The sequence below is a fragment of the Ascidiella aspersa genome, chromosome 3 (assembly GCF_963924565.1).
Source record: "Ascidiella aspersa chromosome 3, kaAscAspe10.2, whole genome shotgun sequence".
Lineage (NCBI taxonomy): Eukaryota > Metazoa > Chordata > Ascidiacea > Phlebobranchia > Ascidiidae > Ascidiella > Ascidiella aspersa.
Genome location: NC_139449.1, coordinates 21,236,059 through 21,307,146, shown reverse-complemented (window position 1 = coordinate 21,307,146; position 71,088 = coordinate 21,236,059). Strand labels below are relative to the sequence as shown.

General features: G+C 35.8%; 6 protein-coding genes and 1 pseudogene across 8 annotated transcripts in view; 4 read left to right on the top strand and 3 right to left on the bottom strand.

Moving 5' to 3' along the window:
• The window catches only part of LOC146160772 (mitochondrial uncoupling protein 4-like), a 2,321-nt gene extending 271 nt beyond the window's left edge, over positions 1-2,050 (top strand). The window contains exon 1 of the mRNA XM_083383827.1: positions 1-2,050. This exon is cut by the window's left edge and continues 271 nt beyond it. Within this exon, the coding sequence (XP_083239953.1) occupies positions 1-697 (697 nt within the window). The 3' untranslated portion in view covers positions 698-2,050.
• A 4,067-nt stretch (positions 2,051-6,117) lies between these two features.
• On the top strand, positions 6,118-8,270 carry LOC146160771 (mitochondrial uncoupling protein 4 pseudogene; annotated as a pseudogene).
• Positions 7,412-23,027, bottom strand: LOC146160770 (DNA ligase 1-like). The gene is made up of 25 exons (XM_083385656.1): positions 22,827-23,027; positions 22,431-22,692; positions 20,118-20,193; positions 19,891-19,982; positions 19,369-19,688; positions 18,986-19,129; positions 18,864-18,920; positions 18,634-18,767; positions 18,357-18,460; positions 17,981-18,082; positions 17,725-17,801; positions 17,474-17,565; positions 17,028-17,127; positions 14,391-14,476; positions 13,922-14,061; positions 12,752-12,823; positions 12,505-12,591; positions 12,110-12,205; positions 11,529-11,673; positions 10,845-10,936; positions 10,229-10,372; positions 9,459-9,547; positions 9,005-9,110; positions 8,522-8,614; positions 7,412-8,277 (listed from the first exon to the last, which is right to left on the bottom strand). Exons 1-25 carry the CDS (start codon positions 23,021-23,023, stop codon positions 8,194-8,196), a joined length of 2,991 nt encoding a protein of 996 aa, XP_083241782.1. The 5' UTR covers positions 23,024-23,027; the 3' UTR covers positions 7,412-8,193.
• Positions 23,028-31,884: 8,857 nt separating this feature from the next.
• LOC146160769 (copine-3-like) lies at positions 31,885-43,544 on the bottom strand. Its single transcript, XM_083385017.1, has 12 exons — positions 43,395-43,544; positions 42,425-42,604; positions 41,460-41,534; positions 40,689-40,766; positions 37,323-37,496; positions 35,803-35,889; positions 34,951-35,073; positions 34,218-34,458; positions 33,784-33,917; positions 33,474-33,588; positions 32,487-32,608; positions 31,885-32,049 (listed from the first exon to the last, which is right to left on the bottom strand). Exons 1-12 carry the CDS (start codon positions 43,542-43,544, stop codon positions 31,885-31,887), a joined length of 1,644 nt encoding a protein of 547 aa, XP_083241143.1.
• A 2,010-nt stretch (positions 43,545-45,554) lies between these two features.
• Positions 45,555-57,756, bottom strand: LOC146160768 (copine-3-like). Of its 3 annotated transcripts, XM_083384777.1 has the most exons (14): positions 57,537-57,756; positions 57,249-57,428; positions 56,869-56,943; positions 56,032-56,106; positions 55,432-55,605; positions 55,118-55,213; positions 54,904-54,993; positions 53,223-53,282; positions 50,226-50,466; positions 49,800-49,933; positions 49,251-49,365; positions 48,793-48,914; positions 47,736-47,937; positions 47,026-47,161 (listed from the first exon to the last, which is right to left on the bottom strand). In XM_083384777.1, the coding sequence occupies exons 1-13, from the start codon at positions 57,684-57,686 to the stop codon at positions 47,779-47,781; spliced, it is 1,671 nt and encodes a 556-aa protein (XP_083240903.1). In that variant the 5' UTR covers positions 57,687-57,756; the 3' UTR covers positions 47,026-47,161; positions 47,736-47,778. The 3 variants fall into 3 exon arrangements, with proteins under 3 accessions (XP_083240902.1, XP_083240904.1, XP_083240903.1); XM_083384776.1 differs by lacking the exon at positions 47,736-47,937 and having other exon boundaries at positions 45,555-47,161; positions 57,537-57,755; XM_083384778.1 differs by lacking the exon at positions 47,736-47,937 and having other exon boundaries at positions 45,555-47,161; positions 57,544-57,674.
• A 4,295-nt stretch (positions 57,757-62,051) lies between these two features.
• On the top strand, positions 62,052-62,849 carry LOC146160767 (uncharacterized). The gene is made up of 2 exons (XM_083385795.1): positions 62,052-62,160; positions 62,478-62,849. The coding sequence occupies exons 1-2, from the start codon at positions 62,067-62,069 to the stop codon at positions 62,834-62,836; spliced, it is 453 nt and encodes a 150-aa protein (XP_083241921.1). The 5' UTR covers positions 62,052-62,066; the 3' UTR covers positions 62,837-62,849.
• A 1,693-nt stretch (positions 62,850-64,542) lies between these two features.
• Positions 64,543-67,760, top strand: LOC146160766 (uncharacterized). Its single transcript, XM_083385015.1, has 7 exons — positions 64,543-64,807; positions 65,085-65,189; positions 65,426-65,471; positions 65,705-65,779; positions 66,279-66,400; positions 66,623-66,729; positions 67,140-67,760. Exons 1-7 carry the CDS (start codon positions 64,637-64,639, stop codon positions 67,321-67,323), a joined length of 810 nt encoding a protein of 269 aa, XP_083241141.1. The 5' UTR covers positions 64,543-64,636; the 3' UTR covers positions 67,324-67,760.
• Positions 67,761-71,088: the final 3,328 nt, after the last annotated feature.

The window sequence follows — 71,088 nt, the reverse complement described above, 5'->3', positions numbered from 1 at the left end:
CCCAGCAGTATATAGGCACATTATTTACACAGGTGTTCGAATGGGTGTTTATGAACAAATGAGAGACAATATACTTGGCCGTAATACTGATGACTCTTTTCCTTTGTGGAAAGCTGTAGTGGGCGGATTGTTAGCTGGGTCAGTCGGCCAATTTGTCGCAAGTCCTATGGATCTGGTAAAGGTGCAAATGCAAATGGATGGAAAGCGAATCATGGAGGGCAAACAACCAAGGGTCCTGGGAGTCTCTCATGCTTTGCAAACTACAGTTAGAGCTGGAGGAATCCGAGCCTTGTGGGCTGGATGGGTGCCTAATGTTCAAAGAGCGGCTCTTGTTAACATGGGTGACTTGGCAACTTATGATACTGTCAAGCAATCATTGTTACGGAACACATCGTTGAAAGATAATTGGATCTGTCATGGATTATCAAGTGGTTGTAGTGGATTAGTAGCCGCTACATTGGGAACACCTGCTGATGTTGTCAAAACAAGGATTATGAATCAAGCCAGAGATAAACATGGAAAAGGCCTTTATTACAAGTCTTCATTGGATTGTCTAATGAAGACAATAAAAAAAGAAGGATTTTTCAGCCTATACAAAGGCTTTGTTCCAATTTGGTCTAGAATGGCACCTTGGTCGCTAACTTTTTGGTTGTCATGGGAAGAAATTCGAAAGGTTACTGGTACGGCAACCTTTTAGTTTTTAATTACAACCTAACATATTTAAATTAAGTTGACATGATAGGGTACTGCAGTTGGAAAGGCATTCCTTCAATAGGTTTGTTAGGTAAAGCACTGTTTACTTTGGAATGTGATTGTGTTGTATTTTACTAGTTAGTGGGATATACTTAGTTTAGTAGACTTAACCTATTTCGGGATTACACAGAAAAATAAATTCCAAGAAATTTTGGGTGTAAAAATATTAGTTTTTCAATAATTTTGGGGGGAACATACAAAAATGTGCTTGTGCTGTAGAAGTGAGATGATTGCGGTAATGGGGGCCAAACTAAGTAACCAGGCAAAAAATAGATGGCAATTAATTTTAACTTATTTTGCATTAAATGTATGTATTGGAAATAATACTTTTTTGTGTAAATTCTATCTCAAAATTTAAATTCATTTATTTAACTATTTAACCTAGAACTGACAAATCTACCAAATTATCTTGTGCTGCCTACCTTCATCACTCAAGATCAATAAGTTCCATTGTAGCAGGAGATTTGTTTTTAAATGTATGTTATTTGCTTTCTTAAAAATTGTGATTTTATGTTGACTTCAATTGTCACCTTAATATATATTGATCCCATAAAAAGCTATATACATTCTCAACTGTTTTTGCTTATACTGCTTCAAGTGCCTTTGATAACCAAAAATGTTTGTGTTATATGGTTATACCCTTTCAATCCCGTTTGCCGTTGTTGAACAGAGCTGCGGAGCAATTTAAAATGACTAAAGTTTAATTCTATTCGATAAAAAGTTGAGTTCAACCCCAGCCAAATTAACAGACTTCATTCCCAACCAAAATGGTAAATAAATAGTAATACACTCATTGGGGTGTCAAACAGCTCACCCACCCACATATTAGTGGTAAAAAATATTCAAAGCATTTGCTATTCCACCTTTACAATTTACTGTGTGTGGCCTTATTGGTTTCTGAACTTGCTTTTAAGCAAGCAAATGTCACACTTAAGACAATCAGGCAACGCTTGTGAGAGGCTGGCACCGCAGGCCTGACAGCTAATGTGACATCGAGTCAGATGTATGTATGTTTACTTATGCAGTGGTGCTATACTCTTTGTCTTTGTTCTTTTGAGTTATTGTCGTGCTTCATGTTATTACTTTACAATTATTACAATAATGATTACCTCTTTTAACAAATTGACTGGCAGGCATGTGCAGTGCAATATTTTAAACTGTAAAATTAAATGGATTACTTTCGGTGTTGTGTAGGTTTTAAAGCAAAAAACAAACCTAGTGTTTAAAGTCAACTACTTTCCAAAAAAAAAAAACTGTGGCAGAAATGTGGTCAAATGTACTTTGTTTTAGTGTTTAAACGCTTTAGACATGCTTTACATGTATGGCTAAATCTATTTTGTTACTCCCGTTATTAATGCAATAAAATAGTTGTATTCCGGATAGAAAATAATATAACATTTAAATAAAATGTTATATTTGCAGAAGGATTTATACTTTTCAATTAACTTATTGTCTTTGTCCACATAAAATATTCATTAATATGGTAATTTTATAAAGGTTCCAAGACAAAAATCTTTCGTTATCTAATTTTTTTCAACACACATTTATATGACTTTTGTAGCCGATTATGTCCATTGAAAATTCATTCAATCATGTCGATTAATCAAATAGGCATTTCCGAAGCTGCGAAAGCAATGTTGGGATTTTGACTTGCAAACAAAACTGAAAGAACACGAATCGCGATAATGGATGAAGTTGTTTGAGTTGGTAATAATTGTATGATCAACAGATTCATTTGATGTTAGCCGTGATATTAAAACAGTTCCGATGGACACTCTAGCCTACTCGTTAGTTCTGATTCGAGCGAGAAAGCATCTGGCATATTGCCTAGTAATTCGTTTAACGTCGGTATGGAGTCACCATTTTTTCGCAGATTTTTCCTTTATAACCAAAGGGAAGTAAGCTAAAATTATAATCGCAGAATTGAGGCAAAGCGTATAAGCCCCACTCCTAACTTACGTGTGCCCAGTTTAACTGCATAAGGTCAACTTATTTCACCCAATGCTGGGAAAATTTCTCTTGACGGAAGACGCCGTGCTTTACAATAAAACCGTTAGTTTCGTAGATAACAATAGGAACGAAACGCAATATTTTACGTTTGCCGCCTTCTTATTTTCAGTTGCACATTTTAGTGTTGTAAAATGACTAGGGCGATTATTTTTTTTGTAATATCCACGACAGAATAAGATCTAAATCGTCTGAATAAGACCCGTTGGAATACGTATTAAATTCATCGGAATAAGACCTTAAGGGTGAAAATAACGACAAAAATTAATGGAGGGGCATGGCACGATCGGGGCCGTCGGGCTGGCATCGGCGGTTTCATCGGCCGCCCTAGTTTCGACGGCGCCTTTTGGGGCGCTCCTGTTTTGCAGCGGATTGGTTGTCCCTGTTTTGAGTTAGTTGGGAAACATCTCTCGAAAATCTTAAAAATTCTGCTCCTTTAGTTATGCTGACATTCAATTGTCAAATTTGTCATTTCATTCTAAAAACTGCCAATAAAACAGTTAACTTATAGACACGATCCACTAGTTACGTTCTAAATTCGACATGTTGTCAAAATCAAAAAGCTATACCCCGTCCAGAATGTTGCTATTTCTTTAATTTTTTTTCTTGAAGCGCAAAATATGATACACGACGGTTTGATTTTATACAATACACACCAAACTTAAAACAATACTGATATTTTTAAAATACCCTTTTGTAGCCTACAATGTTGCCATTTTAAAAGCAGCCAATATTTTTTTTGTATATTGCCACTCTAATTTACTGAAAATTGCTAAATTCTAAAAGATGTTTTAGTATTGGCCTTCATCGCCTTGTCATTTAAGTTAAAAATAGCCATTACAATCTAGAGTTTCATATAACATGCTCTACTTATATACGATTAAAATGGTTAGTGGACGTTACATTCGACATGTTGTTAAAATCTGCAAGTAGCTATTCCATCCGTTATATATGCGTCTTATTTGACATAATAAAATTCTTATTATGCTAAGCCATGTAGGGCCTACCATGTTGTTAAGTCATTCGCCAAGTTGTTCTTCAAATCAACATGCTGTGAAAAACCCAAAGATGTTATTCGACGTTCGGACGTTATGCTGTTTGGGTTTGATTTCAGGGTTGCCAGATGGAAAAAATAAAAAAGCCAAACTCACCTAAAAAAAAGCCAAAAAAAGCCAAATCTACTACAAACTTTAACAAGCTTATGTTTTTCCTTAAATTAATGAAAATAAAATAAACAATCATGCTTGTACATTGAATTTGTCTTTTTGTGGCAATTTTTCTCAATTTTTTGTCGCTTTGTAAAATTTATTGGCATTTTATCTCTTTTTGTACATTTTTTGGGGCAATTTTTCTCTTTTTGTGATAGTTTGATCTCTTCTTAACATAAAACTCATGAAATTTTGGAATGAAACAAAAAAAGCCTAAAAAGCCAAATTTCATTTGGATTTTTTTTTGACAATAAAAAATCCCAAGAGGTTCAAAAAAGCCTAAATTTTCAAATTTGGCTTTAAAAAATCCAAACTGGCAACCCTTGATTTGTACGCGCTATTATGCCGCTATACGCAAATTTAAAACAATTGTGGCATTGTCACGTTAAAATCACCTGCTGTGGTACGTTGTAAAGTTAAAGTTGCCGTCTTAATTAATAGTTGCAGTTTCGAAAGCTATTTTGCTATTACAGGTCTGAAGTTGGAAATAAATTTTGTTTACGTATAGTCACAAATAATGTATGTCGTCGCTAATAACAAAACCTGTCCAAAAAATTTTCGATTTTTGTACTTTTTTTTTTCGATTTTTGTACGTTTTTTGCGAAAAGTGTCGTATTTTTAGCTTCTTTAGTTCTCGAGATATGACGAATTTCTTAAAAGTCTAGTAGATGCAATTGTTTCTTATAAAATTGCATAACAGTGTTGTATGTGTCCATTTACGACAGTTCTAGGATTTTGTGTGCCTTTTTTATAAAGTTACCACCGTTTAATAAAATAACCATATTAACGACTTACGCCGAGTTTAGTAGCGCAACGATGGGAAAACTGTCGAAAACAGAACAAAGGGGTGTGGAATATCATGGGATTCTGTTCGTGTTGGCCATTTCGGAAGTTAAACCACCCCGATAAAACAAAGGAGTTATAGTGAGTGGTTGGAAAGTGTCGAAACTTCTTCTAAACAGAATAATTCAATTATGAAAAACTGTCGTAACTAAGAAATTTAAATGGTATGACTACTTTTAGTGTGTATTACTTAATATTAGCCTATATATTAAACTTATTCTGTTTTGTCAACACAAACATTAAAATGCTCAAAACCATAAATTTGGACTTACGACAGTATTTTTGTTAGCGACGATGTGAATTACAAAGTGGACTACTGGATTGCATACCGTAGAACCGGTAGTCATTACAATCACAAAGCTTCGTGTAAAATAGAAAGTGGAGAAGTACATCGCCAAATGTTTAAATCAAATCATTCATTTAAGATTTTGATTGAATCAACGTTGCCGCGTTATCAGGCCTGCGGAGTCGGTTAAAAATAACCCGAGTCCGACTCCGGCCAAATGTGCGATTTCGTCGAGTCCCGAGTCCGGCCCTGACTCTACAGCCTGTATTCCGCCAATTTACGTAACTAAAATAACGTGGATATTCAGCAATCCACTTATAGAGGCGTTGTAAAATTCACTCACTCACAATACATGGTTGGAAAATATTCCACCTTTACAATTCCACTTGGCCGCCATATTAGTTTTAAAATTTGGTACTGCGCATGCGCATGTCGGACTCGGGACTCGGGTAGTTTTACGTGGTCTTACTCGAGTCCCGAGTCCGACTCCGCAGCCCTGGTCGTTATACCGTTATAATGCGCGTTTGCCTAATAATTACCAGCTCTCATTAAAATCTATCAAGTGTTTTTCGCGGCTTTGGCTTTCCAAACTCAGTGACCTTTTTTGAGTTCGGTTTTGGCCTGCAACCTGGCCCCATTGGTTAGGTATAACTATAATACACTTTGGCAAATTAAGTTTATTGTTTTATAAATTTGTATCAAAAAAGGTTACGGCTTTAACAACTATAGCCGTTGTTGGCCTTGGTTTAAATGCATTTCTGTGGAGACTTTGGCATATTATATAATATATTTAGTATTATATGATCTAGTCTACAAAGGCTATAATCATCCATGCGTGGACAACAGAATGTAGTAAGCGTGAGACTGGGGCATAAGCTCTGCATGTCTGTCAAACGTTTGTTGGGCGCTGGTATTCCTTGTGTTGTGCCAAAGGGAGTTCAAGTTACGTTTACCCGTTTATTTGCGTTTTTATGTTGGAGATGTAATACTTTATTGTAAATTACTTGCAGAATCAGGCCGTCTAATTACCCTGGAATTAAATAGATGGTCAAAACATTTTTTTCAGTAGGATGTCAGATGAAGTAAGAACTATACTGCTGAAGCTCTGTGCTTCTGGTGGCGCTTCCGCCATTGCAGAATGTGCGACTTTTCCACTGGATTTAACCAAAACCAGACTTCAGGTTCAAGGCGAGGTTGCATCCAACGGGCATGGAGCTTTTTTGCAAAAACACGGAATGATAAGAACAGCCTACAGCGTTGTGACAAAAGAGGGAATTACAAAGTTGTGGAGTGGGGTACAGCCTGCCGTTTACAGGCATATTATTTACACAAGCATAAGGACAGTACTTTATGAAAAGTTGCGGGATGACGTCTTTGGACGAAGAAAGGACGGATCTTTTCCAGTTTGGAAAGCTGCTCTGGTTGGGGCAATTTCAGGTGCAGTAGGGCAGCTAATTGCCAGCCCAATGGACTTATTAAAAGTAAGAATGCAACTTGAAAATTCCAATTGTGCGAAATTGGTAACTCATAATACAACAAATTCTGTCAACCATGCCCTATGTTTAGCATACAAGAGTGGTGGACTTAAAGGTTTATGGGCAGGTTGGGTGCCAAATGTACAACGAGCTGCATTAGTAAACATTGGCAATTTAACAACTTATGATGTTGCAAAACAAAATATTCTCAGGTTGTCCACTTTAAAAGACAATTGGGTTTGCCACATGCTTGCCAGCACATGTAGTGGATTTGCTGCAGCAGTGTTAGGAACACCGGCTGACGTTATAAAGACTCGCATGATGAACCAAGCGAGAGACAAACAAGGTAAAGGTGTGTTTTATACTTCCTCCTTTGATTGTCTAACAAAGACCCTAAAGCAAGAAGGTGTTTTGAGCCTTTACAAGGGATTTGTGCCTATCTGGTCCCGCATTGCACCATGGTCAGTTATTTTTTGGATAATGAATGAGGAAATTCGTAAAGCATTTGGTATTCACACTTTTTAAATTTTATGTACCATTTAGACAAAATTCTTTATTCGCTTTTACTTTTTATATTACCTCAAAACCACTATACTGTTACTTGATCCAGATTATCAACATTCATAAAGGGTCCGCTTCGTTCCACTGTTTTGTGTTCCACTATTTAAATCAGGGGTCGGGAACCTACACAGGAGCCATATATGGATTTTTTGATGACAGAATATATTGTCTGCAGATAAATCCAAGCTTTCATTTACCACCTAGCCATGTACGCTTTTCTAACTCTATTTTTCCTTTTTTAACACACATAGTAGTACATTTTTGACAATTCGCACCAATTCTATTTGTATTTTCGGGACTTTTATCCCGTTTGATGGAATCTCTTTATATCCAAAAGGCATTCCTCTTCCGTCGGGGCTCCGTAATGAAAGTTGTGCAAACATTGCTAATTGATTTTTTCGTGCTTTGTATGGGATGTCTTTAAATCAGAACAAAATAAAGGTCCCTGTTCAGATTGCTATTTCTTCCAACATTTTAACTAGATGAAAAAAATTATATGGCTCTCTTGAAAATACAACCAAGAATATTTGGCTTTTACGGCTCCCTTACTTTTATACATAAACTGTTTAATACAGTAACAGTAGAAGCTCTGTTTGCATTTTTATGTTGATTGGTCTTTATTATAAAGGGCGCTGTTCAGATTGCTATTTCTTCCAACATTTTAACTAGATAAAAAAATTATATGGCTCTCTTGGAAATACAACCAAGAATATTTGGCTTTTACGGCTCCCTTAGGTAAAAAAGTTCCCAACCCCTGATATAAATAAACTGTTTAATACAGTAACAGTATAAGCTCTGTTTGCATTTTTATGTTGAATGGTCTTTATAATAAATAGACCAAACCATGATAGAGGTAATCAGAAACCTGCAGTTTCAATAAATGCCAAGTTTGTTTTACTTTGATAAAAACATGTCAAAAGTTTGGCAATACAACTGTAAATATATTTATATTCACATCTTATGATTTGCCACAAAATACTTTTGTCAAAAAGACATCAACATGAGTAAGCTTATTTATGTTACCAATTGTGCAATTGATTAAACTGTGTTTGGCAAACACTCAATAAAAATCAGTATCTTTGTTTGATTCCTTGTCTTTCAGTTGGTTCTGTATTTGTTGTTGTGTTTGATACATCTCTGCCACCTAATGTAATACAAAAAAATCCTTCACTTAATTGTACATCGTTTTATTTGTTACATTGTTTAATATATATATATATGGAAAGATAGGTAACTGAATAACATGACAGGTTATTATGACAAATATAAATTTTAATGGCATTGCCTTTTAATTGTAAAACAAAAGTGCCTTCTAGTCGTTGGATGTCACACCCTAATAGCAATGAAAGAGAAGCAAATCACGGAGTTTTTAAAGTTCCACTCTTTACCTGAATGCTGCTGGTTGCTTGTTCGGTTTTCTTGTCATCCCTTATTCGAATGAATCGCGGAAAGCGCAGAGAAATACCCTTTTGTGGGTCAACCTACAATAAAGCCAGCAAACAGCATTTTTACTCCCAATGTAAACATTTGGCAAGTAGATTTACAGTTATAGTTTTTAAGTTGTTTTGTCGGGTAAGTTTCTCCCGAATTATGTAAATGTACTTCAAACCGATTTAAGAGTTCTGGCAAAAAAACCCATAAGTTCTAGGCCAGTTTTATACTCGGCTATCTTTATGACACCATTAATTTGACAATTTCATTACTATCCCCTACGGCTTATATTAGAGAATCCGATACTGCTTGAAATCGATTGATTAAAATTAACCACCAAGATGAGAAACGCGTCAGACAACATTGCCAGGAATCGACAAACCACCAAAGTTAATTAGGTCACAAGCAACGTGTGGTTTTGGCAGGGAGCTGCCACTTACGATGCCGTTTGCTGCCGCGTAAACCGGAGATACCGACAAATCGGCCGCTTTAACTTCCCACACTTGAACTGGCTCGAACCACTGGTCAGCTTGGCTGTCATTTAGCCTGCGGTAATTCATATTAAACATCATGTCAGAAACACCGCAGAAAATTCAAAGGCATTAAAACAAAAACTGTCTTTAATAAGTTCAAGATGTAACCCGAATTAGGGAGACGTAAAAATATAAGTCTTAAATTGTTGCGTCATAGACAAAAGTTCAATCTGTCCCACTTTAAATCCTGTTGAATTGCGACTAGTTTATAGCTTACACAAGTCAAACTGTATTTGAAGGTTTAAACATGGTGCTAAATATTCTTTGTGTTTAATATTTTGCACTTCCAATTTGTCAAGAAATTTTATAATATTTATATATTTATAAAACTGAAATTTTTCTTTTATAAAATCTACGAGACCTGTAATACGATTTTGGTTGATCGATCAAATGTTCTTTGAAGAAAGTCGCATGCTCGGCTAGACTTTGGTCTGTGAATCCTGTTCCAATCTGCAAGTTAAATTAGGTTATTTAGACAAAAAATGTTTGCGAAACATAAACATAATAAACAAATCTACAAATGGATTTAACATTGCATGGTTGTAAGCAAAGGCAAACGTGAAATTATACACAACGTGGTGCCCTTTAGGCGAACCGCTTAGCAAATAACTTTGTTCGTTATGTTTATTCACGCGTTTTAACGCTCTGCATGCTCTCAAAATAGGTCGTGTGACGTAAATGTAAATTCAGTTCTTAAAAATTTTAAATAGGACGATCGACAAGGCCATTTATTTATACATTTAGGTGGGCCCAATTTTCTTTACACTTTTACATCAAAGTATTAAAGTAAAACACGCTTTCAAATTGATAATTAGCACGAGTTTCGTTAAGGCACTTTTCCGAAATATATTAAATTATATAATTAATTACATAAATCTGCAAAACGTGAATAGAAACTAAGAAACTAACGTTTCTTTCGCCAAAATGAATCTAGAAAGATATATATCGAACTAGTTGACATGGCTTGGTAGTTTATATTTATTACCAAAAAAAAAAGTTTTTAGACAAGATTTAAGTTTATAGACGTGGCGTCAAAGTTTAGTATTACGAAGGGAACTATGTTTGCTACCTAATTGAATTCGTTTTTTAATATAGGCTCTAATTAAACAAAAAAAAGTTTGGTAAATTCACCTTGCAAATGCTCTGGTATTCCTCGCTCTCTTCGTCGTAACAGGCGAGAAGAAATCCTCCGTAGGTGCCGACCCTCTTGCCCTTGCCCCGGTAACCTCCAATTACCACAAGATCAAGAGTGTCACCCATGCCCTCCAGGTAGTCCTGTGGTAACATGTTGTATTTTATTTCCACAAGGGAAAGTGCTGTTAAGCAGTACTGTAAGCGTGAAGCAAGACCGTCAAAAATTAGATTAGAACTGAGTTGGGGTACATCAGCACAAACTAGTAAAAATTACCAGCATGTCACTCTCATTCGTTGAACTAGGCAACTAGAATTATCTTGTTTTTTAAGTCTGATTGCCGCTGCGTTCTTTTCCAGGGCTATTGCGTTAATTGCCTCGGTGATGCAGTTTGTTTAAAAAATGCTGTATGTCCAAAAATGGCGAAACACAGTGTGGAGCGAATCATGGTGAAGGCAGTTCACTCCAACCATTTATCAGTAAAAAAAGTTTTCTTATTTTAGAAGACAGTAGGTTGATACTTGTTACAGTCGCAGTCCTTTTAAGCGTCGTTATGAGCAACACAGCCTGTGTGTCGCAATTCTCCAATAAATACATTTCTTGTTCAAGCGATACCTTTTTGACTTTTAGCCAGTTGTGCGACCGTTTGGCTATTTCGTAAGTTGCATCTATGTCCAGGGTTTTGACCATCAGACCTTCGCAATTTCCTGGAGATAACACAAAAAAATGAAACACAAGTTTTACTTTACTCTTGTCGAGGAGACAATTCTTTCTAGAGGTGTGGTATTTTTTTAGTTTAGCTGCATTACAGCGAGAAAATATGGGATTGTTGACCAATAAAAAAGTAAACGTGTGATACCTTATTTAATTTTAGTTTTAGTAAAAGCAAAATTAAAAAAAAAAATAAAAGCGAAAATCGACATTTAAAGAGATTACTAATACTAAACATTGTATATGGCCGTATTTGTCCTAATTCTAAATAGAGAAATCAGGTGGCACTGTATAAAGACAAATTGTATTTGATTCTCGACAAGCCTTCGCACATTCTTATCGCCTTTTACTTGCGCCTGTGCTTTTACGTTCATTTTAATTGTTTTCATTTATACTTTGACCTGATGAAGAATCAAATACAATCTTCTTTATCTTTATACAGTGCCACCTGATTTCTCTAACACTAAACAAGATCCCCTAAACAAGTCCCCGAAGCCGAGGCGAGTATAAGTCGTTACTACCCTACTTATCAAATACCAATGTTTGCCAATGTTTGTTACTATTCAACACCACTCTATGAAAACTAACCCTGTACAGAATCTTCGAGAAACTCGGCGATCTCTTCTGTATCGTTGGTGTCGCGGTGTTTGGCGAACACGAGCTGTCCTTCGACTTCTTTAAGGTTGTCCAACAGCAGTTGGCGTCGCTTCCTAAACGGCTGGCGGACCAGGGACTGCAATCGTAATCATGTCGTTAATTCTATGGCTACTTGAGGTACAAGTAAAATAGTCAACGCCACTTAGGGGGACAAGCAATATTTTTTATGGTAATATGTATATAAGTTCTGATGTTAATAAAATGTAGGTTATGTATTAAAAGTTTTGTTTAACTGCTTAGTGCTTAAACTATTCAGTCCTCGCTCATGACACCCGGTGACCATTAAAACGAATTAACAAATGTTATGAAACGCCTTATAAACCTGAATTGTTTGTTTTTACGAACTTTTATTTTTGTTGTGAAGGAAAGGCAATATTCTTAAGTTACTCGACTTGACAAAATAAAATCTAAAAATACAAATTAGTTAAGCAATAAATTTTAAAGTGGCGGACAGCATGGTTTGTGTTGAGAAGATATGTTGATCGATTTTGCAGAGATCTTGCTTTACTCGCCTCTCCATTCAGATATAAAAGATCAAAGGCGTAGATGCAAACATGGACTTTTATAGATGACACATCGGCGTCCTTTCTCTTTCGCGTTGTGAGAACCTAAAAACATTTTTTTTGTCGCTCAATTTACATATGTTCAACGAGAATTTAATAATTTATAACTCTGTAGAATATTACTTGCAGCATTGCTAACAGTCATTTTCAGTGCTTTCAAGTTTTAAAACGCGGTCTTGCATAAGATTTGATAAACATATGAAAAAGATTTGTTGCTTTTGATTAAAATTATGGAAACATTCTACTGCGTTACTTATATTTAATTAACCATAAGCAACCCCAGTAACAGAGTGGAGTTTCACGTTAAGCGATAACATGGATTTCAGTTTCCATTCGTCGAATACCTGAAATGGGAGGATTCGCTTCTTTTCCGGGTCCCAGGCGACTGCTTCCGAATCGATGACGCAAGATTTGACATCATCGCCAAGAGCCTGACGCAAAAAGTTTGCAATTAATCAACAAAAAAGAAATCAAAACGTAAATCATAATCAACAAAGTTTAGAGGTTAGATTTAGAAAGCAAAATAGCATTTTATGTAACTTCTTGAGTGTCGAAGTTTGTACGCAAGAGTGACGATAAAATATAACTTACTGAAGGAATGCGAGCCACGATATCTGGATACTTGGTTGTGTTATCCTCCTGGTTTCGACTGTATATTTTCACCTGTATTTAGTATAAAGAGCAAGCACGTCATAGTAACGCATTAAGAGCTAAACTAAAGCATCAAAAGTAAAAAAAATAATCGATAAACTTTTGAAGAATTTAAGTAGCACCAAGCGTTTTCGTTTTTTGTAGAAAAACATTATTAAATGATGTGCAGTCCCAATACCGAGTAATAATTACCTGACAGGGATCAACCTGATTTATTCTTTGGGTTACCTTTTGAATGGCGCACAGCTTTAAATGTTTTCTGGTCCTAATGCCTGCTCAGTGCTCAAGTAAACCTTAACTTTCACAAATACTTTTTTACTTTTCGAAACCTTACATATTTTTGATACATTTTTTCATTTTGCATAAAGTACAAGATAACACTTTCGGATTTCATTTTCTAAATGCCATTTCGTTAAAACACGCAATGTCATCTGATCCGCCATGGTTTGGGTAACCAACGCAAAACACCCAGAATTTGAAGCGTCTTTAGACTTTTCACAAAGACCGTAAAACCGCAAAATTTGGTAATAAGGAAACAAAAAACGTTTAAATTTATAAGTGTCCTGCTAAAAATTGTTAAAAAAAGACCCGTTAATGTACAGCAAGTAAAAAATTTATCGAAGTACTGCTTCAATGCGGTTAACACATTTGTTAAGACTGTAAAACCACTTTATACTAAGATAAGGAGATAAAACTGGGCATTTAAATGCATAAAAAAATCTCGTTTAACTTTTTTCTTCACTTGGGTCAGTCTTTATTTGGCGCATATGTGTTTCTTGTCGTTTTACATGCAATATTTTCAAAATTAAAAAAAAAATTGGTGTCTGTTTCACTGTAGGTTTGTAGGTTTGGTTTTCTGTCAGCAGGGTTCATCGAAACTAAAGAAAAGTGGAATAGTTTTGTGTATTTTACTGCAGAGGAATTGACAGTATTTGGATTTGTAAGGGAGAAATATAAAAAAACGTCAAAGAACGACTGACTTAGCGTATACGTTGCGTTTAATCGCCTTCCGTGGGTAAAATCCGTCGGATCGGTGGCACCCACCTAGTGTAGGACTAGTAATGAGTTGAACCACTAGAACTTCAAATTCCTTAAATACAAGTACACTACCTCGCCACTTTCCAGGACGTGGATTTGCGCTCTCTCGCCGTCGTACTTGTATTCGCACGTGAATGCGCTTTTCTCGAATCTGCTCAGCACCTCGGACACCCCCTTGGTCGGGTGAGCCAGCATTGGTTTGAGAGGAATTCCTGTCGTTTTGATAAAAATGACACTTTTCTGCTATCTATATCTTTATATATGAAAAAGGATTGTTTCTTAATTTTTAGATGCTAAGTTTCTTTAGTATCAATGCTAGTGGGTTTAGGCCATTATTTTGACTTGAGTGCCGAAATATAAGCAACATGACACAAAGTAATAATGTCATCAGAGAACAGTGAACACCAGCTAAGTAACACTCAGACCGGGACCTTACTTCGAAGTGTGGTGTTTGTTTTTTCGCCAAAAAAAAGAGTACGTTTGAAAACAATCAAAGCTCAATGTATTTTTATTTTTTAAACGAAATTAGAAAGTGGGTCACCTGGAGTGAGTTTGCAATGCTGGGGAAGTGCGTCGATTCCATGCTCGGTCATTTTACTGATGATTACATCGTAGTTTGGTAGTTCGCTAAAATACGCGAAACATGGTAAGCAAGTATAGGCGCCGAACGTGGGTGTGCAGAGCGTTTTTTGACGCCCTGGATTTCTTGCAGGGCGTCAAAACGCCCTGAAATTCGACCTGGTTTCAGGCGCAATTAGTGTGCAACTCCACTTATGTGAACCATATATCAAAGCTAGCGCAATGGACACTGCTAGAAGCACAATCGTGGTTCACTAACAGTATGCGCGACTTTCCTGAATTACATGGGGAGAAACACCATATGCGAAAGTGTTCGTTTTCGCACCTAATAAACCGAAGCGGCGCTGAAAATACGAAATACCAGGTCGCGTTAACGTAGGTCAAGCTTAAGCTGATGCGAAATTTATGTTTAGCGAAAAATCTTCTGTGATAAAAGATGCGTGAAGCCAATTACTGAGGCTAAAATATACAAGTGTTAACCTATTTCCTAAATTGTAAACGCCGAATAACATATTGCTTTGTCTAGAGCAGCGGTTCTCAACCAGTGGGCCATGGCTCACTGGTGGGCCATGGAAGCTTTTTAGGTGGACCACAGAAAAATTAAAAAAAGCTAGATTTATTGAAGAATTTAGTTTCATTTGTGTCACTATACCTAATTTTACAGGAATAATGGCTAGGGATGTAAATGAAACGTAAATTTATTGTTCAGAAGCAAGTACCTCACTAATGCACGGTTGAATAAATAATAATCTGTTTTGATATATGCTCCACTATTTTTTGTTCTAAACCTTTTTTATAGTTTGTTTTTTCATAAAAAATTATTGGGCCACAAAATTTATGTGAAACGAAAATGGGCCACGAAAGAAAAAAGGTTAAGAACCACTGGTCTAGAGTCATAATTCCTAGTGTTTAAAATGCTAAGACGTTTGGTCACTCAAATCGATAAATAGACGTAATATTCCGAACATAAGCTTTTAAACGCCAAATATATACAAAAATCCTCGTTCAATAACGCCGACTCCTCTCGAACAAGTCTCTTTAATCTTTAATATCGGTATAGCCCAAAAAATTTGCCCTCGCTTCGCTCGCTCCTTCTGCACGTTTGCTATGGCGGATAATAAGTTAAGAACACTGCTCAAAGCAGATTGCTACTAACCTTCGTCCTTCATCATTTTAATACAGAACAAAGCACGCATTATCTTGAAGTACAATTAATTCTGACAAAATTACATGAGACTTAACGGATGTTTTAAACATATATATACGGAATCGCAAAATCGGTTAGGGAGACCTGCTACGTTTTGTTGGTAATGAGCGGTGGCGTATTGACGGCCTGGTTGGGGGTTCGGCACCCCCCTCATTTTCGCAAGTGATATTATCGTTTTTTGTTTGTTTTTGTCAGGGTTTAACTCACCGTCCAAAGCGGCAATGTTTTTAATGTAATTGGGCACACGTCTTATCTAATGCAAAACCAAAATCAACCACAAAACGCTGTTTTTCGTGTCTTGTGTGGTCGACCGTAAACGCGGGATGTTTTTTTCAAAGTCGCCTTTTTTATGTAATGATAGTTGCCGCAAAATTATTTTCATATCCAAAGACCACGTGTTTGGTGTGCAATTGACACAACTTATTTTCTCTAAACCGCAGCTTGTATTTTAGCTAACTTGACATACTACTCGGCGCAGATGTGGCATAATTCAACCCGGAAAAATGATATCGTTTTGCAGGTGGCGAAAGACTAGCTTGTAATTTAGCGTGGTCCCTTACATGAAACTTGGGAAACTGCACTGCTAATAGTCGAATTATGATTCTTCCAAAATCAATCACACGTACTTAGCGTCTTGGTCTAGTTCCTCGCCTGATGTAAACGATTGCACACTGAGCGGTTTCAAAGCACGAGTTCGCTTTACGTCTTAAAGGTTCGCTTTTGCTGGACGTTTATTGGCTGTGTCTGGTTGTATTTTTTATGACGTCATTCTCTTTACTATTTTGTAACGTCATTCCCGTCACTACTTTATGACCAGGTCGCGCTAACGTAGGTCAAGCTTAAGCTGATGCGAAATTTATGTTTAGTGAAAAATCTTCTGTGATAAAAGATGCGTGAAGCCAATTACTGAGGCTAGAATATACAAGTGTTAACCTATTTCCTAAATTGTAAACGCCGAATAACATATTGCAATCACACGACGTCATTTTTGATTAGGCAGACAAAAAATTAGGGGAACGCCCTAAGTTGAAATTTCGGGACTCCCCTTTTTGAAGGCTGTTTCAAAAAACGCCCTGGGATTTCGAAAGTTCGGCGCCTATGTAAGCAAGGCATATATTGCCGACCTACAGTAGTTGAGAAAGCGCCTTAAAACAGCTTTCAAATTGAGTTCTTGACGTATGCTGCATTCTGAAAAACTCCAGTCTATAACATCATAAAGTGGTTTAAAATTGCAAATATGTTTTGTAACTATTTCATTTTATATGTGAAAACAGGTATCAAGTTAAAACGTCAGAACATCGTACATAAATATTACTATTAGATAAAGTGTTATTTCGCGTTTAGGAGCAACACATCACAACCTATAGAAAATTCTCCAATCTAATTGCTTACCAATACGTCGTTTTCACTATAAGGGCCTTTTCGTCCATTTTTGCCTTTAGACTGTCAGCAGACATGCCTTGGCCGGCGTTTAAAATGTTTGGTGGAAAGTCTGCGAAAATTTTTTTTTTTTAGGTTTTCGTTACACTGCAATGCACCATACCAAATATAAGACTAATGAAGCAACAATATTCTGAAAAAAAAAGCCTTTTTTAATTTAAAATGACCAAACATTAATACAAATTGCCAGGATCTACTACATAAAAAGTATTTATCTTGAAGGGTGTTATGGCCTATTACACTAGAAAATTGTAATTGATCTGTGCTAGAGTTCAGGTGATATGATCCTATGAAGCGTTTCCACGCAGATTAAAATTCTATACTATCTTCTTTTACAAAGCGTGTTATTTCGGGGCACCCTGTTTCATTTTTTTGCCAAACAGCAAATACAATATTACCTTGCCCAGGAGGAGTTAGGAAGGCGGCGTTGCCAATAGCAACAAGCACGGATTGCTCGGCCAGTCCTATCCTTAGCTTTCCTCCAAGCGACCTAAAAAAGTTGGGACTAGTTTTCAAAACTTTTTAAGTGGCCACTGCAACTATGGAACATCACGGTGAGTTTGGTGTTACGATAGATGTCGATTTTATATAAAGTACATTTGTGTAACTATTTTTCACATAATAATAATAATATAAACAGACTGCTTACCTGATAAGGTATCTTGCCTCGCATTTTTGACATGCAACCAGAAGACTTTTCACCAGTTCGACCTTCTGGCTCATCGACTGCACAAAGAAATATTTTGCTTAATGGTAATATAAATAATAAATTATTGACAAGGTCTCAAAATTTTGTAAAAACACATTGTCAATTAGTACCCATAATGACAAAACATTTTTTTAACAAAACGCAAGGTTGCCAAAAGTTCTATTGTTTTGTCTGCAATAAAAAAAATCCCACTTACTGATCCGCCGGTAATGGCTGATATTTGCTTGAGCTTTTTAAACACTCCGTCTAACGTGAGCGGCGCGGGAGTAAACATCATACGTTGGTTGCTGCGACTGTTCTGGGGGACAAAACGAGGCAGGTGCGTTAGGCGAGGGAAAAAAAGTTGAAACTGCTTTAAATATATCTTCCCAAGTTCACACTTCCTTGTTTTGTATTTGCGTGGTCTAAATGGGGCAGGACAAACGTCGTACATAGATACAGCCTAGTTTTAGTAAATAATAAAGTATTTTGATAAGTTATATTTTTGTCATGTAGTGTAGTAAATGACAGTTATAATAGTCCGGCTACTGGTCTAAAAAATGTTTCCAATTGTATAGACTTAAAATCTTCACCTCTGCCACAATACCAAGGTCCCCAGTGTTAGCAACATCTGCTTTGATCTTGGCTACATTTCGCCCTGTTGTTTCAGCAACTGCTTTTACCAACAAACTCTCTCCTGCAACAAGTTTAAATTTTTGTGAATACAAACATTAAAGTTACCTTAAAAATAAAATGCTGATTTTTCTTTTAAATACAGCTAAGCTTTACCTATTATAATAAGTTAATATCATTGTTTTTATACAAAACCAATTATGTCTAGATATATATATATATATTTAATTAACTCACCGATTCCAAGTTCCACACCTTCATAAGCAGGGCCAAGTTTATTTAAACTTAGGTAAACACAGGTTGATAGCTCATTTGGTGACAAAGCAATCACGCTTCGAAGAAAATTGGACAAAATTTCAATGGTTCGCAACCTAGAAACAGTTTAAACTTTTGTAAACTTTTTTGTAAAGTTAGAAGGACAATACCATTTTCTAAAAATATATCAAAAACAACTAATATGTAAATACCTTCCAGATATTTCTTCAATAAGACTAAATGTAGTTGCAAGTGCCATGTAGGGGATTCTATTGAAATATGTTAAAAAAGTAAAATGTAGTGAAAAATAGTGTTAATCAACAGTAAAACACACTTTTGTCCTTGTTTCCAGCATGCATCATCAATTGGGTGATAGTTCTTTGCTCCAGGATTATATCCTGTTTTTGTAGAAACTTTTGCTTCCTCCTTTTTAGATGTATTCTTGCTTTGGCTTTTTGGTTGAAAAAAGCTGTTTGCTCTAATTGGATAAAACATGTAATATTAGGTAATTGCCCAATCAGGCTGGGTATGCAGTTCCAATAAAGGTCTTATAAAAATAACTTGTATTGTATGTTATCATTCAGTCAACAAAGCTGCAACTATATAATTTAAGTTGATAAGTAATTAGAAAAAACAGTACTAGTTAAATGTGTACTGTACTATATAAAATAATTTGTTGGACCAACACTCAAATCCAAAGAAAAGTAAACTTATTACGCTTTTGATGGTGATTTTTTTTCGGGCTTTATTTCCTTGTCTCCACTATCAGACCCCGAATCACTGCTTTTATTTGACAAGGAAGATTTGCTTGCTGTTTTTTTAATAGACTTCTTTGTCTTTTCAGCTGACTTTTTGACTTTGGATGACTGTTTCTTGGATTTAATACTACTTGGTGAAGTAGTATCTTTGTTTGTTTCAGAATCACTGGTTGATATTGATTTAGTTACTTTTTTAGGAGATTTATCTCCAGTAACTTCTTTCTTTGTATCATTTGTAACATCTTCCTCTTTGGGCATTGGTTCATTTTTCTCATCTATCTAAAAATAAAAACATCGTAAATTCACAAACCATACAAGAGTCGGTTAAGAAAAACTGTACAACCATTCTTCAATCCGCAAAACACAACAAATTGCTTTTATAAGAATTTTTTAAAAGCCTAACCTTTTTAAGCATAATATTTTTTAGCTTCCTCGAGAGGGCTTTCATTAAGGTCATTTTGAAAAAAGAAAAAAGAAATACTTTGGTCTTTTTCTCCTGTTGGACTGCTTCTACTTCAGATGGCTTGCTATTAAAAAGCTTCTTTTTCTTAGCAGCTGGAGCAGTTTTTCTCGCTGTTAAAATTGTATGAGTTAGGACAGCAAGCATGAGGTTGAATAGAAAGTACTGTACTGGCTATATATTTTTTATATTTACTTTTAGTCCAAGTGCTTTAAGCTTTAGGGACAATTATTTAACACAACTATTACCTGTTTTTCTTTTTACAGTTCCATTTGGAGTTAGATTAACATCTCTGGGTGGATTTAAAGAGCAGTCTGAACTTGCCTGTAAATATATATATATATATATATATAAAATGTGGCAAATTATGTTTAACTTAACTTCAATGAATATAGGTTAATTATAGGTAAATGTTAACAATACATGCTGGTGCAAATACAACATCGAAAGAGTTCATCTAACATGGTAAAAAGGGCTGATATTTCAGGCGAGTGTGGATTTGGCACTCGCCCGACTGGCAACTGACCAACACCCAACTGACTGTGACATATGTATATCTCAGTTCAGAGTCTTTTTTGTGTTACTTTAAGTGTGGTTGTTTGGTTGTGAAAAAGTGAAAATGAAAATACAGGGTATGGGCCATTCCGTGTCAATTCACACAGTCGAGAAATTCAACCTCTCCGATTTTCCTTAAATTTTACACACCTTTTCCCTATCCTATATAATGAACACCTGCAAAATTTGAGCGTAATTTGTTGAGAAATGCCAGAGTTATGAAGCTTTTAGTTTGGGGGTTTCGCGAGGGGGCGCAATTTTTCCATTTTGGACCATGTTTGACGCCTTATTACTGCTAAATTAAATAAAGTAACAACCCAATATTTTTACATGTGATAGTATTTCTACCAAATATTTAAAAAAAAACATAGTTTGCATTGTCACTCTAAAAGGTCAAAGGTCATAGACATCCAAAGTTGGCCTTTCCCAGCACTCGGCTAAAATTTTCCCTAATTTTGAAATTTCGTCAAGACCCCATTTTTAATTGCAATTGGCTAAAAATGGGTTGAAATGTTGTTTATAGGATTCTCTCTGAACTGCGAAATTTTCAGCACAAAATATTAAAGGGGTTGGGAGATATTTATTGTTAAACATGGGTTGAAATGAAAAAAAGCAAAAAGTGGGGTTCCTTTAATATCCCGGTTACCCATAACCCCAGTGAAAATTTGCACTGAAATTTTGTCCACATATTTACTAAGATATGACAAGTCTACCATGCAAAATTAATTCATGGTTCTCAATGTTTTCTGATAGAAATTCTGTGTCGAATTTGGACAAAAACGCGAAAATTTACAAATAAAACAAAAATTAAAATGTATTTGTAATCGTGTTTTTAACTATTGTTACCTCACAAAAAATACTTGATAACTGTAATGTACAAGTGTACAACTTAATAACTGGAATATTTTTCTATTATTTGCCATATTACTGTATAATTTAAAAAAATTCATGCATTTCTCGCCAGGCACGCTGCCACATTTGGTGTGCTATGTAAAACCTTGTTTTCTGTAATGACAAAGAATTTACACTAGCAAACTAAAACTCACTTTTATAGCTTTTCAAAATTGTGAAATATTAAACAACTTGATTGTGATATATATGCTGACACAATTATATTGCCAAAACTAGACGCGCAAGAGTTGTGTTTTGTGCTTGTGTTTTGTGAGGTAACAATAATTAAAAACTACACAATTAAAAACACAATTACAAATACATTTTAATTTTTTTTATTTGTAATTTTTCGCGTTTTTGTCCGAATTTGACACAGAATTTCTATCAGAAATCATTGAGAACCATGAATTAATTTTGCATGGTAGACTTGTCATATCTTAGTAAATATGTGGACAAAATTTCAGTGCAAATTTTCACTGGGGTCATGGGTAACCGGTATATTAAAAGGACCCCACTTTTTGCTTTTTTTCATTTCAACCCATGTTTCACAATAAATATCTCCCAACCCCTTTAATATTTTGTGCTGAAATTTTCGCAGTTCAGAGAGAATCCTATAAACAACATTTATACCCATTTTTAGCCAATTGCACTTAAAAATGGGGTCTTGACGAAATTTCAAAATTAGGGAAAATTTCAGCCGAGTGTTGGGAAAGGCCAACTTTGGATGTCTATGACCTTTGACCTTTTAGAGTGACAATGTAAACTATGTTTTTTTTTTAAATATTTGTTAGAAGTACTATCACATGTAAAAATATTGGGTTGTTACTTTATTTAGTTTAGCAGTAATAAGGCGGCAAACATGGTTCAAAATGGAAAAATTGCGCCCCCTCGGCAGAACCCCCCAAACTAAAAGCTTCATAACTCTGGCATTTCTCAACAAATTACGCTCAAATTTTGCAGGTGTTCATTATATAGGATAGTGAAAAGGTGTGTAAAATTTAAGGAAAATCGGAGAGGTTGAATTTCTTGACTGTGTGAATTGACATGGAATGGCCCGTATGTACAATTTGTGCTTGTGAGAAATTTATCACTGAGACAAAATTAGTTTTACGTACATCACTTTCTTCCTTAACTGGTAGTTTTCCATTTTCATCTTTCACCTCTGGCCCACTTACTTCATCGTCAGATGAGTCACTAAGTACCGCTCTTCGTTTGCGCTTTCCATTCTTTAGTGGACTTACATTTAAAGTGGGTTCTAAAACTTTAGTAGGCTTCTCACTATTAGGAACTTCCTCTTTAAGTGATTTCACATAATCCGTTAAAGGTTTTACAGTTTCTGTAAGTTTATTTGAGGAACTTTTGCTGGAGAAAAATGATCTACAAAAAATATTTCATGAAAGGGTATACAAAACAAAGAAACAAAATTAGTTTATTTTACTGTTAAGATTTAAGTCCATAAAATATTTCTAAAAAAACTCAATATATGCATGCGACAAAAACAAAACACTTACGCAATTGATTTTTGTGGCATTGTTTTGACTAACTTGTTTGTATTAGTTAAAAATCTTCTGTTTAGCCAAGATTTGTGTCCATATGGCCCAGAGCACACGTTTAAGAAAACAGATCTAAAACGTTTGGACTTATTGACAGAATTTACAAGGTTCTTCCTAAACAGAAGACGTCCACCAGAATAAGCCCCTGCAAACATTCAATAAAGCATCTGTAAAAAAATGTTTGTAAATCATTGTGTTGTGGTGTTGGTAGGAATTGGGACATTGGTCATTTTCGTCCAGGGTTTATATTGCGAAATTTATTTAGGTAAGTGTGGGTTCCACAGAACAAATTTATTTCATTTTTAAGAACTTGTTTCGTTACTGTAAAACAAAAACAGGTCCAGACATACTAAAAATGTAATCAAGATTTAAGAATATTTACTTCTTTCCCCTGGATTCGTCCCTATCAGCCCCCAGTCTGGAAAGTATGGCAGATCTCAACGTGATCTCGTGGGTGAAATTGCCATAATTTCCACAGCTGGTCAGCCCTGTAAGTTTATTTTTGAAAGATAGCCTTCTCTACAGACGATACTGGGTTTGTGTCCACTTAACTGCATTGACTCGCTTCAGAAAAAAATTGGGTTGTCCTACCGCACAGCGCCTATGTTATTTTCTATGTGAAGAGCGCACCTTAAATGGATTAAGTCATGGAATTAAGGCAAAACGTTGGAAATCAATTTAATAAAACCACCACCCAAACCCAAACCACTGTATAACCACCAATAAATCGATAGGAAATTTTGTTTTATAATCCCGGTTATTCGGCAACATAGCAAAAAAATGTCATTTTTGACTAATATAAAGAAAAAAAAATGTTACCAAACCTATTAAAGTTGTTGCTTGTGTTGCTTTTTTTGTGCTTACCAGCGGAAAAACATAATTAAATTGATTTTACCAATAAAAATGCGCCTAGTATGCGAGTGTTTTCTAAAAAAAACAAATAAGGGTGCTGACTTTATTACGAGAACGTCTTGTAAGATTGCAGAAGCAATACTACAGAACATAAATCAGCTTAATTAAACGTTTAGAGCTAACATAAAGTAATTTTAAACATCATAATGACGTAATTAGGCCACGAAAATTTCGTCAGGATTCCCGGGAAGTTTTATTTGTTAATCCCGTTTCCCGGGAGTGAAAAAATCCGGGTAAAAGAGGAACCCTAGTGTATGCGTATTAGTCGATAGTAGGCACTTTTAAAAATAAAGCGCTAGAATTTATAAATTCACTGTTTTATAATATGTAATGCTGAATCTTTCTAAAAAGCGTCTTCTACACTAACTATACCTGAGCGTCCTACGCACCAAAAATGATAGCAGTAGGAAAACAGCAACAAAAAATCCACCAAACAAGTTTCGCGCCAAATCACCCCATAAAAAAAAACTTTAACAACATAGAATAGTATTCAATATATCATTTTGGTGTTTTTTTATGGAAATAATTTTTTACAAAAATCGAGTTTCATAATAATGAATTGAAAACAAATGGTATTGTGTTTTTTTATTCATACTTTCGGCGTTCTTACTCTTTATTGGTTAAATTGTTTAAATAATAGTTTTAAGCGAAAATCAACAGCAGCGTACCTCTTTTATAAATTGGCAGGGGGCTATTCCAATTTTTTTGGTACTTCAACACGACAACGTAAAAATAAATCTCGCATGCTTATTTATACCTCTGGTATGTTTGTGCTTTGAGAAAATCTTTTTAGCCTACAAGCGCCGTGTATTTTCTAGTCCTACCACAATCAACAATTAAAGTGGCGCCATCTTAATATACGTTAATGCATTTCATTGCGATTCCCATGAGTGCATTGCGTCGTTTTAAACAAGAACAGCTATATGTTACATCGAGAGTTTATTGGCCCTCTTAAATTAATTTATAAACTAGAAAGTATTTTACTACACTATATTTGATTGTGATAATGAATAGCTGCTATAGGTCGGCCCCATGGCCACAACCCTTAAAACAAGATGCCTTATAAGGAAACTTTTAAAAACAAAATTGTCAAACACAGCTTTTGCAGCCCGTCGAAACCTTTTTGAGTTTTATTTGTCGGAAAAAGTTTGCCGAGCTCAGCCAGTCCACAGCATATAGCGTCGCCGCTACGCAGATTGAGAATTTTTACAAATGAAAGTTCTACAAAATTATTTAGTTTATGTTGCTTTGTTCATGTTTGCGCAAATGTATATGGCCTGTACAATATTGCTAATCTATCGTGAGTAACACCTATCCTACTTCCATTTTTAAGCAAGATAAACGCAAAAGATATTTTTTGCGGTTGGTGGAATATTTTATGATGTAAGGTTAATATTGCAAATCGGTTCATGTGCCCAATCAATCAAATGATTTTTTTTCGCGCTTGTGCAAACTTGTCTTCAGTTGCCATAATAATTGCACACCGTAGTCGCTTCTAAAATGTACTATGCTTCCACTTGAAAATATACTATGCTTCCGTTCGTATTTTTACCCCATTTAGTGCAGTTTGAATTGCACAACACAGATATATAATTTGTATTATGAATTTCTAATGATAGCGGTTACAGTCTGCCAGTCGAGTCAATCAGCTCATATTTCAGCTTGATTTACCTAATTTGTCTGTTGCACATATTGCCTTTCAGGGTTAGATAAGCGACAATAGGCTATGTCGATTTCAGATCATTTTAAAGTTATTAGGCCTACACAGCAAACTATGTTTCATAACGACTCATTTCCTGGAGCGAATCATTACCGTTGTGAAGCTGCCGTGTCATTTTCTTTTTCAGAAGTTTTAACGTTTTATACTGAATGTCGGCGTGCAGCGTGGTACTGTTGAAAACAGAGAATAGTTGAATACGGGCCAATAAGCGAGGGGAGGCTACTGTTTTGTGCAACTGTAAATGTTCCCTATGATACATTCAGTGTCTGTGTTTTTGTGAGTTAAAGCAGTGTGTTTAGTAGCATCGATATGTTTTAACTGAAAATGGAAGATAGGCGAGTACAATAAGCTCTTATTATTGTTTTAGCTAAGTCGGCGCAGGTCGAAATGCTTTTTAGTGATTTTGCTAAAAATCACCAAAGGTAACACAGCTAGAAGAAAATACGCTGTAAAGCAGTGGTTCCCAAACTGTGGTACGCGTACCACCGGTGGTACGCGAGAGTCTTTCAGGTGGTACGCGACTACGTATAACATTTTCAAATCATCTGTATACATTTCCGAAAACTTTCAACTTTTAAAACTTTCAGATTGGGTAATTTGCAATCTTGCGTTTTAGTTACCTTTAATTTGAGCTTTCGCATGTTTATGACGTAACACTTATGTTGTTCAAGAAAATAAAACGTTAATTGTTAGCAGCTGGTGCCTGGTGGAGAAAAAACAACTACATAAATCGCATTAAAACTATTTGCTGTGTTTTGTTTAATTTATGGCTTTTATGTCTTCTTGGAATGACATATGTCAAACTTTAATACAGCTACATGCTCATTTTCTTATATGCTAAAATAGCTATAGTTTGAGATATTCTAGTCAGATGTAGGCTTAACTAAAGTGGTACATGAACACTGTACAAAAGCTCAAAATGGTACGCGAGAAAAAAAGTTTGGGAATCACTGCTGTAAAGGAAGCAGCAACGTTCTTATTTTTTCCTGTAACAATTAATTACGAGTAGGCCTATGCGTAATCACATATACGTCCTGTTTGTAATCACATAGGCCTACAACAAAACACGTAACGCTGAAGTATAACCTATTTATATATTCGACGTTACAAAATTGACTACAAGCACAACATAAAAACATCCTTAACAAATTTAACGTGTACCGTATCCCATGTTGCAAATAATGAATATTTGGCAATCATTTCACAAAACATAAAAAATTCTTTCTTGGTTAAATTAATCCATAACGAACTATTTAGTATTTTGAATATTGATTTATCTTCGAAAAACCTTACTTTAAACCACGAAAAACTTTTGTTGCATCAATTGAATAGACTTAAATTGGTTAACGTTTTTCCCACTTGGAAGATTGACGAAAAATATACTTCTTTTATATGTACCACCCGACTAAAAACTAAAATCAAAATCAATAAAATTATCTTGTAGCCTAAGTTTATCACCCAAAATGGAAATTAATTTTACTGATATATTAAAAGCATAACAGTTGCGAATTTAATGAGCATAGAGTGTATTAAGCCTATTCGGTCAACAGCGATAAATGCAACAACGTGTTCTGTTTGGGTTCTCGTGGAACCTGTGTTTATGACATCCCTTTCTGCTGCCAAACTGTATATACCGGTCCCCACGTCTATGTGGCAAGCGCACTAGAGCTATCAACCAGTCGACAGTCAGGCAAAGTTGCGTTCTTTCTTATCAGCTAATTTGCCAAGCCAGATACGCAGTGCGATTCGGCTCATCAGTGTAATCGCAAAACAAACGAAGGTTTTTTTATAAGTATATACTGCAACAGCTAAAGACAGGTGAATATTTTGCGAAATGTTAAAAAAATTGTGAATGGACGCATAACGAAGAATGACTGTTACTACAGAGCCGAGTAAATCATATCTAGTATTTCTGAAAGTCGTATGAAAACTAGATGATATCCGAGGAAAACAGTATTTGTATTTTTACTTTATGGCGAAGCAGGCACTAAAATAAGTTTATGATGCTTATTATTGTAAATGCAGATTTCTATAATTTTACAAGTGCTGTTTGACTTACTCTTCATCATATAGGCCGTCCAGTAGATGTTTGTAAAAACTATACAATTGGGTTATTTTAATCACGCTAAACGAAATACAGATTTAAGTGGTGAATTCCGACGACCATTATTTTCGCATTAATAGGCTGCTTGCAACGATTTAACTAATATTTAATCTCTGTAATATATTTTCTCGCAATTTCGACGCCGTTTTCGCATTTTTGAACCTTAACCTATTTGTTAAATTCTTACCAAGTGGCGTCGATATTGTGGCAATAGTTGAGCCTTTATATAAAGATATTATAGGTTGCACACAAAAAGCATGAATTGGTGTTCGTGGCCCAACACTACTGTGGACTTTGACGAGGTTAACTGCAGCGCGTTGAAATATGGCAAACGTGACTGCCACAACGTCCTGGAAATATTTAGGTGCAGGCAAACGTTGAGGATCTTCTCTATGGTGGTGTGCGTGATTTCGGGATCTATATTTTGCACAGTAGCGGCGTACGAGCTGAAAAACAAGGCGAAAAAGCAAGCCACGTCAATTAGCCGACTGCTGCTGATATCGCTGTTCGTCGCCCTGCTTTACGCCATCGTTGCGTCGCTCAACGTTAATCAAACCTGGCCTTTCGACCAGTGTATCGTGCACAGCAACGGCCTAACAGGAATGTATGCTTGCTGCACATTGGTCATCTATACAATTCTGTGGAAGCGCCAGCGAAAGTTCTACGAAGACCCGCGTTTGCGCCACGCCGAAACGAGGGCTGTCCGGATGCTTAGTCGCTGCGTGATCGCAGTGATCTATTTTAGCATCATCGGTGTTGTGGTTGGGTTTAATTTCACCTACTGCATGGTAAAGACCTCAGGCGGTTGCATTCCGACCTGGTTGAGCAATGCCAATGAGCGCAGGTTTGTGTTGACTTGCGTTTTAGCATTCACGTTTACGACCTTGGTCGCGAAACTCCTGCTTTTGGCGCTTATCGTGCATCCACTGATGCACGGTAAAACACAAACATGCATGGATTTCTTTAGAAACATTTTCATGGTTCGCGGTGACGAAATAACACGCCTGATAAATCGCCTCGCCATTTCAACGCTTTGCTGCATATTGTCGTCGGTTTTGCTCGGCCTAGTTCTTTACCTTGCCGCAGAAAGAGTTCTGTGTTTAGCTTGGGACGTAGTGTGTGGAATGGACCTGTGTATTGTCAATATAACGATGATTTGTTCACTGTCAGATGGACCGCGACGTTTATGTCCCGTTTTACTTTTTCGGAAAGAGGTACCGAAGCTAGCTCCGAGAACCGTATCAACTTCTATTTAGGATGGGCAACATCTAGCAATCTATGCACCTGTGTATTTCTTTGTTTTTAAATGCAGTTTTTGTTCAGTTAAAATGAGATTCAAAACACGGGACATTACCAAAAACAAAACCGTGTCGGCCACTATTGTTTATGTATTTAATCACAGGGATCAAAGTTTTTGTTATGGGGCATTAAAAATTGCGCTATAACATAAGTTTATTAACCAATTACTTATTTAGATACGACAAGAATTGAATATAAGTAAAGTAAAAATAAAACTGTATCCCCACTACTAGTTATTGTGCCAAATTTAATATTAAGCCTAAGTTTCTTTGTTAAGGGTAAATTTATTCAAAAGTCTAAATAATTTATTAAGTATATGATTGTCAAAACTTGATAAGGATAAAGCTAACACTCTGGGTGATCGCAACACTGTTGTAACAACATTAATGCTGTAACAATTTTAAGCCACTTGATATCGTAAGGTGATACTTCGGTAAAATATCCACATAAATCCACTTTCTTGCTATACTTAATAGAGCATGTTCCCATGTAAACGCAGCTTTAGAAATACGCATATGCTTGGCGCCCAAAAATCTGTACGAGTAAGTGATCTCCATAAAAAAGGATTTGAGAAGCGTTGATATATATTTGGTAGTCAAAACTTCATTAGAGGGAGGTCCGCCATCCAGTTACACAAAAAACACTCAGGAAAAGGACCCTCTATCTTAACAAAAGGCTATAGGTTTCTATCGAACAGAAAACACTGTGGTATGTTTATTTGTGACCATTTATTTATACTGTTTTCACTGCGACATGCAATATTTGCTTTATTAAACTGTAAATTTTTTTAAGGTACAAATGTTTAGGGTTCGGATTGTATCGTGTTGTTGCGTCTCGTTGTTTTTTGTAATACAGTTTATTCATACCACACGCAAAGCGGCTACAATTATACAGTACATATACACACTTGCTCATAACGCGCACTGCTTCAATTTAACGCTTGATTGATTCATACGTTATTACAACTTCGCATAATTGAACGTATTGATTATAATCATGCGTTGATGCAAAAAATTACACGTCATATCTGGTTTAGTTGCCATAACTTTATTTTCTCTCTAAGCCCTTGGGCATCAATTTGTAATGCACTCGGTCATGCAAGTATAGCAATATGTATATGTTAAGTGAATCGAAACTGTTCATAGCGAAATTAATTCCCGGTTGAAGCGTATCGAAATTTAGCGCATCACAAAAATGTTTATAGGCATAGTCTATTCATAACACTTTTACCCTACAATTTGCAATAACATTTCATTTACTCCACAATTTACAAAAAATGCTTCATCCGGCAATTTAATCGTAAAACCTAATATCATTTAAGCCGATTTGCAGTAGGCATGTACTGTAATACCGGATCGTAGCCGATAACCCATATCAAATTGACCGTTTAGGTACTTGTCCAATACTGGTGGTATCGGTGCCCATTATACACCAAACTGACAAAAATAATTTCAGTAATGGTTTATAAACCAACAAAATTAGAATTCGTGAGTTAACAGTTAAGTAACTTTGAGAACTTAAAAACAATAAATTACATTTGCCAGAAGAGCTCTACAAACCTGATATTATGCCTGGCAGCAATAGCTTATATATTAAAAACAATAAATTTACACGTTTTGACTTTTTTTGTTCATTTTTTACGGCAACGACAACGACGTCATGGCATCGGATTGATAGGCTGTATACGTTTTTCATCAAACATCGGGTAATTTGTATCCAAAGATAACATAACGTATCGGATGTCGTCAATTTGCAGGCACACAGTACGTTATTAAAATGGATATTAAGTAAACTGTTCAAAAGTTACCAGCGATTTCTGTCCATAACCAACCTTTTTTTACTTTTACTGTTTTATTGTATCACAAAACATTTCTAAATTAGTGGCAATTAAATATTTATTTTGTACTGTTAATATAAATAGTATTTGCGTTAACAATGTAAAGTTTTTCCCAAGAATATAGTCGTTAAATAATTTGAGGTCTGTATTTACAACTGAAAAGTCGAAATATTGCCAATATACAGTGGTAAGCGTATAAATGCAGTAACATAATTATCGATTAAAGAAGGATTAAAACTATTGCGGTAGTGGCCCAATACGATTTGAAATTTGGGGGAAATTTCAAAATATTGTTAAATAAGATTAATTGAGTAAGGCAATTGCATTAGAAATGCGATATCACGCACTAATCAACTAGAATGGACTAAAAGGGAGTACCAAATGAGTCGTTTTACCAAATCGAATAATCTGGGTCAGATGCAACAACGGTCAAGCACGACATATAATTTTTTCACAGACTTATTTGCAAAAACGATGATGTCACAGTACAGTGAAGCCTAAATGATTGATGTCTTGCTAAACCTATTACATTAATTAACTGGCCTAAATTTTGTTGCTCTTTAGGGTAAATGATATTAAGCAAACCATTATCCAAATGCCTTTGAAATGATCAAAAGCAAACCAAACAATCAAACAGGGTTAGGTTTCAATTGAAGTAGTTGGACATCGAACACATGTGCATCTTTGCTTTATTCCAGTGCTTCTCAACCTTTTTCGCGGCGACCCAAATATTAAGCGTAAGTATGGCGACTGAGCTTTGGCGACCCAAACTTTGGCGACCCTAACTAGCTTCTTGTAAGCGAACAAAAAATAGGCATTAGCATTAAGAATTTCGAATTTTAATAATCATTCTAAGACATTATTTGTATTACTTCCTTAATTTTCTTAATTGATAAATTTTGATCAGAATCAATCTCAATTATTATAAACATGTGACTACTGCGGTCGGCGACCCAACCAAATCAAACAGCGACCCAATTTTGGGTCGCGACCCATAGGTTGAGAAGCACTGCTTTAGTCCCAAAGAAACTCAATAAAAATCATCTGGCTTTCTTAAACTTAAAAATTTTAATGTTCAAAACTTTACAAATTTGATGGCTGCCCCGGACTTAAAAACACCATAGTTACTCAGTGTAGAAAAGCGCTACCCACTACCAGCAGAATGAGTTGGAGGGGCGCTGGCGGCAGCAAAGGGTCTTTGTCGGGGCACTGTCGGGTTATTAATTGGGTGTAAATTATTGTTGCGAAAGTAGGTCACCACTTGGCCAGGAAATTCCTCCAGGACTTGTTTAGCAAGTTCCTCAGGCGCCTATATCGTAACAAAATACTATCGGTTGTGTTTATAGCACAGCCATAGGGGGTATAAAAAAATTAGGAGGAGGTAGGCTACAAAATGTGTTCTTTGCGGGGTTTTGCAAAGCGTATAGAGTTTAACCAATATAAACAAAAACCAACAGACTTTATTTATCAAATTATGAAAGATTCTTATGTTCTGGAAATGATTTAAAAATAATTTCATTAAACCATAATCGTTAAAAAATGTTTAACATTTTGGTATGTTTAATTAAACATATGAAAATGCTGTGCATCTAGTATTAACGCGATGTCATTGTCTATATCGTCAACAAAAGCAAAGTATACTCTTTCAAGTGAAAAGTTAAGTAATGACACAAGAAATGCAAAATTACACATAATAGGAGGGCTATAGGTTATTTTACTCGTTTTAAAAGATAAAAGACGACTCACGTTTTTGAATTTCCTATAGGGAACGAATTGCACGATGTCTTGCGTGCACTCTCGCCCGGTATGATCAGTTAATTTTTTGTCATCGCCATCAAGAACGTTCATGTCGGTAAAGTCGGCTTCGCCTGAAAAACGCACTTTTTGTCGCGGCGCAAAATACTATTTCAAGAGCAATTAAAGCCCCATACGGTGACCAATACTATACAACAGGAGCAGACCGAGTACTATTATTTGAGGACATGAAACGTTTTACAGTGACGTCATCAATTTACTTCCTAGTGCAATTAATCTTAAAACCCCTGTTGTTCTCGACGAACCGTGCGCAAATATGCAGCTGAAACCAGTCTAATTGCGGCATTTATGGTATTTAGACTTTGTCGAGTTAATGATTCACACGCAACATGCAATTGTATGTATAGCGCCTTTTGAATAAACAAATTTAATCAAAAAATGTATTTACGGTGGTGTATGGCCAAGTAGCCCTGTGATGCAACAGTGAGCCAAAATAAAACCTCTTAGCCAGCAACCCAACTTTTAAAATTAAGTACTTTGTCCGTCGCTCGCACGGTCAGAAAATGTCCTGCTAAATAAAAAAGAATAAGCAGAAGACGCAAAACAGACATGAGCGAGTGACATACGTCACGCCCAAAATTGAATAAATTTTAGCCAGACGATTAGTAAAAGGCAGTTAGCTTCACTCTGTAGGACTGGCGCTTCAGTGGCCTAGGCCTATAACCTTCCAACAAATAAAATCAATAAATTGAATATATGGACAAGTCTAAGTGGTTTGCAAGAATTAATTTGGGTGATAGCTAGAAAATTGCGAACGCGGGCGTTTTTACGATATGGGCTAAAGAGAAAGAAGACAGCATCAATTTTAATGACATCACAAATACATTATTATGGCGTTTTTATATGATGACACTATGTTGCCTCAGGTTTAACCATGAAATCAAACCAATTAATTATATTATTTAACGGTGAATTTACCAACACCGACGATAATAATGGACATTGGAAGATGTGAGGCGGCCACAATCGCTTCTCTAGTTTGACGAAAGTCCGAAATCACGCCGTCAGTGAGAATCAACAGAACGTAGTAGTTCTACAAGGTTAAAGCAGGATATTTGTAATGTTTAATTATAAAGATTCAAAGATTGTCTTGCAAAATTACCTCTTAGCCGTTTAGATTCTTAGAGAGACGGCCTTACGAAATAGGAAAATCATACACTATCGCCAATATTTAGTGCAAAGAATAGTTGCAACCATTTCTTACAACAGAAAGAAACGTGATCTTTACCGAGGCCGTTCCTTTCTGTGCCTCCTCTTGTGCGAGCCGCGACACTTTATTGATGATCGGTGCAAAGTTAGTTGGGCCATAGAGTTGGATTTTTGACAAGCAGCTATGGTAAGCCTCTTCAATTCCGACTATGCCTAATTAAAGAGGTAACTTAAAGCTATAATTAAAGAGTTCTACAGGTTCAGTGTAAGTCCAGATTTCAAAAAGCTCTAAATTTAATGCACTTGAAATTTGTTTGGCGTATGTTTGCAAATATTTGAATGAAGCGATGCAATGTATATGCGAAATAATATACAACGCATTACGTCGTTTGTGCCAGTGCACAAAAGGAATTACTTATTCCTTCCTACAATTTTGATTTTTTAAGAGCACTCGTCAACACAAGAGCAAGTATATTCAAACATAACCTCAATGTCATAATAAAGTAACAATACCATTGCAAGACGGGTTTTCATCGTTGAAGTTGAGCGGAAAAGCGAAGGACACCTGATGATCTGGCGGTACTTTTGCACCAAAGCCGAAAGCAGGGAAGAGGTTGTCGGCGTCATATTGCTGACACACCTCGCCAACAGATCGAAGGGCGCGTTGGTACTCGTTCGGTTTATAGGGATCCATGTAGTGGAGTGACTTGGGGGTTTTGGGGTCTCCGTTGGAGCCCGTGAAGTCTATTGCCACCTGAAGAGTTACATGATATATGAGTGTTTAATTGTCAGACAAAATTGTTATCAAAATTGTTTAAGTTCGTAAGGGCATTATTTTTGACGTTTTTAATTAAAATAAATTTACATAAAACAACAGAATTAATTTTTTTATAATTTGGTATAAGTATATTTTTCAATTCAATTGAGAAATTTTGAGACAAAATCGGAATAGTGTTTTATTTAACGCATTACTGATTTTTCAAACTGGGTGGATTAGGAGTGGGTCAAACACTTGCAATATGGATTTTGAGTTTTGTTGTTTGCAATTGAATATAACGGATTGCTATTGCCATATTTTCTCATGTGAATATTTATTTAATTTGATTTGACATTGAATGAGCTGATTACCACTGGCATGATAAGTTTCACTCAAACAAAAACTCAGACGTCTTTTAATTTAATGTAGAGTTTGTACCACCTAAACCTAAAGTAAATTTGCATTTTCATGTTGCCAATTTTCACTTACGGTGAAATCGATTTGACATCCTCCGAGGAAGAAGTCCAGGAACGAATGTTCTGTTTCTACCTGACATATAAAAACCACATGAAAAACAAGTCGATAAAGGCTGGCTGATAAAATGATAAACAACTTTAAAAAAATGATAAACAACTTTTTTTAACTTTATACTCGAAAAACACAAGTCACTTATATTAAGTTAGATCTTATTTTTACATGTTTTTCTATTTTCCAGAGCAAAATAAATGAACAATACACGATAAATTACTCTCCTAAAAGTGCCTAACTGAACTCTTTATATTTTTTACGTTTACTTAACGCATATTGAGGTAAACAACTAAGATGTGTAGCCTATATATACACTTACTTTGCAGCTATCTAAATGAATGGTACCAGACTTAATGCCTCTTATTCGGCATTCCCATTTATTCTGAAATAAATTAAAACTGTCAGACATCTGATTTTACAGATGTTGCATATAGTTGTTGCAAAAAGACACAAACATTTAATTAAAAAGAAAGAATAATTAAGGATACTATTTTTGATGTTATACTTTTTAGTTTGGCTGTTATACTTTCATTCGAGTCCCAGAGATTATTTAGAAATACGAGAACCCCATGAATCACGGTACTGCGTGATTTACAGAAATACGTCGAGTTATATATTATTAATTGGAACTTATATCCATTCAAAGACACCATTCGTATTTTTCCCTATATGTTTACAGGTTCTTACTAAAACTATAAGCTAATAAAACAGTAAAACGTATTTAAAGGTAGTTCAGTAAAACATTTTTCTAACCCCCCATATGTTATTAAAAATTGTAAGTTTCAACCATGCAATGTTATCAAAAAAACTTACGGGAGCAAGCATAAATGACCGATACGATGTTTGAAATTCTCCAATGAACTGTGATGAACCGTTGTTGTTCCATAAACTGCATTTAATCTAAAATAACATGTATGCTTATTTTCAAAGAAAAACACTAAACATATAAAGAGAAGATAGTGCTTATAACTACTACGTTTAAATGCTTAAAAGATTTAAAAACCTAATCCTGATATGATTTTAAATTAATTTTTTTTCGTGTACGGTATTTATCAAAAATATTTTATTTTTGACCTCCAATTTTATTATTAAAAATTGTATTTCATACGGTACTTTTATTTTACTTCTTTCCTAACAAAAACACTGTAGGCAGAGGCGCCCGCAGAAAATTTTCCAGGGGGGGGGCAATTAGGGGCGTATCTAAAAATCAAAAAGGGATGTTCTGCATGTTCAACTTAGGGAATTCCCCTATATTTCGTCTGACGTAAATGAATAATGACGTCATAAAATATTTACCCTATGACGTCATAAAATAGTGATTGCAAGGTCATAAAAAAAACTACTCAGAAACAGCCAATTAACGTCCAAGCAAAAGTGAACTTTTAGGCGCAAAGCAAACACGTGAGTCGTCAACACTCCTGCCAGGCGCCAGCTGCAAAATCGCTGAGTGTGTAATCGTTAACTTCAGACGAAAAATAAACCAAGACGTTGAAGTATGTGTGATTGATTTTGAAAGAATTATAATATGACTATCATCAACGTAGTTTCCTAAGTTCAATGTTCAGGACTAGCGCTAAATTACAAGCACGTCTTTCGCCACTTGCAATACCAATCGAAGATCGTTTTTCATGGTTGTTATTATGCCACGATTAGGGCAACATCTGCGCCGAGCTGTGTGCCAAGTCAGCTTAATTACAAGCTGCGGTTGAGGAAAAATAAGTTGTGTCAATTGCACACTTATCACGTGGTCTTAAAAATAAAGAGCATAATTTTGCGTTAACTATCTATGTATAAAAATGGAGACTTTAAAACGCGCACGACAGTCATCATTATGCCTCCTTTTAAGAATCTGAAATGCCGATGTTACACCAACATCGGATATTAGCGCAGAGAGTGAATAGCGAGGAACATTACTTTAACTGCGCCAAACTCGACGTTTTTGCAAGAAAAAAGAAAGAAGGTTTGACTTAGCCTTGTCAATTGTCGAATACACCTTGCTAATCAGGCAACTTAAACAAATACCGAAAGAGAAAAACTTCCAGCGTTTACGGTCGACCAAACAAAAGGCGAAAAACGACGTTTTACGCTCGATTTTCGTTTGGCATTAGATTAAGACAGGTGACCCAAGTAATTAAAATGCACGCCGCTTCGAACAGTTTGTTAAACCGTAACAAAAAACGATAATTTGATTTACAAAAAGGGGATAAGAACCCTCCCAACCCCCCCCCCCTACACAAATAATACTAATAATCGTATTTTAAAATTCCAGGGGGGGGGCAAGTACCACCCCTTGCCCCCTCGTGGGGGCGCCCATGACTGTAGGTTAAACTGACCAGCAATGGTAAATCATGGTTTCCACTGCATAATGTTTGAACGGAAACTTTGAAAGGTTCCCAAGTTGGATTGAGGTTGTTTTTAACGACCTTTGTACGATGAACCATCAGCCATTTGCCATCCATTCCCTCCCGGTAGATTTCCAAATATGGATCAGGCTTTCCAAAAAGTGTCTTAAAAAAGGCAACGATCCAATATTAATTTCTATCATTTAAGACTGTTTGTATAAATGAAAGGTGACGCTAGATTTAAGAATAGAGGTACATATCCAGGGCTCTAACCTGTGTTTATAAACAATTATATTATTTACGGCGTGCAACAAGACAAACCTAGAGCATAGTGTGTTTGCGTCGTTAGAAATACAAACAACTTTAATATTTTCTGAAATATTCATCCAGTGTCTGTTAAAGTGTTTTTTTTTGTTATTCTTGATACTACCAAACTGACTTAGGCCCATTCATTGTTTACCAGTATGTCGTGAAATCAATGTTGTTTGGTCGATATCGATGTTACTTGAAGTTGCCGTTTCTGGTAGACTCGATGGACCACTAACTTAGATTTTATTGTAAGTAATAAGAAAATTTCAGTTTTGAGAAGAATGTAAATTTATCATATGGTAAATATCTGCTTGAATCGTTTTCCATTGAGTTTCAGATGAAGTTAATTGACCATAACATTGAAGCACTAGGTGATTTTGTAGTCACGGAACACACCTAAAATAGGAATTACTGCAGTTACTTCAAGGCAGGGTTGTAAACAAGTCATTCGAAAAGTAAGTTAAATCCAAGTCAAGTAGGCCTATCCTGCAAAAATAACAAGTCAAATCCTACCAGAAAAACAACTAGCCTCGAAACCTCACTGCAGGCTAGTTGTTTTTCTGGCCTGCCCTGCTTGCATCATAGATGAACAGATTCGGTGAGTCTGCAATGGCTTTCGGTGTACTAATTATACGTCAGAAGGGCTAGATCTCAGTTGTTAACACATATGTGCGCATGTTTCATTGAATAAATGATATGGTACTGTGGATCCCCTTCAATTGAATTGCTTGTACTAACAGATTGAGCAAGCATTGGCGTATGGTTGTTTCTCGACTCGCTCCACTCTGAGCCTGCATAGCTCAGTTGGTAGAGCGACTGTCCCTGCTTGACCGAAGGTCGTGAGTTCGAACCTCAGTACAGGCTAGTTGTTTTTCTGGCCTGCCCTGCTTGTATCATAGATCAACAGATTCGGTGAGTCTGCAATAGTTTTCGGTGAACTCGTCAGATTATTTCAAATAATCAAAAAAATATTTCAAATAAAAAAATATTTTTTTTATTCAAAATGTTTAATGAAAACAATTCATTTAAATTATGTTTAATGAAAACAGTTCATTTAAAGAGTTATTTGACCCCATGACAAGTCCAAAAGTCAAGTCATTTTAGTCAAATGATTTACAACCACGTCGGCACTAAACCTTCATGCCGTTATACGACGAAGCTTAATTCAGACTCTGATTCCTGTAAAATGTACGTATAGAAAACATGGTTTGCACTACCAGTGTTGTATGGACATGACTTAAGTGCACTTAAATCAATGTTTTTAAACAAATTGAATTGATTTAAGTCGCTTTCGTAAAATAACTTGTCTTAAATTAAGTCTTTTGGACGAACTATTTGACTTGAAATTAAGTCTTTGAGTCAATGCATTGTGTTGAAATTGTGTGTTTTTTTAACATTTTTTTTGAATTGAGTTGTTTATCTCAATTTGGCACGTCAAACAAGTATATATTTTAGGTTTTGCAGCATAACGGTTAGAGGTTGTAGTTACTGTAGTAAGACGTAAATATCAAAGCCCATACAGAAGTAGGTATCATTTTTTGAACGTTTCGTGTTCATAATCGGACAATTTTACCAGTCTTAATGGTTTAACGTTTTAGTTATTGTCTTTACTTGGAGTTGAATTGCTCTAATAACGACTTGGACTGGACGTGATCATTTGAGGATTTAAACTAAGACTTGACTCAAGGTGTTTTACAAATGAGTTGACTGGGGCTTACTGTAAGTTATTTCAAAATCAAACGTTTAAAACACTAAGCAATTAACTATTCCAGTGCTTGTTAACCGCGGGTCCTCGATATTTTTGTGAATTTGGTAAACCATGTTTTTTTGCCAACTTTGCTACTTAAATGCAAACTATTTTTGCCTTTTTTAGTTTTATTTGCCGTTTAGAGAGTTTGTTAAGCACGAGAGTTTGTTAAGCACAAAAGCGAAGAAGTAGTGAAACTAGTTAGGCTAACTTACAACTTGCAGTGTTAGGTAATGTTCTGTTCCCTTCTAGTTACGGCTACAAGTTGACATAACTGAGTGTGCATAGCAAACTATTTCTAGTGTTTGTCTGTTTATAAATCACACAAATAAAGTTGGCAGAAATCTTTATTGTTGCATTGCTGTATAAGATTAATCCACAACTTGCAAGAAATTAGGCCGCCCACCAGAAAATATCCCTATTTGTGGTGCTTAGCACTAGGATTATCATAGACCCCTAAATTGTCCGGATTTTATACTAATATTTCCAGATTAACTGGTAACCATGTGTAGTAATATACTCTATTGACATGTATTAAATCAGGGATCGCCAACCTTTTTTCATAAAGAACCGGATATAACTGTTGGGCCTGGCGATCGCGGACCGGATAACTGTACGAATTGACGATCAAGGGCCGAATATAAAATTTTGTGTCACTCTTACTTAACAATTGTATTGCTGATGATCAACCTTATTTTAGTTACGTAAATGGGGCTGTAGTGTCGGAGCCGGACTCGAGACTCGGTAATGTGATTCCGGTTAATTTTTTCCCGGAATCGTGATACCATCTAGTTGTGCATAGCCAATAGTGAATCTATATTAAAAAACCTTGGGGTACATTTGCTGCATACCTATAGCGGGGTTTTCCAGAGGACTGTTCAGGTAAACGGTTGTTACTCTGAAGAACAACTGGCGATTGAGAACCCAACAAACACTAAAGTTAAAGAAGCTTGGCGTTAAAAAAACTTATTAGCAAACTTCAGGTTTTTATTCATAGCTTTTCATCCCATTCCTTCAATGAAGAAAATTCTACCTAAAATTAAAAATTTGTTCTTCAGCAATCCAAATTCTGACCTCCGTTTTGAGAGCCGTTAACTAAACAAACAATTTTGGACGGCTCAAGTGCATAACATGCTTGTTTACAGAATATAAGAGGCACTGTAGAGAGGCTATATAGAAGATTAGAGCGTAATTGTAAAAATAAATGTTGAAACATGTGCGCAATTGAGCACATATTGTATCAATCAAAAAAGTTATTCCTTTTTTGGTTCAACTTTTGTCAAAAGTTATAATTTGGTTACCTTTTTTTTGTCCAAATCTATTGCGCGAAAACAAAAGTTTGCGACTTCATTACCTCCTTTCAGTTCTATTGCAGATATCTGAAATGAGGAAAAAAACTGTTAATTAGCCCACAATGAAGCAAATGAACGATAAAACTAGATTGTATGGCATATGAACACAGACTATGGCAAAATGATATATTGAACCTTTCTTCGGTCGAAATACGGTTTAACCAAAACTGCTATGTTCTACGTTAATTGTGCAATGTAGGACAGGGTCTTATTATAGGAGTTGCCAAATATGTTGAAGCTAAAGCCCATGAGCGCAAATAATAATTTGATCATACAATGTATTACGTGGCTAAGATGTCGAAGATTTTAATTATTCAAATCGTACTGAAATAACTATTCTTACTTTTACAATATGGGCAAAAATTCCTTATGACCTGGGTTTGGTTTCACATAAAAAATAAAATTTGTTGGGACAAAAACTCCATTATGTAGAAATAATTTTACCATGAAATGATGTCACAATTACATTAAAAACGTAACTTTTGATGAACAATCCTATAACGTCTTAGAAACAGTTTTTTTTTCATTTTTTTGGAGTTCCTGGAACCTATCTCGTCATTAATTAACTAAAAGCCGTTTGTTGAAATTTGTTTGTTCATACCCCTTGTTTACTGGTCGATACCTGAAGTATTCTTTTTTTGCAACATAAATGAATGTGTATCGCGTTCTGTGGCCTGGTTCGCGGGCAGTTTGTTATAGGCTTCTGCTTAAGACCCATACCTTAATTTTTCCGTTTCCTGCAGGTTTTTTGTTGCGCATTAGCAGATTTTCTTCTAGTACTCCATGAGACACAATCTATATGAAAATATAAAATAAAATGGTAGCTAAAAAATGCCGCTGCCAGATATAACATCAGTTAAAACCGCTCTTCTAGCTTTATTTACGTTTACATTGTTTTCGGGTTGCATGATAAACACGAATGCGTTATTTTTAAGCCGTGCCTGTAGGCTAGCACGGCGAAAGCAAGACCTCTGTGACGCCAGAGTGTTGCCCTCCTGGTGAAGATGCCAGAAATAAAATATTGCCGTATTTTCTTGCGTTTTTGTCTGGCATTTCCGTTTTTTGTTCATCGTGCCGTTCGTATATAAGGTTGCCCGAATTAAGTGTGTAATTTGAGTCCGGAAGGAAAGTTTTACGTTCATCTATCCAGATAAACATACTTCCAAATTCATTATTGGTGCCCAAATAGGTCGCTATCTAATTTGGCATTTAAGTCTTCAGGATTTTGCCTGATCAAAAAAATGCCTGTACGGCTAAAGACCTTTCTGAGTTAGTTTTGGCACGCGCCAAGAAAAAGGTTGCTTAACCCTGGTTCAAACGTTGGAGACCAAAATATAATAGCATGAAAAGCTGTTTTAACCGATTACAATGTTTACCACAAAGAAATATTTACACCAAATTTTATAGGTCTAAAATTGACCCAAATCATGTCAAATTGTTGTTTGTTCTTAAACAATTTCTTGACAAATTCAATTTCTCGGTAAAAATGAAGTATCAGTATAAAAATGTACCAAAATATACTGGAATTTTAATTATCTATAGTCATATATTTCATATTGATTTAAAATCTACAATTAAATAAAAAGGCTTGGTACACAGTCTTACTCATCGAGCGATTGACCCATTTGTGAGCTCCTTGTCCAAACACTGTACCACTGTGAGTATGTTATATATTATATACATACTTTTCCGAGTGTACATTGCAGTTCTCCAAGAAAGTCGTGAGCTTCTAGATTTTTTTTATCACTGTCGATGTCGTAAAGTTCGAATTTGAGTTTCTGAATTTCCTCGAAGAAGTAGTTAACGGTAAAGGTCTTTCCAAATTCCGGGTTTAAGTTGTTAAGAATCTTTTCCGACCTGTCCAACTGCAAAACAAACACTTAAAGGAAATCGAACGTTTCGATCAGCATCATACACAAAGTAACAGGTAACCAAGTTAGCAATTTAAGGCAGCCTCATGCATAATCAAAACAAAGTTGAAACACGATTTTAAGTTATATAAATAAAGTTATTGTAATGACGGTGAAAAACGTAACTTATAATGGGAGGTTATTGTCAGGTGCGGATCCAGGAATATTTTAAAGTGGGGCATGACAATTTTTCATAGATGGCGTCACAAAGTTTCATCGTAACGCGACGTTACATATAGTTACGTCATACCATGACGTCGCAATGCTAAGGTCAAAAAGTGACGTCAAAAAGTTACATCTAAACGTGACGTCTTATAAAGCACAACCTTATGAACACAACACAGTTTCTTTATTTGGTTAAAGTTGTAGATTGGACAGGTGTTACTTTTAATACAAAAGCTGCAACAACGTAATCGATTAGCGTAAAGCGCAAGACACCTTTTTATCGTTTAAGTTGCCCAAACTTTTATCTTCGATGTTGCGATAGAACGTACGAAGCCTTTGGGCAGAAACAATTTATAGGTTAAGACATTGTACAAACATGGGTTATGACATTGTAGCAAAAAAATTTGATTCGCCAGGAGCGCGAACTGTTTTTGACATTTACGTTAAAATAGGTCTAAACTACCTTTTTTGGTGTATTTTGTATGGGTATTTTGCAGGTTGTGATAAACGTAGCCCTCTAATTATTAAACTAAATGCAGTTTACGTATATACAATTAAATAAAACACAATCACAGCGTACCTCGATCCACTTTTTGTTAGCCAACCTAAACAGTACGCACATGGGATCCGATTTGGAAAACACATCTTTATCTAGCAGATTAGTGCATGAAATCCGAAGTTGAACCTTCGACTGACCCCTGGCTGGGTTGCAAACGTCACTTTGCGACATTTTTCTTTATCGGTTAACTTTCTTTCTTCATAAATATGATTTGTCTAGGTTGAAATAAAAGTTTTTGGCAGTTATTTACACTGAATAGTATTTTATGACAGCAAGCAACAATTTTACTAATAAAATAAGGTGTTTTAAAAAACTGATATTTAATAAAGGTAGGCTGCTATACATGCTTTGCAAAACCTTAATGTTAAATAATATTTTTCATAAAAAAATATACGGCAAAAGCTTTAGGCAAATAAGTTTTGCTTCCAAGCGCAAAATTACTATGAAAAAACATTATAGCCTACATTTTACGTTGGTGGTTTGTCTACGTGGCGTTTGTGCAATATTTAATTTCACTTAAAAAGTCAAAACATTATATTTAAAAAACGACTATTTTACATATTCCAGACATACTATATAAACTTAAGATGAGAGTCGACTTTGCCATGCGCAGTAGATTATGGTCACGTATAGATAACCAAAAATGTGCAATAATAATTACGGTCAGTGATTTTGATCGTTCGTTCAGTTAAAGTTAGCAAAAATTGTAATATGACTATGACCGATTTTCGCCGATACTATAACCATATCATACGGAAGCCGTTCTAGCATACGCTAAAATAATGCACTTGTAACGATTAATTTGGCTTTACTTTTATTATTGCAAAGTGCCTTGGTAAAATAAATAAATCAATCAATTAATTTATTAGTTTTATTTATTACACAGCCAACTATATTATACATGCAATGTGTGAGTTTTTAGTGAATTTAGTCAATTCTCAGCAAATGAGTTTAAAAGGTTTAAAGTTGTATTACTCACTGACAGGAGATGGAGTATTTTAGGGATGGGGCACGGCCTAAAAAGTTCAGGACCCTTAAGTCTAAACAAATTTACGGCCATGTACATAAAGGAAAATTATATAGAAGTATGTAGGAATCGTTTTTAATATTTTTGAAACTTGTTAAACCCTGTCCACTGTCCACTGACCTATTTAGTAGCACGTATTAAGCTTCAATATAGCTTCGTATTCAGCATAACTTGACCTGCGAACTTATACGTATTTCATTGAAGAAAGTCACTTTAAAAGAGTTCACCAAAACTGATAACGATGCAATAATCACTTCAAAAAGATTAAGCCAAATAAATGCACATGATACAATATTTAAGAGGATGTTGGGATAAAACAAACTTGAATGCAATGAATCAAACAGTCCATTATGGGGCAGATTTTATCGTTTCTGTGTGACCAATACATTTTGAATCGCTGGCATAAAATGTTACACACACGTTGTTAAAAAACACCGCAAACAGGCTAACGCATATTACAAATTCGCCCAATGCGCGAGAAAATTTTGCATTTACGGAATTCAAATAGGCCAAAACTACAGTCCGTGTGTGGCCCATGTGGGCCATGGTCACGTGACCCTGGACTTAACTGTGACATCACAGACAAATCTTCCTGTAAAATAGTCAAGTCTTTAAACTGGCGTTTAGCTGATAAAAAGCAGATTTCGCCAGTTTTATAGTTAAACGCCATTTGGCACTGTCTGCGCACTGTTCCAACAACCTAATTGTCCCCATCTTTAAACCTGGACTGTACAATTCAGTTTCTAAATTGGCAGTAACAGTCGACTAGTCACCACCTTTGAACACAACAAACGTAGATCAAAACAAGAAGGACAAATGACCGTTAATAAACACAATCGAAAACAAATATATGGTGGACGGTAGGTTTGTCGACAATTGCATAAACTTGCACGGATCCGGCTTCAGCTAATGTTTATTTTACCACACGGTCTGGGAGTTACCTTGGCTGCACGACAAATAACGGCAACTTTAAATAATAAACCAAAAAAGCCTAATAATTAACAAATTCAGTACTTGAATTTCGAGTACTAGCTTCTTAATTGGTGCGTTGTAGGAATTTAATAATTAAACCAGCCAGAGCAAGCTTTACCCCTGCATGTAAAAGTTACGCCTTTGCCACGCAGGTGTGGTTCATAGCATTAAATTAAGATCGAACCTTGTTTTTGCTTCAGATAGTCATATGTATCTCTGATTTGGACATTTGCAGTGTGTTTTTTCGGTGGTGAATTGAAACTATTCCATTTGGTATTTTAAAAACAACATGCCAACTCTTTGTTTAATTGCATTTGTTTACGGTTAAACTTAAAAATATCGTGTGAAGCGCATAAAACGTATTCAGATATGCTACCTGGGCGAAACTTCCTGTGTGACTTTGGGTGTATTCAGATATATTAAGTTGGCGAAACTAAAGTTACATGGCGTAAACGGCGTGTTTAAGTGTTAAACATTTCCACGAAACGACCACAAAAAAAGCTAAAGATTCTCCAAAACGGAATAAAACATTTAGTAATCGAGATATAACATCGGTTTGAGCCATTGCCTCGCTTCCCTCAATTGCCCGTAAAATAGATTTGTGATTTTGCGTACCACAACGGATTTGTGTATTTATTATTATTGAAGTCGTGAATTTGTGTGTGTGCACATCACAATGTCATAATATTTTTTTTATTGTTGAAAAAACGTTTAAGATGAAGGTTATCTGCGGTTGCAAACTCGGTGACAAAGTCGCGCTAAAACGAAGATAGGCTACTTTGGTGTGACATAAAGAATGTTGGTAATGGAATCATACAATCTATTGCGAAGAAGTAAGTATAATAAGTCACGTGCGCAACTGTTAAACATTAATACAACACTATTGTCGTACTTGTTAATAATAAGCCATTACGACCTGCCGGGGTGGATACCTTGAAGCCACAAACAGTGGGTAGACCACAGTTTGCCCTTTTTTGTTTGCATCATACACGCTAAACGTTATTTTTGTGGCCATAGGTTGAAAGGGAATGAACCACTTTACTGCGTAACCGCTGCAATGGCGCTTAAAGAAGCATTATAATACAGGTCGGAAACACCATAGTAAAAATGGGTACACAACTACACAGCTATGAAAAAGCGATCAAACTTTGGACCATTAATTATGCGACGTGAAATGTACTAGTACGTGAAACTTCAAAAACATCCAAATATGTTCAATACTTAAAAACCTAACGGCGATAAAACTTTTTTGGGGCGAAACATAATGAAGAAATGACAAACATAACAAAAGAGGTGGACAAAGTTTACTGCCTAACGAAAAGCAGGCGAGTGGAAATAACAAAAGTCACTGTTTGTAAGAGCTGAAGTCGTGGTTCTTGCTTGCACAAAACACATTGTAGTGCAGATAAACGGCGAACACAACTTTAAGGCAGCGATATGAAACCATAATGAAACAAATAAAGCGTCCGATGATATAAAAAACACGCATAGTCAAACTCTAAAATTCCCGAGAAACTGTGATGGCAAAATCTTAAAGGCAATGCAAACGATGGGGAATAAAAACATACAAGTTAAAAATGCAAACAAGAAACTTAGGATACAGTTTGTCATTTACTCAAGACGCAGTGTAAGGCGGTGCAAGTGGAGCTGCATCAGGACCTCCTGTGACGCCGAATTGGGGGGTTGCAAGAGGCCGTTTCATTGGGCCTATGCCTCTTGCTTTAAAATAGGAAGTAACTTGTTCTGGGACTTCCGCCAACACATTTTTGGCCAGTTCCGCTGGGTAAACCTGAATAAGAAAATAAACAAATAGAAATGTTTTTGAAATTCGTCTCAGGTGTCTGTTTTTGTCTTAGGTGTCCAGTGCTGGAACTAGTTTGTCTTCATTGTAAAATTCTGGTAATACACCATTATATTTTCTTTAAAGAACACATAATAACTTAAAACCAAAATAATCACAGTACACACAAAATAAATAACAAAACTAGAAATTTACAGATAGCAATTTAGTTGGATAAGTATAAATAAAAGGTACAAAATTCTGTGTACAAAAAATCATGATTAGTGTTTTTGGATCAAAAGCGTTTATTAGAAAGTATGAAAACTGTTAATCAAAACATTGCAAAACCTCAATCAAATAAAATCTGTGAAACAAAACTTTGATGCTGCCCCAACTAAAACAATACATGCAAATATTATTCTTCTGATTAAATTGTTTTTTGTAGTTTCATATTTAAAACCTTGGCAGTATCAGAATATTCTTCTCAAACAACTTTTGAACTCGATATGGAAACCTGGGACTGTGCCGAAACTACATTGTTGTGTAAAAAAACCCAAACTTAGTTAAAGCGATCCAAGCTTACCCAAATTTATCCAGATTAAACGTCAAGAACCCAATGAAAAACACTACGTAGCATAGGGTGGAGGGGCGCCAGAAGTACCAAAGGGACTTTGTTGGGCCAGTTTCGGGTCCTTGATTGGTTTCAAGTGGCGCGAGCGAAAGTAGGACACCACTTGGTCGGGAAGTTCGGCCAGCACGTTTTTGGCGAGCACGTGACGAGGCGCCTATGTCGTAACAACAGAGGTTTGTCTCTTGTTTTAACATTTTACGATAAGGAAGGCGTTTAGCGCCAATGTTGTGACTTGCAAACCCTTCCGTTACAGTTTTGGTGTTTAAAATAACTATTAGGCAATAGTTTTGGGATTCTTATTGGTGAGACACCTTCTGTGGGTTTCTTATTGTTGCTCACACCTTTAAGCTTTTGGTGGAAGAAAGTTAGTATTAAACAACAGCCTTTTCAAAAGACGGAAAATTGCAAAAAATCTTGGATAAAACAGAAGTCAAATTAAATATCGACCTTTTGCAGAGAAAAGGTTCGCTGGGCCATTAACACATTTCCGTGCATTCTGCATATTATGCAAAAAGCTGCGAATACTAAGAATCATTCCGTTATTCCCAATGAGAAAACATAAGTTTAAACCGATGGAGAAATGAATCCTTAATTAGAAAATAAAGGCAGAATTTTATTTAACAACACAAAAGGGGCATGTTTTGCTCTAGGATTGTATTTCGAGCAACTCAAACACTGTTCTGCATTGTACCGGCAGCGCGGTGTATTCAGTCATCCACAACTGAACACTAATCAGGTGTGGAATACGCTTTGGATTCAGACTTCACTCATTTTGCATTTACAAGGTTAGGAGGCGACAACAAAGACTTGCCATGGTGGCTGTTGCGGTTTTAAAACAGAGCAAAATGCTTCCGAAAAATAACATGGGAAAGTATTTAATGAATTTAGCGACATGAAGTTTCTTAAACAACATATTCTTATGATAATATTTAAACGTATGGTAAAATAGTTTTATCGTTTGGATACACGAATTATTCAGTTGAGTAGTACGTTTCTTATAGCGACTCACGTTTTTGAAGTCTCGAAAGGGAACGAATTGTACGATGTCTCGCATGCACGGTCGCCCGCTTCGATCTGTCAGTCTGACGTCATCGCCATCCAGAACGTTCATCTCGGCAAAGTCGGCGCCACCTTAACGACATTCGAGGAGTTAAAAATGACAGTGGTTACTGGCTTTTGACGGCCCTTGGAGATCTTCAACATGCTTAGTCCCTTTCCATTAACAAAAATATAGGTTTTAAAGGTTAGCACTCGTTAGAGGAAGCCTCTACATGCCGCAATTTGTTAAATTGATTCAAAATCAATTAAGTGCTCTGTAGGCTACAACTAAATATCAAGGTCCGGGGCAGGTCAACTCTTCTTATCTTATGAACAAATTATTGTACATGCAGTTTTGTCTGGAATACAGCATTAACCAATAAACAACACAATCCTTCTCAATACTGACCGTACAAATGTTGAACTTACCAACACCGACGATAATAATGGACATAGGAAGATGTGAGGCGGCCACAATCGCATCTTTTGTTTGATGAAAGTCAGATATTACGCCGTCGGTCAAAATCAACAGAATGTAGTAGTTCTAAAATGGTTTGCTTTCAGAAAACTAGTACAATTAAACACCAAACGACATTTTAGACGGGTGTATATGCTATTATATATATATATATATATATATATATAATATATGCCTCATTCACAATTTAATTCAATTTAAAAAGGTTGCAATAGACAACAGTGTTATGTCAACCAGCTTCCACTGATAAGCTTGCTTCCCCAACTGATTTTGGTATCCCTTTTGAAAGGAACAAGGTATAATATTTAAATACAATGTTTTTTTCAATAAGCCGTATAATTAGGATTGGATCACTAAAACAATATAACAAATATGAAACTTGAACCCAAACATATCAATTGTGGAACAGGGACAAAAATCGTTTGTTAATTGCACGATATAAAATATGATGCAATGAGCCACGAAACTTTGTGTTCAAGGGTGGGATAACATTAAATTACCGAAGCCGTTCCTTTCTGTGCCTCCTCTTGTGCGAACCGCGTCACGTGATTAATGATCGGTGCAAAGTTAGTTGGACCATAGAGTTGGATTTGAGGCAAGCAGGTTCGGTAAGCCGTTTCGATCCCAGATATGCCTAAATCAAAAGAACATAGTTACTGTTCATATAATTTATGGGAAAATAACAAAAGCAAAACCCGCTTATTTTAAATCAGAACATTTAAGTGTAAAATCTTTTGCTGTAACAGTGGTACCAATAGTTTCCTTCAAAGTGGGAATTTTTGGTCCAATGTGAACGCTAAATTTGACCATAATTTTAACAGTTTATAAAGCTCATACGTTGGTCCTACAATTCGAAGCCAAAAATTTGGCAATTATAGAATACAACTATACTTCAAGCACTCATGCCCACAGAAAATTGTACTTACCTGTGCAAAACGGGTTCTGGTGGTTAAAGTTGAGCGGGAACTCGAAAGACACTTGGTAATTTGGCGGCACTTTTGCGCCAAAGCCCAAAGCAGGGAAGAGCTTGTCGGTGTCATAGTCCTGACACACCTCGCCAACAGAACGAAGGGCGCGTAGGTACTCGTTAGGGTGATTGGGATCCATGTAGTGGAGTGACTGGGGGCTTCGTGGGTCGCCATTCGAGCCGGTGAAATCAACCGCCACCTGTTGCACAGCGTTGGTCATTTTACTCACAAAAACGTTGCACCAAGTTTAAGGAATCAGTGAGATTATAATTCGGGATGGATTCAGGCAGTGGTGGGATTCAATTTTTTTTTGTCAGCCGGTTCTATCACAAAAGTCATATATTTTAGCCGGTTCTGTTACAAAAAGTCATATTTTCCGGGAGATAGTTAAAGTACTTGCAAAGACAGGATGCAACCCCAGGTTTAAGCGAATGTTGCGAACTGCGAACCGGCTGACACACTTAAAAGCAGCAGTCGTCTCATAACTTGTACTTATGACGCAACAATTAAATTTTCATACAAACAATCACAAAAAAATTACTACAATTTTAAAATTAACACAATGCATGGCTGTTACATGCGACCTTGACCATTTCACATTAAAAAAAAAACATAACGTGAGGTAATTGGATCTCAAAAAGCAATGTATAAAAAGCAAATGTATAAAAAGCAAATGTAAGATGCAAAAATCTATTGATAGTAACCAGTAATGCTAACCGCTTCGCTAATCTCATAAAATTGCGCGAGACGGTTCTATAGAACCGGTGAGAACCGGCTGAATCCCACCACTGGATTCAGGTAACCTTCAAAAGTAAGTGCTGTCAACACTTAGCTTTACACGAAAAAGTTTAATAACTGCCAGCTACACATGGTTTGGATTTGATTTTCTAGGACCTAGGAATAGGACAGGGGTGGCCAAGTCAGAGAGCACGAGTTGAATTCGTAACTTGTTTCAAAAGACCACATCTTACAGATGGGCAAAAATGAACATCTCCCTTTTTTCCTCACTTAAACACAGGACTTAGCTTAGCTATTATAGACGCTGCATACCAACAAATTGCGTATAAACTACATTTATGAAATTAAAGCAGAACTTCTACAAAAAAATGCAATCAATCTATCAGACTTCCTAAACTTCACCCATTACAGGTGAAAGCTGCACCTATCACCAGTGAATCAAGGCCCCAGAACAAGGCGCCCTAGAATCCTAGATTTACCCAAAGTTGTGTTTATGCTGACAAGAAATTTCCACCATTTAGAGTAGACATATGGGACAGTGGCGTAGCCAGCCGAATTTTTTTTTGGGGGGGGGGGGCATGGCCCCTCAGGCCCCCCTGGCTACGCCCATATTATGGGAAAGTTAAATGAGTTTCACGCAAGTCGCAAAATAACTTTTTGCATTAAGCTGTTAAAATAGGCAAATTAAGCACATCAGAATTGGCACTGGACAGCGTAAAAACTATACAAGCGACTGTAAGAGCCGCATATAACTGGCTGAAAAGGTTTGGCAAGCCCTTACCCCAGAAAGTCACAATTATACCAAAACAAAACCCTGATGTAATTTTGTGTTAAGAGGTTGTGTGGCAATCGCCGCTTTAACAGCAACAGTCAAATCTATACACTAATTGTCAGCGAGAAATATCGCAGAACATCTTCGTCAGAAACCAGCACTTTCATAGGACTATTGTCATTTGTTGACATCAGGTGCAATATAATAACCAAAAATTATTAAAATAGAGGCAAACGTTATGCTGTGAATAGGGATGTTCAAAGTAGAATATCAAATCCTTGAATCCCATCTGGATTTCGAATCCAATTCTGCCGTTTATTTCGGCAATTGGAACCTATATAATTTAATGTTTTACCGCAGATTGTTGCGCCTAATTGTACAAACGCGTGTGGTAAGTTGGCTTGTCCCTGCGGTGACCAATTTGTAGTGCTTGCTTTAAATGTGACCAGGTAGGGGGGTAGTGCAGTGTCAGCGTTTTTTCGGGCGACCAATTATTTCGCGTCTAGCGATAACGTTCATCTAATAAATTAAGTGTCAATCAAGCGTTATTCGGCGAGCGACTAACGTGTAATCTCAGGTGCGGAGTTCGCAGTTTCCCTAAATGCGGAGTTGCAAAAGTAACATTACATTGTAAAAATGTTGGCCGTCCACAAACTGCGCTATAGGGTAACTTAAGGTCAACCTTAGGCCAATATTCAACGAGGTTATGAAGTTATGCACAAGTATTCGTTAGGTCAATAGTTACTTTATATTCTTTGCACTACATCACTTGACTGTATAACAGATCATGTTAGTCAAAAAAGAAGCACCAAGACCCAACAATGCTTTAAAAAACAGGACCGAATTGCTAAAGATTTCTGTGTGCAGTGTTGCATTGTACTCACTATTGGCAAAAATATAAGTTTTGGCAACAACCTGGACAGTTGACATATTACAGTTTACAGAACTGCTTCAAATGACAGTAGTTAAGAATGTTAAACATATGCGAGATTTTTTTATCATAATGTACACATGTTAGCAAATTGTTTGGGCGATTTATTGCTGTGATTGTGGGTTCTGTAGGGTAGATCAAGATTATTCCCTTCCCAAAACAAAATCGAGGTTAAATAATTTAATAAAAATATACTAGGATTCGCCATTGTGGATTCGTTATTTTAGATTACTTTGAACATCCCTAGCTGCGAAGCAATACATTAAAAGGTTTAAACAGATAAAACAACATTGTGACTCTACTGGTGTAAGCCTTAAGTTTTTCAAAGGGTGTATTTAAAAAAAAATTGTTATTGAGTATTGTCAAGTTCAGTTGTGTTCCAAAGCAATCTATTCACCCCTAACACAAATATTAATTTGATTAACGTTCTTTTGATTAAAACTTGCACAAAAACAGTAATTAGTGATGACACAGAGCTGTAACTTTAAAAACCCAACACAAAATTAATACTTACTGTAAAATTAATTTGACACCCCCCAAGGATGAAATCTAAAAACGTGTATTCAATTTCGATCTGAAATACAAAAGACACAAAACTTTCATGTGGTAAGACCAGTATGTTTTAAATGTAACTACATAAGAAATTCTGATGTTATATTATTTATATATACCTTTAAACATGCCCCTAATTTAAAAAATTCCAGGGCGCTATTTAGACAATAATTTGACTAAATATACCATAATTTGAAAAGAAAATGCATAAAACATAAAAAACATAGTTTGGGGATCTATGGCAGTGCTTCTTAAACTTTTTTAGTTTTGTTCACCCCTAGCATCTATCTCCAGATTTCATTCACCCTTGTCTCATGATATGATAAAACTATCTCGTCTATATATAACAGCACAAAATGATAAAGATTGTTTCGATTTTTGTTAGGATCAACTCAAGCTAAGTTTTACCATTGCAAATCTACGTTTTTTCGAGTCCAGAAATATAAAGCAACAAAAGCACCAAACAAAGTCACCGAATTTTTGTACTTATACTAGGGCTATCATATTTTTAGCACCCAAAAAGAGGACATTTTTTTGCCTGCAAGTAAAACGAAAATAGAATTGATACGTTTGAGAAATACATGCCATATCCAGACCTTTTTATCCACACACTCTTTTTTTGAAAAGTAATTCGGCATTTTCAATGAAATATCACTGAGACAACATGAAAATAGTGAAATCTGTTGTCGGTCGCACGAAGCGCGAACAAAAATTTGATTTAATTGGTTGAATAGGCGCTAAACTGTTAAATCAGCTTTTCGTAAAACATTTCATTCCCCTGTTGCTATCCTGTTATCCAATTATATAAAACATGGATAAAAAATAGTTCAAACGGTGGGTGACTTTTATCGTTTATCTATAAGTTAGAAAAAATATAATTAAAAATCGGTCGATGAAATGAAAACATACAATGGCACTCAAAGAGACTTTGTGCTCAACAAAGAAAACAAAATTAGATAACAGAAGATTCGCAATTTTTGGGGGGCTATTGTAATGTTAAAGTTGGTAAAACAGAGTTTGTACAGCGCTGAGCGTTGTACAATCAAAACGGAACTATTAAAATCATTACAAAAGAAGTAAATATTAACTTAGAGCTCACCCCCCCCCTACGAATTGCTTGGAGCCCCCCTAGCTTAAACGTTTTGTTAAAAGTATAAGCCACTAATTCAAAATGCGAAAAAGAGGACATTTAAACATTTTTGAGCGACCTCGGGGGACCATTCAGTTTTCTTGAAAAAAGAGGACATATGGTAGGCCTAACTTATATACTCAGTGCAAACCAACTTAACTATTACAATAAGCAAAAAGAAAAACCCAAAAAACAACAGTTGTAGTCGATTTACTTCAGAAATTTGTTTATTAGTGATTATAGGATGCTCTTGAACGTTCGCTCACCCTTATTCACCCCTTTTAGTTGGTTCACCCCTGCAAAAATTTCATTCACCCTGGGGTGAACCATTAACCAGTTTAAGAAACACTGATCCATGGCATCGTGTCCAAAAATGTCCACAAAATATTTTTACTGATCCCTCTTGAAAATATTCTTAGCAAAACTGTTTAGAAATAATGTATCATCCAAAGTGCAAAAAACATTGAAAAAGTTCAATTACTTTGACAAAATAAAATAAATCAGCAAAACACACCTTGCAAGATGCTAAATGAATGAGACCAGAATTTTTGTATTTACTGCCCTTTTTCTTCTTTTTTTCTGGATTAATACAATCCCATTTGACCTAGAAAATGTCAAACTAGTTAAAACAACAACAAGGGAGTCTTTGGCAACTGTTGGATTGATCCTAAACTTCAAATGAAATACGTGGAAAATAAGTTCAACTTTAACAAGACTTCTGAACCTACAGCAGAACTCTCAGCCTCCAAAAAGGACCGATATGTTGTTTGAAATTCTCCAATAAAGTCAGATGAACCATCATTATCCCAATCATAGCACTTGATCTGAAGACAACATAATTTGTTAGATAAATAATAAACAATATTTTTCAGCGGAGGAATCATTTAAATCTAATACAATGACACAAGAGTTTATTTTAAACAATGAAACATTTTTGACATATATCAAATTTTTTGTTTATCCAAAACAAAATTACATGTATTATACATAAATCTAGTAAGAGTTGATATAAATATATAAAACTTAATCGAAATGAAATTACCAACAGTAAAGTGTCATGATTTCCACCGCATAAAGTTTTAGTCGAAATTTTAAAAGGTTTCCATGTAGGATTTAAAGTGTTTTTAATGACTTCTGTACGGTGAACCATCATCCATTTGCCATCTATCCCTTCTCGATGAATCTCTAAGTATGGATCAGACTTTCCAAACCAGTCCTAACAAAAAATAATAAATTACTGTTGTATTTCAAAAATATACTTTGCAAATCTCACCACATCACAATTACATACATCACAACAAAATCTATTTTTTTCTATTCCAAAAACATATATATAAATAAATATACTGTTGCTGCCATGCATCAATTATATAAAAAAAATTTAGTTTTTTTTTGTGCTTTCCATTTATTGTACAAGCGTTCAGTGTCATTCACCCTGACGAAGGCAGCTTGCATAGGTTGCCGAAACGTTGGTTTAGAATTAAAATTACCAGAGGAGCTGTTTTTGATTTATATATAAAATTTTTGTCCGGCAAATATTTGTTATAAAAAAACAGTTTTATAATGAATGACGTATTATCTTCATTTTAAAGCTGTCCAAGTGTTATAACAAAAATCAGTTTATTTTTATCAAATAAAATACCTTTTTGTCCAAACCTGTTCCTCGAAAAGAGCAAATTGCGACTTCATTACTTCCTCCTAATTCTTCAGCAGATATCTAGAGCAGCATTTAAAAATTTGATCAATTTGAAAGTTATTGTTATCAAGTTCACACTTTTCGCCAAAGCTTTAGTTTTGTTTATTTTTGATATAAACAAACTTTGTTTACTAGAAAAGCATCAAATGCTAGAAAAAACGTTTTCGGCAGTTTTGTTAAAGGATAAATTGTACTAAAAATATATTTTACTTTTATCCTATTAAATTTAGTGTTGTTGGCTACTGTTTGAAATATATAAATCGTCGTTAATAACAAACACTGTCATAAGTTCAACAATGCCAAAATCGCTGTTTGTTTTTGATTTTGGGACAAATAATATTTTCCATGTTTTTTGTGAATAGTGTTGTATCTCTATTCTCTAGGTTCTTCAGTTCTTAAAATAGGAATTTTTAAAATGTAATAAATGAAATTGTTTCTTTAAATGTTTCTTGAAAGTGTTGTATGTGTCCATTATATAACTTTACGCCATTTTATGAAATTTCCAAATTAACAACTTAAGACAGGCTTAGCAGCGTAACAAAGTGTGAATCTGTTGAAAAGAGGAGAAGCGGTGTGCATTATCACATGGTATTCTGTTTGTGTTAAGTATTTCAGAAGTTCAAACTGCACCGATTAAAAAAAGTAGTTATAGTGAGCAGCTGGAAAGTGTTGTATCTTCTTCAAACGAAAACTTTTTTAAAATAACATTAAAATCTGTTGTTCTCACAACCATGAAAAAGGGACTTACAACAGTTTTTGTTATTAGAGACGATTTATAGTTACCTTTATTCTTCCTTTACCAGCTGGTCTTTTATCTGGCATGACTAGAGGTTCACTTAAAACTCCATGAGATACAATCTACAAAGGATATAACTAGTCCCAGAAATAAAACTTATTTTTTTACAGCTTTTGGTTATGGGTTTTAAATAACAAATTACATTTTAAGTAATTCTACATGTTTTGCATTTTCAATCTCAATATATACAAGTATGCTTCAGATTAATTTGAAGTAAAAAAATATACATATTTTCTTATTTTGTTTTTCAAGTTTTACTCTAAAAGTTAGTTAACTCAAAACATCCTTTCAATTTTAATTAATTTACGATATTCAGGTTTTAATTATTATACCATATTCAACAAAATGAATAAACTTTCATATTTACATGTCCAAGTGTGCATTCCAATTCTCCAAGAAAGTCATGAGCCTGTAGCTGTTGTGCTGCATTGTCAATGTCATATAATCCGAATTTCAACTTTTGTACTTCCTCAAAGTAATAATCCACAGTAAAAGTTTTGGCAAAATTAGGATTTAGATTGTTGAGAACCATTTCTGTCCTGCCTTGCTGCAAAATAAATACGAACAATTTAAGATATAAAGTAAAGTCAAAATAAGATATAAGTTAAAGTCAACTCTTCCAGAAGGTACTTTTAAACTTAACATATATGATTACCTCATACCATCTTCCATTTTCAAACATAAATAGTACACAGATTGGATCAGATTTGGATAACAGATCTTTGTCAAGAAGATTAGTACATGAAATTCGCAGTTCAACTTTTGAGTGACATGATGTTGGGGGTGGTGCAACTCCTTGTTGCATTTTGTCAAGCAAGATTTTAATGTATATATAATTTAAATATACCAATGCCCTGCAAGTAACAAAATAAATTTACAAAATATGACTAACATCAATTTTGTTTGGTCAACTTGAAACTTTGTCAAAAACAGTCATCCATTTCCGTGCAATGCAAAGCATTTTATGTGTAAACCATGCTCTTCTGTTTGTCTATTGCACTTATGTAACGTCATACTAAAAAATATGGTTAAGCTACAACAATACTGTTAACATATTGATCAAAATTTATACTTTCTTTGAGCAGTTTGTATACAAATTTGTCTCATACAATATAAACAGCCACATGCGCATTTAGTTTTGTTTATTTTTGATGTAAACAAACTTTGCTAGAAAAGCATTAAATGCTAGAAAAAACGTTTTCGGCAGTTTTGTGAGAAAGGATAAATTGTACTAAAAATATATTTTACTTTTATCCTATTAAATTTAGTGTTGTTGGCTATTGTTTGAAATAAATGAATCGTCGTTAATAACAAACATTTGAGCAGTTTGTTTGCCCCACCCTAAGACCTCAACTATTGGTCTGTAATTTGTCTCCTACAATATAAACAGCCAAATGCGCATATCTAACTTTAAACGTAAATAAAATTTTACTAAACTTATAAGTCTATATTCAGCAATATTAGAAATCACAAAAATAAAAAAGTAGAAATTTGTAGGTTTGGTGCAGGTGCCCACAGACGAAACGGCAGACGTTTTTAACAATACAACTGCGCTAAAGCAGCGCCGCGATTTTCCCTGGCGACTGTCTGAGCGTAACGATGGCGTAATCAAATATTAACGAGGGCCGCAGTGCTCACGTGCTGCACGTGACGAAAATGACGTTTTAGTTTGACCCCAAGGCAAGTCCCTAGCTCGTGTAAAAACAGCTTCGAATTGTTTGTTTTCATCTAAGTTTTTCTTAATTTTTTACCTAAACTCGAACTTTTTGGTCATTCAATTTTTGAGAGGAATGAAAAAACGATACAAAAAGATGATAGGATCGTTCGCTGGAAATCAAGGCACTGGAAGTAGAATCAGGGCTGCCACTCTGATTTTCAATTTATCCCAAGGTTTCATGTCTAAAAATCCGAAGAATTGAAAAAAAAAACAAGATTAAAAAAGCTGAAATATAAGAGACTGTGGCGGACTTTGTGGTTTGCATCCATGTGTATTGAAGCTCTAACACAGGTTTTGGCAACCTTTTTTCTAGTCGCGGGCCGCACACAAAGTTAACGAAGAAGCGTGGTATTAAAATGTTAGAACAACTGTTCATCAGGCGGGCCTCGATTTTTTTGCACTTAAAGACGTGTTTGATTACATTCAAGGAGGCAGTAAATTGTTTTTTTGAGTCCACTTCTCGTCATCCATACTACTAATTAAGAGTATAATAAACCTACTCGAAGAAACGTGTAATAAACCTACTCGAAGAAACGCGATAACTTTACCTATAGCGAAGCGAGCTTGATTTTGTTTTTTAGGGATACCGGTATTTTTTATAAATTTCTTATAAGTTTTTTATTACATCGCCAAAAATACTAAAATGTTGATATTTTTGAATCCGTTTTCCGTTTGTTCGCAACGCAAGTGTTAACCTTCCACGTCGCAACGGTAAAGAAGCGCTGTGTTGTGTAGTTTAAAACACAGCATCAAAGCATAAACCAACCGAATACACAAAGATCATTCGCGCGAAGCGCGACTCTTTTATGCACTTACGAATAGTTAAAATAGTCAAAAAATAAAATTGACTCGTCTCTAGTTTGTCAAATAGCCGGCGGGACGGATGAATTACATTTGCGGGCCAGATCCGGCGGTAGGTTGCCGACCCCTTCTCTAATAGCTCTCATTATTATCGTCGATTGGGTCTGGAGCATTAACGCCGTCACACAAGCTAGTAAATGAACAGTTTCGTCTAACACAGTGGTTCTCAAACTTTTTTAGAAAAATTACGCAGCGGTCCCTCAGCAACTTTTTAAATTGCTCACGGTCCCTTAAAAATATACACAAAATAACATTTGTTTTTAATGGTATCAATTGGAGGGGTGCACTTGCTTCTTTGCTATCAGCTCGGCTATGTTAACCTCTAACGAATCACTTTTTTGTGTGAAGCAATCACGAACAGTTTTAAATTTTAAAACCATGACCGTACAGCTCGCAGTGACAGCGCAGCAAGCTGTAAAAACGTAACTCTCATTAGCACAATGCAATACTGTGACGTCACAATGGACAATTCAACTCAAAGTGTAACGTGATAACGTGAATGAGCAACTAATCAGCTTGCTTTGGAAAAGTAAGTTCGCCCTGATGTTTACAAAAGTAAGTTCGCCCTGATGTTTACAAAGATAGTGTAATAAAAAAACTTAAACTTGAGGTACCGGTATAAACGCGAAAAATTTCATGTTCTATTTTAAAACCGCAAAGAATTAGTAAAAACTTTAAAGGCAAATATTTGCTGAAATATTACTGGTAGTTGCGTATAGGCTACTATAGGTAAATTTCTCACAATCGATGAAAAAATACTGCAAAATTTTATTAAAATTTAACTCCAGTCTGTAAATAATTATGCTGGAGGCCGCAACCGTCACTGGTTCAAAGTCGCCTGGGCCGCGCCTTTGTCGCCCGGTTAAATGTTTGTCAATTTAAAATAGTTTAATATTTTGTAAAATTTTTAACCTCTTTACATCTAGGCTTTTTATGTAACCTATTAATTTGGACTTCTACAACATATAAAGTTCCTGGTGGGTATTTTAGCAACATTTGCCGGCCAGATGTCTGCGTGGTGCAAATAGAAATTGCGAATCGGATAATCCTGTCGACCAATTATACTAAACCGAGCTCATATTTGCACTTTCATTTTAGTATAAACTAAACATTATGACTGTAGCATTAGGAAAAACAGTCATAAAAAGACCCCGGATATTTCAAATACAAAAAATTCTTCTGGGATTTCTCATATAAAACACGAAAAGAGAGATAGCAATCTAGATCAGTGAGATATAAGCCAAAAGGCAAATCGCTAGCCATCTGACAGGAATCACGTAATATTAAGGTTTCATACCGAAAGACATTCGGTATCATATATTTGCATACAACTTTAGGCAACGGCCGATAGGAATTGTAAAATAGCGCCTACGGGTCGTAAGATATTTCATTCCATCGTACTAAATTTCAAATTACAGGCGAATCGATACAAACGTTGATATGAGCTCTTGAAACTTTTGTAACTTTTTATTTAGCTTGTATTACTTGTAATAAGGTGGCCATATGACATTCGTGTTGTGAGCCAAGGAGAAAACAATTACAAGTAAATTTAATATAATACTATATTATAACCTATAAAATACTAGTTTTATTGCGAGAACTTTTCTAAGTTATTGCCCAAAGGGATTTTTTATTGTGTTATGAGAAAATCAACCAATTATATGGTATGCAGCATAAGATGTATGCAAGCTAAACCGAGGTGTCAGTTTTCAAAACGTTTGAAATGATGTTTTGTTTGTAATTAAACACAGACTTAAGTCAAGTAAAATCGAAAATAAAAGAATGCCGGGGTTTCCAACAACGAAGTGGCTTTAGGTATAATTTAAAGACAACACTTACCTATTGTAAGCTGGACGAGGTAATTCCCTGATGTATTTCACATCTGTGAAACTTGTTATCGAGCTAGGGGTTGTCACTATAGGTTTACAGGTTAGATTTTAAAACCGTGCTGTTATAACAGACACTGTTTGACTGTAAGTGGCCATATTTTGCTTAAAACATGCTTGTATTAACACAAAATTGGGACACCTTGTTGCTAATGTGTTTTGCTTTACGATTTATTTAGCTACGCTGTCGTCAGCTTAAACGAAAAAAATAACTGAAAGTAACTTTTTTAAAGCGTGACAGGTAGTTCATTTAGAAAACTTTACTTGGCCACCCTATGGATCCGTTGTCTACCAATTTGCTTACTTCGTTGTATTGATTTCTGCAACAGATCAGTTAAGATTTTGTGATTAGGTTGAAGTAGAATGTTTTGTACTTATTTTGCCGGTAAATAAAGTTAGCTAATTAAGATTCTCTCGCATAGTCTCTGCTATACCTCGAGGCAAAACAAGGCTTGTCAAATTCATTTACATACAACTACAAATACAGGTTGCGTTTTTTGTGGGAAATGAGGCGTCACGTACATTAAATCAGATGAACTTGAGCTGTATGTTTAGGTTTAATTTATGTCAGTCGTTTCAAGCAAACTTTAATCTGCTCTTAGGTATTTGAAAATCCCTAAGCTTCAATAACGTGAAAATTTTTGTTTACATAAGACTACCGCTAAAACAAAGTCCTTCAGAGAAAAGTTGTTCGCTGAATAATACTTTTCCTATTTAGATAATGATTAAAATGACTCGTTGCGTCTTGCCAACTATGTTTCTTGTTAGCTTGGTGTGTGTGTTCTTCGGCAGTGCAACTTCTACAAGTGACGCGAGTAAGTATATATAAGTTGTATAGGCCGTTTGTGGGGCGTTATAAAGTGAAATAAACATTTACTTTTCTTTAAAGTAATACATCTTCCCGAGGCTTATGTGACGCATTAACTTATATTTTGAAGAAAGTATATAATTGATACCAAACAAACGATCGACCAACCTAAATTGTCAATCCCAACGTGGTAGTCAATCCCAACCTGGTAGCATGGAACTTTCATAAAATTTTCGTCGTTTCCACGATTTCGAGTATTTTAAATTATTTGATGCCACAAACTGAAACTCACGTCACAACGGTCTCAAAATTTCCCTTCCGCAGCATCGGCGTTTACACTCGAAGATGTCGACTTCGATTTCCCGGTAGGTGCGGAAAATGCTGTTAACCAATCAGGCGTCAACGGTTACGACGATGGCACCGAATCGCCTGTACATCACGGCGTCGACTACTACTACCACGAAATAGCGACTTGCCACACTCACAGCAGCCGGATACTGCCTCTTATCATTGTGATCTTGGCAGCAGCGTTTATCGTTTCTCTAATTGTGTGTGCCGTAAAATGCGGACTCTGTCAGAACTGTGTGCGATGTGCGGAGGATGTGGTCGAGGCTAAAGACTCGAGAAATAACCTGAAATATCGCTCACTCAAAAACAATCGACAATCGGTTGAAATAGTTTAATCGATTTAATTCCTTTAGAATCTGATCTAAAGTTTAGATCACCGAAAAGCCTAAAATGCGTTTAAAAGTTGCGAAAGCACCAAAAGTAGCAAAGATAAAAATCGCATTGTTGAATGTTTGTTGTATTAGTGTGTTTGTCTGATTTAAACGCAACGTTGGTTTTGAAATCGGTCATGATGCCTGACCAACGATACAGCACAAAGACGGGCGTGATGTACCATTTCGTCGGATCTTGCATGGCGAGAAAAAACGCACATTTATGCGGTGCAAAAAAATACTTGGTATTACAAGTTACCTCGCTGATTTTTTTTTAATTCGTTTAGTCGTGACAATTTTTTCGTTTGTAGACAGTAAAACGCATTAAACATATTGTACCTAGGATTAAAATAGAAAACAATCATACAGACTCGTATTTTATACATAAGCTCGTATTTCAGTTTGCCTTTTTTAAAACTGGGATAATGTTTAAATTTTAGATTTGTTGTATTTATTGTGTGTGGATGAACATAATAAAAACAAACTTCTCTATACACGATGCTACGGCTTGCGTCGAACGTTTTAAAGTTAAATCTCCTTAAGACTGACTTACAAACTAAGTAGTCTTTAGATGAGAGCGTATCGGAAGATACTTCACAAATAATTTTTTTTATTTAAATAATAACCTATTTGAAAAAAAACATTAAATAAAGTGAAATCAGAAATGCTTTTAAGCACCTCCAAGTTGAATCACTGCTCGCCATTTACCCTTTCTGGTCTGAGGTTTTCTGTGGACAGTTGATACATTACCTCGTAGCACATTTCCCTGCCACACAAATATGTATCTTGTTGAGGTACGGTTGGCTAGCTTTCATAACCGTTTTAGACGTACCAAAATAGGTGTTAATTTTCGAGTTGCTAATGTGTGCCATCTAATAAGGTAGCCTATGTAAAAAAGCTAGGTAAAGAGTAAGGTGAGTTGTAAACAAAATCGACTAATGAAGTTTGAGTCGAACGATTGAGGACAGTAATTTCAGCCTACCTAACTATGCTGCCACTTTTAAACCCCTAATTTTGGCTTTACCAAATCGTGCTGTTGAAAATCGGCAACCAATATAGCAATCGGGTATCGGCGACAAACGTTTGTTGTTTCTGGGTGACTGCAGCTTGAAATGTTAGCGACGATTTGAAACTTTTATACAAGTTCCGCACGCTATTTTGATCCGCGACTGGTGCTCGCTGCGCATGGCTTGTTATTTGATCTTTTTCGATTACTAGCTATACGCGTCTTTGCACCTCACAAGTTTCGCCTCCTGCGGGGCTGTTGTTGTCGCAGTGATGCGTGCAAAACTTACGCAATATGAGATGGACCGAGCATTAATCGCACGCTTAGTGAGGTCTGACTCACAGAGTGTCTGAAAACATACCGCAGATGTGTTCAAATATTGGCAGGTGATAACAAAACCTCGCGTTGCAGGAAGTTAGTAAAACAATAAAGTAGTACAAGGTGTAGTTTTCTTATAACGGCAATTAATATTGCAACATTCTCTACCACATGTTAAAGTAGTAAACGTTTTGTGAAGGGATATAACTTGCATTTACATAGCTGGTTTCGTAGATGAATGTATTATAACCTATTGCGCCACAACAGTTGCGAAAGTAAAATTCATCCAAAGTATATGCTTGAATTACTATTTATCCAAAGCTTTATTATGATCTTACTAGGCAATTCAAACGCCAATTTGCTATAGTTGCAATTTTGAGAGCTATAGTTTGTAGTTTTTAAGTTTCTGTGCCGTGTCCGTGCGAAGCAAAAATTGAAACATGACTGTAACGACTTTATCGAGCAAGCCTGAATCGGTCAGCGTTGGTAATGACGTCAAATCGACGTCACCCAGTGCCGCGCGGCTCCAACTCTTTCCTATGGTGTTGGCGGCATGTGTTGTGCTAGTCGGATCTGTGTATGGTTGGCAGTTACGATCCCAGTCGGAAGAGGTAAACACATTTTTGTTCAAACTAAACAAATTAAGTTAGGTATTCCTAAATGTGTTTAATATTTTTGCGATGATTCGTGTTACAAGAACCACTATAAAGCGTTTTATCTTGATGGATATTGCACGGAATTTGTAAAAAAACACCTTTTTCAGTTTTTCTTACTCGTGTTTTCATAGCAGTATCAATATTGTCTAACCCTATTGATGAGCCAAAAACAGCCTAAAACAATATAATGCTGAGTCATGCTAAAACAACACGCATTTTATGCTTTGCAAAGTTGGCGGTGCTAAAGGTGGAATTACTAAACAACCGAAAAGTCTTCCTTTCGCTCGAAAACAAATGCAAAATGCTGGAAGAAAAAGTCAACACAGCTAGCCAGGAGGTGCAGCATTATTTTTCTCGACTTTTGTGTTTAAAAGTTAATTTCTATAATAATTTTTACTTGGCAAAATTGGATGAGCCAAATTCAACATTTTATTTATAACCTGGAAGAGCATTTAAACATTAGTTATCGCTAAAGTCGGATAAGTAAAACGAAAAAATATGTTTTTAAACCAACATATATTTAGCATAGTTTAGTATTCTTGCACAAAATTACAAATTTCTGTTCTAATTTAGACTAGAAAGAACCTCGAGCGTTTGCCCAGATCACTTTCCGCTAAAGGTATGTGCTACATTAGTGGATTTGGGTTTTATTTAAAAAAGATCTGATTGATATTAAAAAAGATTTACACCGAAAGAAAAATAATGTCAATGTAAACACATTTGAAGATTTTTAAAAGAATAAAAAAAATTTTCGTCCTCTGTATATTTTTAATTACCTTGTATAAGAAATGAATCTTTATAAATATATATCCAACTACACCTTAATGCTTTACTGCGGTAATTCGTTTTTAGAAGCTTTTATTGGAGTCCACTTGGTGGGGAAGTTTTTTAACGAGGAACCACATTTCGCACAATCGCCATTTATGGGTAAGCGTTATTTGTAAATTTTAGCCTTTCGGTTGTAACTATTAGGCACAGCACAATAGACAACCGTAGCAGCCAAATAAGCGGATTGAACCACAGACAAAACCGCAGCATATGTTACCTTACAAATCTATTGGTTATATTTAATATAAAACGCTAAAACCGCAGTTTTTCGAGGTTATACAGTGGCATTGTTCAGTTATGTGTCTAAGTGGCGAAATTGCATTTTAATAGATATATTTGATTCGAATATAAGTATGTACAGGTGGTACAGTGCTATAAACAAGTTATGTTTTAAAGTCGTATTAAACAAATATGAAGTCATTTGATCAAATCTAACTTAAAACCATTTTTGTAGCAGGTTTCAAAAGAGATGTAGTTAATACGTTTTTTTCTGACAATATATAAGTCTTTGCACTAGTCCAAAATTAGTGGTACAAAATGCACGAAATAATGACAAATAAGGGATTGCGAAGTCAAAACTGTTTTTTTCTTGGTGAAGGTGACTATTTCCAATGGCAAGAACAGGGAGGTGTCACCAGGTTGCGTATCCGCGTTGATACGGAAGATTCCGGCACATTTATCGCCATTCGACATTCCGGCTACTATTACGTTTACGCGCAGGTTAGTGTGCAAAGCCTTGATAAAATGTTTTAAAATAAAACAAGGAATTCTAGATGAAATACAACCCAAAATCGTAGTACAACGAGTCTATTTGGTCCAATATATCTATAGAAAAAGATATACAGTATGTTTGAATACAATTTCTCCTTTTTTAACTGGTCTTTATATAAAAGCTCTGCCAAATAACACTTAAAATGAGTTAACTTTATTTATGCTTACCAGGTGACATATCATACCCATGGACTGTTCACAACCGGACATCAGTTGGTAAAGATTTCACAGGCAAGGCGAAACGAAGTTTTGATGTGGTACGCCAACACACAAAAAATGTAAGTCGATTTTTAGGACTCATGGCATTTCCAGACACGAACTTGGCAAATCCAGGCGGACCAGGGTCGCTTCGCGAAATAATTTAATGCGGCCTGTGGCGTTTTTCCCAAAAAACGGTTTAAAGCTATTTTTTTTAATTTAAGGGTATTTTATTACTATGTTTTTGGTTTCTCCACACCCTGTAAAAATGCCCCCCTTGTCCTACACTATGTTTAAAAGATATTCTTTAAAATAAAACACAATTTCCGCCCTTCGATAATATTTTAATGTCTTTCTAAATTTCTAAAAAAATATTTTGACGTCTTTCTAAAAGTATTTAGTGTTTCATTTTGTTATGTTGTTTTTTTGCTGGCGGACTATATTGTTTTGGGTTCTATAATAATCAGAGCCGATTTTCATTGATTTATAGGGGCTCGGCCAGAGGCAGCGCTTATCTGCTTCGAACCACTGACTCGGGATTCAGCGGCAGGATATGCAAGCTGCGCAAAGGAGACAAAATAGGCGTACAGCCCGCGTTTCCGGAAGTGCAACAACAGAATTTTTCCATGAACGGCACCAACTCGTTTTTCGGAGCCTATTTCTTGCACCGATAAGAACGGGTTCTTTTTTTCGAAATTATTCCGTTCGTGTTCTAATCTGCCTCAAACCTTTGTTTCATTTTGCATTATGTCCAGAAATATTACTATCTTTGTCTAAAAATATAAAACAATTACATCGCGCTTAAAACACAGTATCTGACGAATACTGGAAATAATTATCACTTAGAACAATATACTATAATGGAAAGGATATAGCTCACACTGCCAAATAGTACTGCTACTTTTTACATCACCTATTATGCCTAAATATAATCACCAATCGCTCCCTAACCGCAGACCTCACCAAAAAAAGGACCAAACAACAAACATCACGCCTGTATAAACATTCGAATGATACCATGTATTAATGTATTATGTGTGCACTTTTAAGGTAAAAGTATTTTAAAACCTGTTATGTACATTGTCATGTTGTTTACAGAGCAAATATTTGCGTCGCCGAATTGATCGAGACTTGTAAACTCTGAGAATTAAACAAAATGAAAAAGAAATCCGTGCTTTTTGTTGATTTTGTGTTGCTTGTTTACCAGGTGTTTTATGTGTATTTAACCAATAGTAATATATCAAATAAAAAATTAGCCTTTTTTTTTATTAATTAGTGATTAATTGTTTTTACAGAATTGTTAAGTAAACATTTCAGTTAAAGTAGGATTTTGTTTCCAATATCGAAACTGAATAAATATACGTTTGGCCTAAGTAAAACTCAACAAAGAATACTTGGCTGATATATGTTTAACTGCACTCAATAAGCTCAGGTCACTTTCTCCAATTAGATATGAAGTAATGACACATATTTAAGTTTACTTTATTTGCGTTCCAAAACGTCGTACCTACAATTGCCAAGCATCACAAAAGCGGTCATGAAATTTTGATGTGAAATAACTGTTTGATGTCGGGAATGCTCTTAACACTTGACAAGGCCATCGTGCCACGAATTAATGACAGAGGAAAGACAACTGCCAAAGAAACGCATACAAAGATCCACGTTACACACTGTGGCATTATGTTATGTACTTGGATCTTATGTAGGATGTATTAACGACATTTCATCTTTTCAGTTTGGCAAATTATAGTTGGAGACTACCGGATGTGGCAACACAAATAATATTTTATTTTTTGCATGGTGAAAGATGTAATTTTAAACTATGATTCAGGATTATTACTTACTTATTTTTCCAAAATTTTATTTTTATACGAAAAAATGTTTTTAACCCGTAGATAAATTCTTTATTTTTTATTTAAAATCTTTCATAGGTTAAAAATAACTGAACACTGAAAAGGATCACGAAAATCGAAATTAGGGTTTATAATTTATACGCTCATGATTTATTGCACAATGCATATCGATGCGGCACAACACGCTTCGATCATGTTTGCGATTTATACATGTATTTAAAAAACATGGCAAAGTTACCCAACAACATGTTTGAACCGCAACACTTGTATTATCCATCTTGCTTTGGAACGTTTTTGAGTTTTATACGTTTATGGCAATCTAAGTAAGAAAAACTAATGCAATTCAACAAATTCACGCTTCTTGAAAGAGGATAACGTAACTGTTGAACTTAACATAATACAAAGGAATATCAAAATGTGCGTAAGTATTACTTAAATGAGTATTTGATTTAGTCCTCATTTAAATATATCCCTTTGGAAACTATTCTGCCGAAAAACACGATAAGAAGTTTCACAAAAGTTGAACACAATCACGCATTTGAAGTAGAATTAACATCGCGTTATGTAGGAGGTAACGAACACAAAGAAAGCATTGCAGTTTGCTTCAAGTCTATATCAATGATATTTTCGGAGCATCAGCGATTGCCACGAACAGGCTCGCGTCGGCTCGGTCGCCTCCATGTTCCTGGGGGGACTATTCGCATGCTAAGTGGGATCAATCGATAAATACCGTCCTTGAACGTACAAATGAGGGCAACGTTGCTAAACACAAGATCGATTCCCGCTGGCACTTCCCAATTGACGCACGCGATGTCGTACGCATCGATATAGCAAGTGTTAACGCGAAGGCAAACGACGAAACAACGCAGACCAAGGTGGATACGTAAAGGCGCTTAAACATGATCACGACCTCGCTGAGACGTGCGGCCGAATGCATGCTCTTGCGAAGCGGACGCATAACGAGAAGCAGCAGGCCGCCCTTGAAGACGATGCTAGTCGATCCAAAGACCAGGATAGCTGGGAAAACGATCTGCGACACCGCCTCTCGATCGTACACTGCCACGCACATGTTCGCTTTGATGTAGTAGCAAAACGTTCCGTAATAGACGACGGCCAGGCCGAATAAGGTTGCGTAAATACCCACTATGACGACGCTGCTTAGTTTTTTTTCGGCGCAAGTCGATAGGTTAGTGAAAATCTGGTCGCTGTACATGCGACGCTGCCTAATCCAGAGCAACGTGTATATTGTTAAGCTGCTGGTCGCGTAGCCAGCTATCGTTAGGATTTTGTGCGTCAGGCAGATTGCGAAACTGCTGCGATACTTGGCCAGAATCGAGGAAGCGCAAAAAACCCAGCTGATTGCGACGGAGAGAAAATACAGCCTGTTCACCAGCCATTTTCTTGTGCCTCGTCGCCACTCATAAATCATCACGACTAATAAAAGGTACGAGGCGAGGATGCCTAGCACAATGCAACCGATGCGAAATCGAATTGCACATGATTGCAACCGCAGAAGGTATCCTGTTTCAACCGTTCTATTCGGTAAGATAGAGTCGTTGGAGGCGTCGACTATTCCCAAGGATGTAAAAGCGAAACACATTTATTTGATAGCTTTTAAGCGTAATCGCCTATTTTAAAACACAAGCATCGTCGAAATTTACCTTAAACAACGTTTAACAAACTTCCTGTTAAGTAGGCCTACCATATGTCCTCTTTTAGGAGGATTTGTCCTCTTATTTCAAGAAAACTGAATGGTCTCCGAGGACGCTCAAAAATGTGCAAATGTCCTCTTTTTCCGCATTTCGAGTTAGTTGCTTATACTTTTAACAATACTTTTAGGCAAGACGTTGTATTTATTTCCAAAAAATTACTGTAGCCATGAAACATGCCATACTACTGGTTTAAAACAGGTTTTCCAACAAATTGCCCTACCATCCCTACCTTCTTGATTAATATTGCAAACATTGCGCCGAAAAATGTCAACAGAACCTCACATCCAAAAAGGCTCAATAGTAAAGCAAAGGTATGAGTTTTGTAGGCCTAGCTTACTAGCGGTGTTGCTGTATGGTAGGCTTTGTTTATATTTCTTACAGAAGCTTATCTATAGTAAGTCTATAGCAGCGGTTCTTAACCGGGGGCGCGCCCCCCTAGGGGGCTCCAAGCTATTCCTAGGGGGGCGCGAGCTCTAAGTTAATATTTCAATTTTTTGCAATGATCCTAATGGTTTTGTTTGGGTTTACACCACTCTTACATCGCTATACAAATGCTGTTTTTGCCAACTTTAACATTAAAACTGCAAAAAATGTTTGGTGGTTCACAGCAGATGCTTTATTACTCTTTAAATTTAGACAACCATGAAGCAAGATAAGCTATAAATTATAATGCCGAAGAGAAAAACTCTGTTTACTGAAAGGACGTTTTCGAAGCTGAATCCATTACTTGTGGATATGGCACGTTTTCCTCAAACGTAACAATTTTACTCTCGTTTTACTTGCCGGCAAAAAATGTCTTCTTTTTGTGTGCTGAAAATATGGTAGCCCTACTGTTAAGGTAAAACAAAGTAATCATACAAAATACTTGGTCGTG

Bases quoted from the DNA above. Each gene is read 5' to 3' on its own strand.
- LOC146160770 (XM_083385656.1), bottom strand. From the start codon at position 23,023: ATGTTTGCAGGGGCTTATTCTGGTGGACGTCTTCTGTTTAGGAAGAAC. The intron at 22,693-22,826 runs GTAAGTGTTTTG...TATTTTTTGTAG, and splicing joins ATGCCACAAAAATCAATTGC to ATCATTTTTCTCCAGCAAAA. The intron at 14,477-17,027 runs GTAAGCAATTAG...CGCGTATTTTAG, and splicing joins ATAGTGAAAACGACGTATTG to CGAACTACCAAACTACGATG.
- LOC146160769 (XM_083385017.1), bottom strand. From the start codon at position 43,544: ATGTCGCAAAGTGACGTTTGCAACCCAGCCAGGGGTCAGTCGAAGGTT. The intron at 33,589-33,783 runs GTAAAGATCACG...TTAACCTTGTAG, and splicing joins CACAGAAAGGAACGGCCTCG to AACTACTACGTTCTGTTGAT. The intron at 32,050-32,486 runs GTGAGTCGTCTT...GTTACGATATAG, and splicing joins CCTATAGGAAATTCAAAAAC to GCGCCTGAGGAACTTGCTAA.
- LOC146160768 (XM_083384776.1), bottom strand. From the start codon at position 57,686: ATGCAACAAGGAGTTGCACCACCCCCAACATCATGTCACTCAAAAGTT. The intron at 57,429-57,536 runs GTAATCATATAT...TTTATTTTGCAG, and splicing joins AAAATGGAAGATGGTATGAG to CAAGGCAGGACAGAAATGGT. The intron at 53,283-54,903 runs GTGTGTTTTGCT...TTTGTATTTCAG, and splicing joins TTCATTTAGCATCTTGCAAG to ATCGAAATTGAATACACGTT.
- LOC146160767 (XM_083385795.1), top strand. From the start codon at position 62,067: ATGATTAAAATGACTCGTTGCGTCTTGCCAACTATGTTTCTTGTTAGC. The intron at 62,161-62,477 runs GTAAGTATATAT...TCCCTTCCGCAG, and splicing joins AACTTCTACAAGTGACGCGA to CATCGGCGTTTACACTCGAA.
- LOC146160766 (XM_083385015.1), top strand. From the start codon at position 64,637: ATGACTGTAACGACTTTATCGAGCAAGCCTGAATCGGTCAGCGTTGGT. The intron at 65,780-66,278 runs GTAAGCGTTATT...TTCTTGGTGAAG, and splicing joins CGCACAATCGCCATTTATGG to GTGACTATTTCCAATGGCAA. The intron at 66,730-67,139 runs GTAAGTCGATTT...ATTGATTTATAG, and splicing joins TACGCCAACACACAAAAAAT to GGGCTCGGCCAGAGGCAGCG.